Source organism: Carassius carassius, chromosome 22 (genome assembly GCF_963082965.1).
Source record: "Carassius carassius chromosome 22, fCarCar2.1, whole genome shotgun sequence".
Lineage (NCBI taxonomy): Eukaryota > Metazoa > Chordata > Actinopteri > Cypriniformes > Cyprinidae > Carassius > Carassius carassius.
The window spans coordinates 22933529-23005617 of NC_081776.1; the positions used below are offsets into that span (position 1 = coordinate 22933529).

The window sequence follows — 72089 nt, forward strand, 5'->3', positions numbered from 1 at the left end:
AATATTTTGTAAATACTAAAATTAACTTTAAACACAGAACTGTACATTTTACAGAAAGGTGTTAATAATTTTGGTAGAATTTACAATTACTGGATTTTTATTATTAATTGTGTGGACAGTAAAAGACAATTATTGAAACTACATTCCCCTTAGCTCTGATCACTCTTATTCTGATCTTTTTAATTTCTTTGAAGATTTGAAGGGCTTGACTGGCAAAAAACTTTCTACAACTAAATGAGAGCTAAACTGAGATTGTTGTCTTTGGACTCCCAGGTGCGGTCTCAGATATCAATATTAATTTAGATTATAAGTCATCAAACATTTATCCTTTTGCTAATACATTAGGTGTGATTTTTGACACTGATCTAAATTTTGAAAAGCAGATAAGTGCTGTGGTGAAGAGCAGCTTTTTCAACTAAGGCAAATAGCCAAATTAAAATATAGAGACGCTTCCGAAGTGAATGGGTCTTCAGAGAATTGTGAGCGATAGCGCGAGACCCAGCTATTATAAGCATTTTTTGACTTGTTTTTCCACCTAATTTGGTTCTTTTGAAAGTTAATATTGTAGCAAGTTGCCGATTAGGGTCAGCAATATCCTTATCTTATCTAATTTCCAAAATATTTGAAATAATTTAAATGTATTATTAGGTTTTTGTTTATTTTAATAGCAATATCTGGCAACATTGCATCGCCGGCATTAGTCTGGCAGTAATCAGAAAAGGCAGTGGCTATTTACACTAAGTGCAATTAGCTGTAGATATTAAAATAGCAGGATTTTCTGCTATTTATAATACCTATTGCAAATAGTGGCTTTTATCTGCACCTCATTATTGTAGTACATTATAAAACCGTAGCCTATGCAATAATTAATGAGTGTAAATTTTAATTTTAATTCAAATTATAAAATTGATTGGGACAATAAAGCCCTCCCTACACCTACCCTTACCCTACCCAATACTCTATTTTCAACTTGGTCTCGACACGTAACGAACTCACCTGGCTTTCACGGAAGCAAAACTACCTGGCTTCCACGGAAAGGAACTCACCTGGCTTTCACAGAAATGAAACCACCTGGCTTCCACGGACACGAACTCCACAGAACCCGCACCAAAGATTACACTTACTTACCTCTCATGAACTCTTGCCTAAATAAAGACTTTGTGTTGAATTCACTACCACTGTCTCCCGAGTACACAGTAAAAAACGTTGGGTCGTTTCTTTTAACCTAACCGCTGGGTTACACATGTGGCAAAGCGCTCTGGAGTGACGGCTCTATTTTATGACATTGGGCGGAACAATTTATACCCACGCTCAATTCAGTTAATTATTTCCGACTACGCCACTTGGGAGATTTCGCCCCAAGAATTTAATATAACCCCTAAGCTAAGGCACACACAGGTGACTGTGTGACAGACATAGGTGATTGAAAAACATGTACAATTTATTAATTGTTAAAAAGACAGTCCTTTCGGGTAAAAGGTGTTGACCAGCAATCACTCTCTTCAATTTATTAAGTTCTAACGTTGGCTGCAGAGGATCCTGGGCATACCCAAGGGCAGTCTCAAGATATCACCTCTATGAAGAGCACCCCATCCAGTGCACACACACCAGCACAGCACACACTCCACACACTCTGACTCATGTCAGAGAAGACCTGCCCCCGGGTGCCCAGGCCCTGCCAACAAAAACAACATTAAAGAGCAGAGTTATGCAAAACAAAATAAAAACAAAATAATGAAAATTGTCATAAATGCAGCAGTATAATTCAAATCTCAAATGAAAAAAATGTAAATTTACTAATACAACAGATGCAAAAGTACTCTTCTTTGAAAATACTAAACTAAATAAAGTAAAGAAATAAACTAAAAAAAGGAAACAACAAAACTCAAACAAATCACGGAAACAGAGTCATCGTTCACTGGACAGTTCACTTGAAATGGTTCACTCGAACAGCTCACTTAGAACGGTTCACCCAAGACGATTCAATCAGCTGTTCACTCGATGCGACTCGCTCGTGACAGAACAGCACACCAAAAACTAAACAAAACAAACACAAAACAGAACAGAACAGCAGCTGATGAGGCCCAGCACGAATAAAGCCTTATGATGAAGCACAGAGCAGATAATGCTGTTTGTTCGCCAGCATTAATACATTAAAAGATTAGCTGCAAAACTTTTTAGACAAGTATTACTTAAAGTTAATAAAAATGTCTGGTGAAATGTGAAAGTTTGACGAAATCATTAGAATTAAGCTAGAAAAGCCACACGGACCATTTATCGGATCGGACCTGTGAAAGAAGCTGCTCGAGCAACCTGAGCTCACACATCAGTCATGCGACAGACAACAGACTCCGTGAGAATCGTTTGAATGAACCTGCAATTTTCTGTTATAAAAGTTCAAAACCCAGACGAAAGAAATGCGCGCAGTCGTGAGGCAATCCGCTCTTTCAGCGAAAGTGCCCCAAATTTACATAACGTTACTCCTACAACCAACCTTTAAGAGGGGAGCGTAAAACAGAAGCCATATTTGTCTTAGTGCACCAGCACTAATTAATTGTACAGTAAAAGTGTTTTAATGGTTTATTCATATTGAATATTGTTATGCATCTATTAGAATACCCTATATTTACAGCAATTTCTCTTATGAAGCTAGATTGATTGACATGTTTTTTAAAATGTGTTGTACTAAATGTGTTTATTCTTATGTTTTAGAGAATGGACTTTTTCGTGAAGGAAAAATTGCAACAATAGAATTTCTTCCTGTTAACTGAAACATTTCAAGGTAAGTAACCTATTTAAATTAATGATACATTCGTTTCCAATTTTACTTAGACCTATGACTTCCAAAAAATATGAAAAAAGACAAATGAGGTGAAATAAGTCTATTGCCACATTCCGTCCAACAAAGCTTCCTTTCATTTACAGTGTACTTTTGTTCCTCCCTACAAGTCCAAATCAGTCAAAGGGTGGTAAAATTTACTCACATTAGCCGCAAATATTGCCACAAATTTTCTGGAGGGAGTGAAAACTGGTTTAGTATGTCTCTTAGTGCAAATGATATTAGATCCCCACAAAGACTGTAAAACTTTAAACTGTAAGCTTTTTTTTTGTTTTTTTTTTACTTGTGCTTTCTCTGCACTTTTGTCATTTAAAGCCTTCGTGCAGAAATTGTCTTTAAAACCCTTCCTGCCATCTGCACCATACCACACAAATGGAAAAATGGTGTGCACATCATACACGGAAATGAAGCGGTTCTTCATTGACATTCAACCTGTAACTAAAAGCAACACTTAAAATTACAGTGCCCTGTGTAGTCAAGTCACCTTTATTTATTTTCTATAAGACACACGTTGTACAATACAAATTTGGAAGTCGTAGCATTTGCCAAGTGTGGTAACCCATATTCGGAATTGGTGCTCTGCATTTAACCCATCCAAGTGCACAAACACAGCAGTGAGAAGTGAACACACACCCGGAGCAGCGGACTGCTATATATCCAGCGCCCGGGGAGCAACCGAGGGTTCAGTGCCTTGCTCAAGTGCACTTCAGTCATGTGTATTGAGGGTGGAAGAGAGCACTGTTCATTAACTCCCTCCACCTACAACTCCTGCCAGCACCGAGACTCAAACCGGTGACCTTTGGGTTACAGGTCCAACTCTCTAACCATTAGGCCACAGCTGTGAACTGTATTTGCACATTTGTGTGTTTTGATATGAATATGAATTGACACATTTGTACATCTTGAGAATGTCAGTTGTATTTTTACACATTCTTGTACATTTAAATAAAATATTTTAAAATATATTTGTAAATGTGTTGTTTGCATATTAAAATAAAATCTGTAATTTACAACAAAAGTAGTTTCAAAATATGGTTGTATTAAGTATTTTTTAATAAAAATACTGATGTTAATTAATATAAATAATTAACTCAACTGTTGGGTAACTTTTAACCCAACAGGATTTTAACCCAATGGGTTGGGTTGAAATAACCCACAGATGGGAAGGTGCTATACCAAACCATAGTTGGGTTACAGGTTGGGTTATTTTTAACCCAACATTTTTTAGTGTGTACTATCCTGACACCACCTCAGTCATCTTTTGCTTCACCGTGACCTTCTGGATCCCCTCCTCTGCCTTGGCCATTTTCTTTGCCTTCGCCCTCTGGATACTCCCCATCGGCCTGGCTCAAGGCCGTCTCCGCCTCGGGCTCGAACACCACCTGCTTCATCGCAACCATCGGTCAGCCCCTGGAGTCGGCAGCCCTTCCTCTTCCATTGTTCCTCCCTCTGTTGGTTGCATCATGGGCCACCATTAGGGCTGTGGCCTGGGTCACACCTGCCTCCTCCTGGCTTCTCCCTGGCTCCTCCCTCCATCGGCTCCACCCTGCACTTTGGTTGTCATCGTCATTGTCCTTCACCTGGGCTATAACACAATTATGTCTGCAGGACAGCTTGGCAATGATCTTGATGTAAAATGTACTTTTATTATTTGTATTTTTTTTAAAGGAGCATTTCACCCGTGGGAACATTGATCTTCATTGAAAGTGGGTCATATATGTAGTCGAAATCTATTAAAATGTTCGAATTTGGTGCCTTTTTGATCGAGTTATTACAGAAAGTAACTTTAGGGCTCATTTGTATGGAAAACCACAACTCCCACAATGCAACACATTTGTACAGCTCCACAAGCCACTCCCACTAATCCAGAACACCGCCTATGCGAAACCCGTCTATCAGAGAAAGCACTAGGCTAGCAAACATAAATTTGGAGAAACACTATTCGGACAACAGAAACGTGAATGTAAAAGATTTATTGAAATATTTATAACAACAAAAAATATAAATATGAACAAAAGTTATAATTTCTCCTGAGCGTCCTCAACTTCTTGGTGCCCGCAGTACTGGCCATCTGGAGCTGGATATTTTAGTCGAATTGCCTGCACGACACAAGCGGGTAGAACGACACGACGTCCTCTACCCAATCTCTCGCCTTGCAGGACCCATTCGAGAAAGTGTCGGTAGGCTGTTAGGCAATATTGTCTACAAGACATTGAGGACACAGTTAGCGATGTATGGTATTTACGTGCCACAGTAGTAAACAATGCCACAGTAAGCTTTTTGTGCATTAAAAAAGGTACTGCACAAACAGTTTACAGTTGACGTAAAATGAATACAGTTGACATTTCACGAAATGAACAATAAATAAAATTGAAACACTTACTTTTCACGAAATGAACATTAAATAAAATTGAAACACTTACTTTACAGTTAGACGTCCATTTGTCCCTGCAGGCTTCGGCTGGCGTTTCCAGTTTACCTTCGGAATTCTGAAATATGTCTCCAGGACGCCTCTGTCCATATGCGGGGCGAAACTAGGATGGTTCACAACGCAAACATCCGTGTCCAAATTCTTGGCAGCAGACGGACTCTAGCTCTGTGTCCGTAGGCGCACAACGAGAGCACAAGCACCACCAGTCCGCACCAGCTCGAGCACGCCCGGGCTCCTCGGACGCGACAGGCAGGTCTCCGGCCTCGGCTGCAGCCGCCGCCTCCTGTTCCTCCATCAGCCTCAGCTGCTCTGCGCTATATTGTGGCCTGTATAGATAGCCACGAACATCTGTTTCGATCAACAGACTTTGAAAATCCTCTTCTTCCATATCATGAGTTGTTCCTCCAGCCATTCTCGTAAATCTGACTCCATAAGCGCTTGTTAGCTTAGCTACATAGCTTCCAAACAAGATGCCGGATTTTCATTTTCGTTTCTGTAAGTTTAGTCCCACCCACTGATCTGTAATAGGCCTGTAGGGTGAGTGGGTCCCACCCCCTGGAATAATAATAAGCTAGTGTTTGTAGTCTCTACACTTTTCAATGAATTTTGACTTCCTGCTTATTTTGACGCAAAATGACGATTTTTACGTCATAATAAGCAGGAAGTAAAACACTTAAATCCTTATTTCTCCCATCTCAGGGAAAAATAAAGGAAAAATCCATGATCATTATATTATATGACTGGGTTTCTAACAATACAAAGCTAAATGCAAATGGGTGAAGTGTCCCTTTAAGTCTTGAAATTAATGTATCTTAAAACTTCAAATGTTTGACGGCTGAACTTGGATAAAAACACAAGGTTTGTATTTTCATTGAGCCAAAAAATAAAAAGTCATGCGTTGTTATTTATTTATTTATTTATTTATTTTTTACTGATTATGGATCTCAGGCTCCAAATAGCTTTATCAAATTATTCAGTATGACACATGCACTTTAACAGGTAAATCTATTTCATACATGCTGGTATGTAAATATGTGTTGTGTGAGCACAATAATTATTGTCAAATAAGTCTTACTTACAACGACTTTGTTGCTAAGAACTTATTTATTTCACAGCTTGGAACAGACAGACACAGTCTTAACAGACACCGTATCAAAGTCCCGCCCCCTCTTACTCCCAACCTATCCTATTATCAGGCTAGGTTGTCAATCAGCATATGTAAATATCTACTCTCTATGACACCTCCCCCTTTTACTTTTCCTACAGAAACCCGTTATTGTAACCGTAATTCTTTATCTAACTAGCACTTGACCATATTCATTTTAACTATAATGAATATTTTAACATTTAACAGTTTCCCATGTATCAATAAACATTTAACGTCGGATTCATTTAAGATGCTTAACTCACATCCACTATACAATAATGTGCTCAGATTTTCAATTTACTCTTAACTATAAATCTAGTTTAACAGTTGGTTTTATTACTCTGCCGGACCTGGTCACAGTCACTCCTTGTGTTTCACTCGGTGTCTGCGACACTGGCTGATCCGCGTTGCTGATGTGCAGCTTTCCAAGCATCTGCGGACTCTTCCCTGTTGTTTCACAATTGTCATCAGCCTTTAAACATTCCGCAGGCAATTTCTGTAAATGTCTGCGGTTCAGCCTCATCTCACCTTCCCCCTTCGGAGCCTGCACCACGAACGAGCGCGGTGCACTCTCCTGCGCTCTGACCTGCACTGGACCTTTCCACGACTTTTCCCCGTCCAGTTTCATCAGCACCGAGTCACCTGGCTTCAACTCAGGTAAGTCACGCACCCCGTGTCTCCGATTAAAGTAGAAGGCTTGTTGTGTTTTAGCCAAAGCGTCTCTTTCTCTCACCAACAGTCTATTTGGCCACTTTGGCTGCAGGTTTTTCTTCAACGTAGGCAGCGTCGTACGAATTTTCCTGCCCATCAACAATTCAGCAGGGCTTGCCCCTGTAGATGAGTGTGGTGTTGCGCGGTAACACATCAAAAAGCGAGGAGCGGGTCGTCCTGTCTGAGGATGCGTTTGGCTACTTGGACCCCGCGCTCGGCATGCCCGTTTGCTTGCGGGTTGTGCGGGCTCGATGTGACATGTTCAAAGTCATATTTTTTCTTAAATGAGGTCCATGCCTCACTAGTAAACTGTGGACCGTTATCACTCATAATCTGCTCCGGTATTCCGAATCTCGCAAACGTAGCTTGCAGTCTGTTTATCACCTGCGCCGTCGTTGTCTTTGGCAGATGAAGGATCTCTATGAAGCGCGAGTAATAATCCGAAACAATCAGATACATCTGGCCCTTGTTCTCGCAAATGTCTATAGCCACGCGCTGCCACGGTCTGTCAGGTAGCGGGGTTGACTTCAGTGGCTCTTTCCTTTGTGTTTTCCTTTTTTCGCGACAGAACATACACAAGTCAATTTTGTTATTTATATCCAATGATATACCAGGCCACCATACCGATGAATTTGCCCGTTCTCTGCACTTTGTCAACCCTAAATGGCCTTCGTGGACGCGCTCAAGGATGTCCTCTCTCAGTTCACTTGGAATACAAATGCGTCTGCCCAGAATTATCAGTCCTTCACTTATTGACAGCGCATCTTTCACAGAGAAAAAGTCTCTAATACCTTCCGGTACGTTTCTTATGTGCTCTGGCCATCCTTGCTTAATGAACTTACTTACTAGTTGTAACTGTTCATCTCTTTCAGTCGCTGCTGCGATCAGGCTCAACTTCGACTGTCACACGGGCAAGGCGGCTATAACTGCGTCAACGTAACAGGCTTTTTTGTTCGCTGTAGATCTGCTCGCTGTATCGTCGCCTATTGGACTTCTCGACAGCGTATCGGCTACTACCAGTGTCTTCCCAGGTGCGTATTCCGCGGTCACTGCGAATCGCATTAGCCTCATTAAAAGTCTTTGACAGCGTATTGGTACCGCGTCCAAGTCTTTTTTATTAATCAATGGTACGAGGGGTTTGTGGTCTGTAATAAGGCGAAATCTGTCCAGGCCTATGAGATATTTCTCGAATCTCTCGCACGCCCAAACCCCTGCCAAACATTCTTTTTCAATTTGCGCGTACCTGGTTTCTGCCTCATTTAACCTCCTCAAACAATATGCCACCGGCTTCCAGCTGTCTCCATGCAGCTGTAGTAGGACTCCTCCCAGGCCGTAGCTACTCGCGTCTGCTGACACCGCCGTGGCCTTCCCCGAATCGTAGTACGCGAGAACAGGTGCAGTCATTAAAGTTTCTTTAAGCTTTTGAAAAGCGCTTTCTTGAGACTGGTCCCATGTCCATGCTACAGTCCCTTTTAATAAATCAAACAGCGGCCCGCCCACTGTCGCCAAGTCTGGAATGTAGCGTCCCATGTAGTTTATCATCCCCAGGACCCGTTTCAGCTCACTTACATTTCGTGGGGCTTGCAGCTCTGAGATAGCCCTTACTTTCCCCGGGTCAGGCCTGACTCCTCTCTCGTCTATGACGTGCCCCAGGAAATAAAGCTCCTTCTGTCTGAAGATACACTTCTCTTTGTTGAGCTTGAGCCCTGCGCGCTCAATCCTCTCCAGAGCGCGCGCCTCAGATGCTCATCGTGCTGTTCTTGGGTTTCGCCGTGAACGATTAGATCATCCATGTAGACCGCAACTCCCTCTAAGCCTCCTAGTAGTTCGTTCATTTTGCGCTGGAATATTTCTGGCGCTATGCTAATGCCAAATGGTAAGCGCTTAAAACAATATCTAGCGAACGGCGTTATGAATGTAGTGAGAAGACTGCTCTCACTATGTAGGGGAATTTGCCAAAAGCCGCTTGCGGCATTCAAAGATGAGACTATTTTGGACCCGGCGAGTTTGGCAAGAATTTCGTCAGTCGTGGGTAGGATAAACCGTTCTCTTTTCACAATTTCATTTAGTTTTTTCAGGTCTACGCAGATGCGCACTTTGCCGTTAGGTTTCATCACTGGTACCATCGGTGCGCACCAGTCCGTGGGTTGCGTTATCTTTTCAATGACTCCGTTTTCCTCCATTCGTTGGAGTTCGGCCTTAACTTTGGGAAGTAATGGTAACGGCACTCTTCTCGCGGTGTGGACTGCATATGGCTCTACATTCTCATTTAGATTTATTTTAACTGGTTCGGTTCGCATTGTTCCCTGTTCACCGAATGCTGCGCTGACCTCCTCGATCCTTTTAACTAAGCCCATCTCTACTGCTTGTTCTCTGCTTAGCAAATTGTTCACAGTGTCGCCCTCCATGACGTGAATTGTGAACTTGAACTTTTTATCCTTGTACTGCGTGGTCGTTTCAAATTGTCCCAAGCAATTTATCCTTCCACCTGGGCTGTCATATTTCGCCTGTGTCTGACTCAGCTTCACTTTACTTCCAAGCGAGTTAAAAGTCTCTTCATTCATAACGGTCACGTCAGCTCCTGTATCAATTTTAAATTTTACTCGCGAGCCCTGCACGTTCAATTTCACAAACCAGTTCTCTGTGTCGTCATCCCCGGTTTTGCTTACCGTTCACAGGTTATATGAATCGTCATCACTTGACTGTGTGTGTGTGCCGCTTATTACCTCGTTAACTGTCCTTGAGTAACACATACGCTCCCAGTGTCCTTTCTTTTTACAGTTTCGACACTCAGTTTCTGCTGCGGGACATTTTTCCTTGTTGTGATGTTTCGTTTTTCCACACTTTCCGCACCTGCCGCCACCGACCATTCTATCATTTTTCCCTCTCGCTGGCTTCTTTTCATCCCATCATCCTTTCCTTTCAGGTCGTCTGCGTGTAACCTCCTGAACACTGCTTGGTGCACCTTCCTCCTGTTGGCTCACCTGCTGGGCGATGTCCTCCGCCTGCCTCACCATCAGCACCGCCGTGTCTAAGGTAAGATCTGTCATCAGCTGTAGCTTTCTTGAAAGCTCTTTATCTCTGATGCCAACCACAAGCTTATCTCTGATGTTCTCTGTTTTCTGAGCACCGAAATCACAACTCTCTGCTAATTCGTAGAGTGCACGGATGAACATCTCTGCCTTTTCCCCCGGCCTCTGTATGCGTTGGTAAAAGCACGCCCTCTCGTGGATGATGTTCTTTTTCGGGATGAAATAGTCATTAAACTTGTTCACCACGGTGTCGAATTCTTTTTTCTGCTCGTCTCTCTCAAACGTGAACGAGCTGAATATGTTTTCTGCCTCTGGTCCCATGGCATATATAAGGGTACTCACTTGTACCTCGCCGTCCTCCTCCGTGAGCTTCAAGGCTATCCTGTACCTCGTGAAGCGCTGTCGCCATGCGGCCCATTCTTGAGGTCTATCAAAGGTGAAGTTCGTGGGTGGAGCAAATTTCACCATTTCTACTACTCCACAACTTCTGACACCATGTCAAATAAGTCTTACTTACAACGACTTTGTTGCTAAGAACTTATTTATTTCACAGCTTGGAACAGACAGACACAGTCTTAACAGACACCGTATCAATATCTCTCTAGCTCCTGCATACAAGTCCCGCCCCCTCTTACTCCCAACCTATCCTATTATCAGACTAGGTTGTCAATCAACATATGTAAATATCTACTCTCTATGACAATCATTACAATTTTTATACTTATTTTTCCTTTTTGCAGCTTACTAGACACTATGCTTTTGTTACATAAAATGGTAGATCTGACAAATTTTAATCTTATCCTTTCTCAAAATATTTGTAGGAACTGGAGCAGCCACCATCAGGTGTGGGTACAGAGTCAGGGGAGACAACTGCAGGGAGATGGAAGTGGTTTGTTCTGATGCATGAAGCTATTAGTGGGACGTATGAAGCTATCAGCCTCTCGTTCTGATTGCTTCAGGATCCACCACCAACACACCACCATCCACCTCCACAGACCACCATTGCCAGCAAAAAGACAGCATGTGGATTGAGGTTTGGAGTTCCTGGAAAAAGAGGCAGAAAGGTCTGTGTCCAAGGAGAGAAGATCTGAAAAAAAACAGAGGAAAAAGGGATAAACCTGTTGGAGAGAATTGTTGACAAGATGTTAATTTGTAAAACAAAATAATAATAATAAAAAGGTACTTGAACTTGTTTTCTTATGTTTACTATTGCAAACATTACAGTTGTTTAAATATTAGTTACATGATCAGTAATTAACTAGTTTTTACAATACTATGTACATCAATTATTTTTTCATTGAAAGTGTGAAATATAGTTACATATTTACATTTAGAAACATGTTATGATGAATTTATTGCATGCTTATTATTTGAATTTGAAAACAGGGTTCCTTTAATAAGTTGTTGGAGGGTAATGGTTGATCTGGGAACTCATTTGTATATAGGCCTAAAGGTGTTTTTTTTTTTTTTTTGTAGAAATCTATTAAGCAGTGGATTCTATAGGTGAATGTTGTCATGATACCTTAGAGCAGTGTTGCCAACTTGGCGAATTTGTTGCTAGATTTAGCTACTAAAACATACGATTACATACAAATATATGATTTTTTTGGACAAACCTTAGCAACTCTCTAAATATCACCAGCACTGTCCTGAGTGAGCATGAGGTTTTGCCTTCCTGCTGCAGTCACACCACTCTGAGGCCCTGTCCACACGGACACGGGTATTTTTATAACCGTGACTTTTTTTACCTGGTTCGGCCTTTCGTCCACACGAAAACGCAGTTTCAGGGCACCGAAACCGAACATTTTTGAAAACTACGGCCAGGGTGAGCATTTTCAGAAACGCCGGTTGCAGTGTTGTCGTGTGGACTGTATAACCGGGGTTTTTGCCTTGCGACGTCAGAGTTTGCACCGTTATCCGCTGTGTTTGACGTCAGATTGTGCGCCGCTGATTGGCTTCTGATTGGCCAAGGTGACTTTACAATTTGGGTTATATCGCCGCCTGCTGGTGTGGCATACTCTTGACAGCGCTTGATAGCACGTTTTTGTGTTTTCATGTGGACAGGATTTTTTTTTTAAACGCAGGAGGAAAAACTCCGGTTATAAAAATACCTGTGTCCGTGTGGACTAGGCCTGAGTGTCTGCTCTGTTCAGTGAGTGACTGAAAGACGAGCAGCACATTCCAGTGACCGCACAACACCTGTTGCCACAGACCAATCTCTTACCTGCTTCTCCTTTGTATTAAATTTGAAAAATTATTTTGACCAATTATTCTTGTCATGCACAGTAATATATACACTTATATTGAAACAGTTTGTGAGCACAGATTTGGAGAAAAAAAGACTGCTTTATAGCTTTGAAGTGCTGACATTACGCAGAATGCAAATTTGATGTGATTACAGTACGTCAACATGTTAATAATGCATTATGTAATTTAGCGACAATTAGCTACTTTTCGAGCAAGGTTTAGCTACTTTCCATTTAAAGTAGTTGGCATCACTGCCTGATAGCTGTCACATTGATAATGTAATCTCTGCCAGGTGCAGAGCTCAACAACTCCTCAACAACTGGGCTCACATTACTTGGGCTCACAATCTTATTTGCCAAAATGGTGAACAATGTAATGTACAGTTGCCATGATCATAATGGTCAAGTAGGAATGAGAAGAGATTTGTAAGTGTCTGGCTTGTAGTCTGGTCTTAGATCACTAAGTCAATCATAGAAAATGGAGAGAACTGGGTGATGGTTGATGTGACAATACTGCATGGGTTGTGGTCAAATCTAAGAACTTGTAAAATATGGAGGTAAATCAGTAGCTAAACTCGAGAGGTTGAAGATCTGATTGTGAGAACTTGTCATATTAATATTTGTATTTGTAAGTTAAAATTTACACTCACAGCTCTGATGTGAAAAGCTGAATTTTTCAATTTGCACACACAGACAATGATCAAAACACTCGTGTTTTGAATTGGAAGTTGTAGATTAATAGTTACAAATGTGTAGAATGACATTCACACAAAGAAAATGACATACACACATGTTTACGACATATTTACTTTTGCACTTTACTTCAGTTTCGCTGCACAACGTCAAGTCGCCACTTACAACCTCTCAGTTCTGGAAGTACAAGTTCAAATCCTAGCGCTCTGACTTTTGCTACTCTTTTTGCGGTATTCTGTTGCAAAACTCACTTGTGCACTTGTTTATGCAGATGTGAGAGAGCAGAGCTGGGGGCGGGGCTTTGGTGCGAATGAAGACATTTTATTGGTCGATGCCCGACCAATGAACAACGCCAATTGTTTTCACTGAATATCCTTAGCTTTGACAGGATTTTAAGACACTGCATTCATTTTGTCATTCAGGTATTATCTAGTAGACAAATAATGCAACATATTTTATATGTATATCCCACTGCATATTGCAGAGTAAACTCGCTGAACCAGAGCATGCTTTGATCTCACCGCCACGCGGTCACGTGGTTCATGGAGCTATCAATAGTACTAAACTGAATGTTTTGCAAATATGCTTGAAATGTATTAATTGGGACAGACAGCAGTTTTATTATATTTGCAGCGATTTATAGTAACTTGTAACACATAAAGTGCATTGATTATGCATGGATAACTACGTTGACTCATGACTATGCCTTACAATAGCATTTTATACTGGAAAATGGATCAGCACTATGTTCTCATACTCCTGCTTGGCAGTTAAATGTGACTAAACAATTAAGTGTAACTTTTAACCAATAAAATAAGTGTACTACATGTTAACTCAGTCCTGTTTAGTTAATTTGAAGAGATCATGGTACTAAATAATATGTGCAATATTTATGATCCATGAATGACCATTTGGAATATAACATTTTCTAATATGGTTATTATTTATACTACAATAACTGTAGTATTTAGGTTTAAATTCCAGTGCAAAGAGGCACGCTTTAAATTAGAGGCATTTGATGGCCAGAAAGATAATATTCATATGCAATTCCATTGCTTAAACACTAGATGGCCTTGTTGATGTTTAATAAATACATGTATTTAGCTCTACTAGTTGCTCAAAACAGTATTTCTGGTCATAAGTGCTTATTTTTTAGGTTTTGCTGTTTAATGTACATTTAGACATTATTAAACACTCGATTTTTATTAAAAAAAATAATAATAATAATGTTGCATTTAAAAAGGTTCATTACTGACAAGCAAATTAGGAATTTAACCCAATGAAGATGTTAAAATTATTTTTAAAAAACATAAAAAATAATAAAAACAGCATTATATTGCAACTCTGGTACAGTGATATGCAGTGGGATATACATATAAAATATGTTGCATTATTTGTCTACTAGATAATACCTGAATGGCAAAATGAATGCAGTGTCTTAAAATCCTGTCAAAGCTAAGGATATTCAGTGAAAACAGTTGGCGTTGTTCATTGGTCGGGCATCGACCAATAAAATGTCTTCATTCGCACCAAAGCCCCGCCCCCAGCTCTGCTCTCTCACATCTGCATATACAAGTGCACAAGTGAGTTTTGCAACAGAATACCGCAAAAAGAGTAGCAAAAGTCAGAGTGCTAGGATTTGAACTTGTACTTCCAGATCTGAGAGGTTGTAAGTGCCGACTTGACGTTGTGCAGCGAAACTGAAGTAAAGTATAAAAGTAAATATGTCGTAAACATGTGTTTATGTCATTTTCTTTGTGTGAATGTCATTCTACATATTTGTGACTATTAATCTACAACTTCCAATTCAAAACACGGGTGTTTTGATCATTGTCTGTGTGTGCAAATTGAAAGATTCAACTTTTCACATCAGAGCTGTGAGTGTAAATTTTTACTTACAAATATTAATATGACAAGTTCTCACAATCAGATCTTCAACCTCTCGAGTTTTGCTACTGATTTACCTTTATAGTAAAACGGTCTCAATAATGTGTCACATGCTTCATTTCTACCTCAAAACATTGAAGACTTTTTTCTTTTTAAATGTATATAATTCAATGTATATAACTTATTTATTTTTAAATATAACATTTTAAATGAATAAAACTAGGCTATAAAACTTTAAATATATAAAACTGATTTTAAATGATGGCGGTCATGTTTTCACCTTTGAGTTTATCCATATACTGTACAACTATGTAAAATTTTAAAAAAAATTATTAAGTCTTTATGTCTACATTAAATGCTTATGAGTTACTTCTATTATCATTCGGATGTTAGATTTTACTGGTAAGTGCAGTGCCTTACAAGTAGAGAGTGCTATAGGACTGATGATTTACAGTACAAGTTGTCGACTATGTAAGAAAATCACTCGTCTCAGTTCTTCTCTTCTCTAGATGTCCTTAATTAGCTGGTTCAGGTGTGTTTTAATTAGGACTAGAAAAATGAAAAGACTGAACACCCCTGCCATGTCATGGCCTGTTTGTGTGCACTATGGATGGGTTAAATGCAGAGCACAAATTCTGAGTATGGGTCACGTCACTTTAATGCAAGATTTTAAGTAGAATAATTCAACATGCATTTCTGCATCAAAGACGTCTGTCATTTATAGAGTTTTAACAATACATTAGTCATTATATGACTTAAGGTGACCCAGATTGCGTACAGTATCAAAACAAATGAGTTCTCATTAAACAATGACAAAAAATAATGTTAATGAAAAGATATAAACTATTAAATCCCTGATTTAAGCACAAATACATGTATTTGCTAAATAAGAAATAACTGCAATCAATCATGCTCTAGGAAGGAAGGAAAGAAATGGTATGCATAAAGATAAAAGCAGTTAAACAATAAAGTTGCAGAATATTTTCTTCAGTTATATACCGCTAGTTGACCCCTAAATCCCAGCCAATGTGAGGCTCCATTTCTGAGTTGCCTTTGGTTTCCAGAGCTATTTTCAGTTTCTGCCAGAAGACCCTGGTGTCCTCTCCTGGTTTAGGCCAGCTGAGATACGTCTTCCTCTGGATTAGTCTTTTCATTCTGTAGTACGGAGACAGTTGATGACTTGGAATATTCTCCAGGAATATCAGGATGAGAACATCTTTTTTCTCATCGAAGAGACGGAAACTAGCAATTTGGATTTCTCTGGAACACCACTCACTTTCCAGGTAGTGACGGCTAATCACACAGATGGTTTTTCGACTACTATAAATGCCATCAACAATATTATCCATGATTGGTTTACCTGGTTCAAAGTCCCTGTGATGCAGACACAACTTCCAGCCTTGCTTGCCTTCCAACTGAGGTAACAGTTCCCTCATTACCCACAATTCATCATGAACGTTATAGGAAATAAAAGCATCATACTGCAAACCATTGGGCTTTCTCTGCTGTTTGTTATCATGGAGTAAAGCAAGAAAAAGGTAGTAAGCATAAATAACCTGCCATTTGAGGAAGTGAAAGAGAAAAGTGCAAAGAAGGGTTACAGAGACTAGAGTGGCAGTTGAAATGAAACAGAAAAACCCAACATCTACATTACATGAACCTATATCAAGATCCAAGAGTTTATGTCCTTTGAGTTTGTCTGGGTAATTGCATGTGAGTTCATAAGCACTTTCAACTTCTGTGTCATTGCTACTAATGGTCCAGTTGACGAACCAGGCATTGGTACAGTCACATGAGAGATAATTGCCTCGTAGATCAAGGTAGATCAATGTTGGAAAAGACTGGATCACTGTCTCATTAATGACTGATAATGCATTCTTGCTTACATGCAACAGATGTAGTTTACTAAGATTTGCATTAATAAGAAAGTCCAAAGACTGCAAACCAACTTTAGACAGGTGGAGTGTCTTGAGGACATGGAGTGGCAGAAATATTTTTGTTGTGAGTAAAATAAAATCATTTCTGCTAAGATCTAGTACCCATAGATAAGGAGTATAAGTAAATGTATCTGGATGTAAAGAATCTATATTAAGATTCTCTGCTTGAAGTTCTTCCAAATGCCACAATCCCTTGAAAAGGTTTGAAGGTAAATTAAGCATTCCTTTATGACGTTGGCTAAAAATGTTCAGAGTCTTCAGCTCTTTCAGATATTGAAAGGGTGGTTGTTCAAGAGGCTCTTGACTGTTATATGAAATATAGTTATTGTTCAGCAGAAGTGTTTTCAGGTTTGGGAGTCTGGAGAACACAGAAGCTTTTATTGAACTCTGAGAGAGCTTGTTTGATTGCAAATTCAGGAAAATTAAATTGGTAAGTCCATTAAAGGACCCCGCTTCGATAAATGATATTAGATTGTCTGGTAGAGACAAATTCTTAAGTGAATTTAAGGAGTCAAAATGTCCCCTACGGACAGAGTCAAGCTTGTTATATGCTAGATCCAAAATCTCAAGTTTTTTAAGACCTTTTTTAAAATATCTGTTGATAGAGAGTCTGTTAGATCCAATCATTAGAGTTGTTATGTTTTTCAGAGGTTTAAAAGCAAATTCCTCAATAAAAGATATTTCATTGTTATAGATCTGAAGGGTCTGTAATTGGGTTAAGTTAGCAAAATCAACACTACTTATGTTCTTTATATTGTTGAATGTGAGGTCCAAAAAACGAAGACCTGGTAGGCTGCTGACGACAGCAGGGACACTGTATAGTTTGTTATTAGAGAGATCAAGCTCAGTTAACTGTGTGCAGAACTGCATCTCGTCTTTTGATATGGATGTAATATTGTTCCACTGCAAGCCTAGAAATTTCAAAGATGAAATCAGGCAGATGTCTCTTATCAAAGCTCTCACTTTTATATCCCCCAGAAAGTGTAACCTCAGGCTGGCCAATGAATAGTTGAAGGTTTGTAGGAGATCTTTGATCTTCTCCAAGGGCAATTGTATTCCACTTAAATTTAGATGTTTCACACTTTGTAGATACCTTTTGTCCTGTACATCCCACGTCATGTTTCCAGTAATAAAAGCCAAGACCAAATTATCAAGTTGAGGGAAAATATCTGCAGTGATACTGAACACTTTCAAAGGATTTTTAAATAAATCCAGAACTTGTAGTCTCAAAGATATGTTGGACAGCTCCGAGGTCTGAAAAAAGTTGAAGCCATTACTCCCAATGTGTAGTTCCTGTAATTGTGGTAATAAAAAGAGAGGCTGAACTTTGCTGATTTTCTTCAGATGATTTCTGGACAGATTAACTTTTCTTAAACTGACCAGGGGTGAAAATGCAGAGTGGTTAATATTTGTGATCAAGTTTTCATTTAGATGCAAGACAGTGAGATTTCCCAGATTCTGAAACATTCCTCCCAATATATTTGTCAGCTTGTTGTAGGCCAGATTTAACTCCTGCAAAGCCACCAAACTGCTGAATGCTCCTTCTTCCACTTCCCGGATCTTATTGTGTAGTGCATTAAGACTTTTAAGATTAGACAGTTGAGAGAAATAGTCCTTGATTATCTTCTGTATGACATTATTTGAAATGTCCAAATATGTGGCTTTGTCCGGTATATTCCCTGGTACGAAATGCAGGGCCCTCTTATCACAAAACACATTTATGTTTTGTGCATATTTCAAAGACCCTCTAACAGTGCAGTTCTTTACTGAGTATCCATTTACAAGATTGATGAAAATACAGCAGTAGAGCAGCCATGAGGTCAAACTACGGTATTTACTGAAGCACAAACAATGTTCTCTCGTAGACATTTTGAGATTCACCCTGATATGATCACTTAAATGGAATTTAACATCCAGTTGAATTTCTTAGCCTCGCTATTCCTAAGAAAGAGAACACCAGTGTAAGTGTAGTGATAATGCAAAGGTAATAATGATGCATCAGTTAATAAACCATTGAGTCACTGGGCAGAGAACACAGAATTATGTTCTGCTAAATTCCCAGTGCATTGAGTGAAGACTATAAAAATTACAGTATGCACATTGCACTGTACAAAACATTTTAATATGTAATGAGGTTGACTCTACTTACAAAATGTTAGGAAATCTGTTGCCTAAATGTAAATACTTTTCTTCCGGGTTACACAGACTTTTAATACAAGTTAACTGGACAAGAGAAAACATGTATGACACTTATGTTTAGATTTTAACTAGTAAAGTTTACTCTTTTTTTCTGTGGAGGGAAGCTTATTTACTTAATTTTCCAACAGCAACTGGTTGTCTAGTAAATTAATATCCAAACTTTTTTGTGCATACTTAAGTAAGACTTATTTTCTTCAGAAAGAATCGCTGTCTCGATTTAACACTCTCTAAAATACAGCACTGTTATTTTCCGATTTAAATTTAACATTTACATTTTTTTTTTTTTTGTAAAGGAACACTAAAACAAAGAAAAAGGACCTCCGTCAAAATGGGTAATATCATTGAAGCAGTATGAATTAATTTAAAGCAACTTGTTTGATCACTTACCTTTAAATAATTTCAAGTAAATGCTGACCAAATAATCACAAAGCAGTGTCATCTGAAGTGTTGATTCAAAACCTTGCTTTTCATTTTAAGGTTCCTTTATTTTCAGGAACTGAACCCCTTGTGCTTCGTGTCGTTCCCCTTCTTATTGCCATAAATTACACTGTGAAAAAGGTCCAGAAGGAATAAGGATGTGAAATGAAGGAAGTTGAATGTTGTAAACAGACTAAACATAAACGTTTCCATGAAAGGTCCCATGAAATGAATTTTTTTTTTAACATTAATATGAGTTTCCCTAGCCTGTCTATGGTCCCCCAGTGCACACTTACCCAAATTGCAGTTATAATGAGTGATGCTGTTATGCTGCACAGCAAAGCTCTTACTATATTCATGTCGATATTGTGTTTGCTGTTAGTTGTGTTGAATGCATTTAGTGAGAGAAAACGCGTAGCAATGACGAGATCACTGCATTCACGTGATAAACAGACTCTGTCTACTCAATGTTCATAAAAAAAAAAAAAAGTAATTTGAGAGGGGTTCCACATGAAATGTGCATTTCTAATGTGAATGTCAGCCAATCACAACAGTTGTCGTTTACTCGGAGTCTCACAGCAGACACGCCCCTTCAAACAGAGCATTCAAGCCAGAGAGCTAAAATCAGGATATATAAATGCCTTTTATTTCTACATTTTAAATGTAAAAATCATACTATCAATTTAAGGTCACCCCAGGAAACATTAAAAAAGCATTTAAAAAAGAAACTAATCCGTCATGGGACCTTTAAAAATCTTTAAGACAAACTCAGTGACTATTTTTAGTTGGATTTCCGCAATACATTTATCAAGATGTCTTGAATATACTAAGAGGGGTCATACAGTTGGTACAAGCAAAAGAGTAGATGCGTATTGAAAAAGGTTGATTTTAAATAGACATGCCACACATGGGCGCCGTATGGGGGGAAAAGTTAGGACAATTCCAAGGGCCCCTGGCTGACAGGGGGCCCAAAAAATAGGTAAAAACTAATTAAAATGTTTTATTATATTATACACTATATAAACCATCATCGAGTATATTTCAAATAATAATAAAATGAATGATGTCTTTGATTTTACTTATTTTGCCAATAAATGTTAAATATCACCACTGAACTTAAAATAAAACATTCATATTGACCGACCAACCTCCTGTATCTGCATGAAATGGTTTGGTCCTTCCTTAGCGCACTCATCAGTGACGGTGTTTAGTTCATTGCAGACAGTCAATCGATGCACGGCGCGCTAGCAGTGTTAAATTTCGTTAACGAAGACAACGACGAAAAATATTTGTTAACGAAAATATTTTATGTGACTAAGATGATACGTTGATGAGCTGAAAATAATATCTGATGACGAAATTATGACTAAATTTATGCAGCGTTTTCGTTAACTAGACGAGACTGGACAATAATGTTATTTGAGGACTATTGGACATTCAAAATGCATCCTATAGGCTACTGTCCTTCAAAATGTGCATCCCTGTCATTGGATTGCGATAGGATAAGGGCCGTTTGTATACCTAGTCAGTATACACAAATCCCGCGAAACACGGAAGTAAAGCAGCGTTGCCATAAGTGATGTGCGGGTTGATCCGAAATAAGCGGGTGCCTGCGGTCACCCGCGGTCACCCGCGGTTTCGAGTCATCCAAAAATATTTTTAATTATACTCGGGTCGTGGTCGGTAGGGTCGTTTGAAAAACCTTTGTAATTTATATAGTACTAGACACAATTGAGAAATACATAGGCCTACACTTTATTGGCTGAATAACTGGCACGAATAGAGTGACCACCTGTCCCTGTCACAGTGTCTGGGTTGTGTTCCCTGGGTATCCACTAGATGTCCTCCTTCCCCACGGTGTCTGTCACTTCATTAACCACATTCCTCACGTCTCTGCCTAAATCATTGCACCCAGCTGTCACTGGTTATCAATCATTACACTCTGTCAATTCCCCATTAGCGTTTGTCTCTCCCTGTGTATTTATACCCGGTCTGTCTTGGTATGTGTCACGGAGTCCTTATTTATTCACGTCCGTCTCTTGTTGCCCTTGTTTGTTTATGTTTGGTTTTGTTTGGTATCGACCCCTGCCTGGACTGTTTATTCTTTGGATTGCCCCTTTAATAAAGACGTACTCGCAATTGGTTCTCTCACCGTGTCTCCTTGCATCCCGAACGTGTCAGAAGGACTCCGTCACACAAAGAACCAGCGGTATGTCTGCTTATGTCTCCTCCCCAGCCACAGAGCGGGAGAGGAATGGTTTTGAGAGAACTCGCCTGGTGGTTTTCCGGGGAACCAGGGGAGGTCGCCGAGGAGGGAGCGGTCGAGAGGAGGCTCAGCATCGCTCTCAACCATGGCCTCCCTTCGACCCGGGGCTCGTGTGGGATGGATCAGAGCCACCGTCTCACCATGGCGGACGGAGAGGGGAGAAGAAGCGCGCGTCCGCCATGGTGGCGCCACTGCCTATGATGGCCGCTAGTCCAGCGCCACGAGGCAGGATGGATGCCAGCACAGCTCCACAGCACAAGGTGGTCACCAGTCCAGCGCCACGGTGCAAGATGGCCACCAGCTCAGCGCCAACGCCCAAGATGGCCGCTGACACGTTTTTGGATTATTTCTCCATGCTTTCAAAGATCCTAGAGATACCCAAAACTGTTCACATCACGGCTGCTGAGCCAGCGCCACAGCCCAAGATGGCCGCCAGCCCAGCGCCATAGCACCAGGTGGTAGCCAGCCCAGCACCACAGCACAAGATGGCCGCTAACCCAGCGCCAATGCCCAAGATGGCCACTGGTCCAGAGCCACGGCCTAAGATGGCCGCCCATCCAGAGGCATGGCCCAAGATGGCCGCCAATCCAGCGCCACAACACGAAATGGCCGCCAGCCCAGTACCACAGCACAAGATGGCCGCCAGCTCAGCGTCACGACACAAGATGGACATCAGCCCAGCACCGCAGCATGGGATGGTCACTGGCCCAGCGCCACAGCACAAGATGGCCGCTAACCCAGCGCCAATGCCCAAGTTGGCCACCGGTCCAGTGCCACAGCACACGATGGTCGCCAGCCCAGCACAACATGGCCGCCTGTCCAGAGTAATGGCCCAAGATGGCTGCTTGCCCAGCGCCGCTGCACAGGATGACAGCCACAGCTGACCCCCCAGAGTCGAGTCAGGTTCCTATTGACCCTCCAGAGTCGAGTCAGGTGCTCGTGGACCCTCCAGAGTCTAGTCAGAATCAGAATCAGAAAGAGCTTTATTGCCAAGTATGCTTGCGCATACAAGGAATTTGTTTTAGTGACATAAGCTTCCAGTAAACAGAGACAACAACACACAGACAAAAAAAAAAAAATTTACAGGAGATTTACAAATTGGCAAATAAATAAGTGTATAAACAATTGTGCTATAAATGAGAATGGAATAGGATTGAGTGAGATGCAGGAATGTTCTAGGATGGAGGGGTAACAAATAAATATAAGGATATTGCACATTTTTGCATAAGCATACGTTTAGGTGGGAAACATTTAACTGTTCATGAGGTAGATTGCCTGGGGGAAGAAACTATTCTTGTGCCTTGCTGTTCTTGTATTTGCGGCTCTGAGGCGCCGGCCAGATGGCAAAAGTTCAAAGATGGGGTGACTTGGATGTGAGGGATCCAGAGTGATTTTCTGAGTCCTTTTCCTCACTCTGGATGTGTACAGTTCTTGGAGGGTGGGCAGGGGAGCACCAATAATCCTTTCAGCAGTCCGAACAGTTCTCTGTAGTCTTCTGATATCTGATTTTGTAGCTGAACCAAACCAGACAGTAATTGAAGTACACAGGACTGACTCAATGACGGCTGAGTAGAACTGTTTCAGCAGCTCCTGTGGCAGGTTAAACTTCCTCAGCTGGCGAAGGAAGTACAACCTTTGTTGGGCTTTTTTCACAATGGAGCCAGTGTGATTGTCCCACTTCAGGTCCTGAGAGATGGTGGTTCCCAGGAATCTGAATGACTCCACTGCAGCCACAGTGCTGTTCATGATGATGAGTGGGGAAAGTGCAGGGGGTTTCTCCTAAAGTCCACAGTCATCTCCACTGTTTTGAGCGTGTTCAGCTCCAGGTTGTTAGGACTGCACCAGACAGCCAGCTGCTCAACCTCCCGTCTGTAAGCAGACTCGTCACCGTCCTGGATGAGGCCGATGACTGTAGTATCGTCTGCAAACTTCAGGAGCTTGACAGAGGGGTCTTTAGAGGTGCAGTCGTTGGTGTACAGGGAGAAGAGCAGAGGGGAGAGAACACATCCCTGAGGGGCACCAGTGTTGGTGGAGCAGCTGTTTGACATGAATTTCCCCAGTCTCACTAACTGTTGCCTATCTGTCAGAAAGCTGGTGATCCACTGACAGATAGAGCTAGGAACAGAGAGCTGGGTCAGTTTGGTTTGGAGGGTTGTTGGGATGATGGTGTTGAAAGCCGAACTAAAGTCCACAAACAGGATCCTCACATAAGTCCCTGTTTTGTCCAGATGTTGCAGGATGAAGTGCAATGCCATGTTGATTGCATCATCCACGGACCTGTTTGCTCGGTACGCAAACTGCAGGGGGTCCAGTAAGGGTCCAGTGATGTCCTTCAGATAAGCCAGAACCAGTTTTTCAAACGACTTCATGACGACAGACGTTAGAGCCACATGTCTGTAGTCGTTAAGTCCTGTTATCTTGGGTTTCTTTGGAATGGGGATTATGGTGGAGCGTTTGAAGCAGGAAGGCACTTCACACAACTCCAGAGATCTGTTGAAGATCTGTGAAAAGATGGGGGCCAGCTGGTCAGCACAGATTTTCAGACAGGCTGGTGTAACGCCATCTGGGCCTGGTGCTTTTCTTCTTTTGTTTTTCTTGAAGACCCGGCGCACATCATCTTCACAGATTTGAAGAGCAGGAGGTATGGAGAGGGGGATTGCAGGAGGTGTTAATGGTTGTGTAGGGAGATGGTCAGAGTGGGTGTTGGGGGTTTCAAATCTACAATTAAACTCATTCAGGTCGTTAGCAAGTCGTTGATTAGCCTCAGTGCAAGGGGATGGTGTCTTGTAGTTTGTGATGGCTCTCAGTCCTCTCCAAACTGAAGTAGAGTCGTTGGAAGTAAACTGGTCTTCCAACTTTTTAGCATAGGTCTTTTTAGCCGCTCTAATCTCTTTGTTCAGTGTGTTCCTGGCCTGATTGTACAAGACCCTGTCCCCATTTCTGTAGGCATCCTCTTTGGCCTGACGAAGGTGTCTGAGTTTTACTGTAAACCATGGCTTATCATTGTTGAATGTTAAATAAGTCCTGGTAGGAATGCATATATCCTCACAGAAACTAATATAGGATGTTACAGTCTCTGTGAGTTCGTCCAGATCGGTGGTAGCAGCTTCAAAAACGCTCCAGTCTGTGATGTCAAAACAAGATTGTAAATCCTGCTCTGTTTCGCTGGTCCATCTCTTCACAGTCTTTACTAAAGGTTTAGCAGATTTAAGTTTCTGCTTGTAGGTCGGTATAAGATGAACCAGACAGTGATCAGAACGTCCCAAAGCTGCTCGTGGAACAGAGTGATATGCATCCTTTATTGTGGTGTAACAGTGATCCAGTATATTACTGTCTCTGGTGGGACAGGTAACATGCTGTCTGTATTTTGGCAGTTCACGAGAGAGATTGGCTTTATTAAAGTCCCCAAGAATGATTAAAACAGAGTCCGGGTGTTGTTGTTCTGTGTCTGTGATCTGATCAGCGAGTTTCTGTAAAGCTGAGCTCACATGCGCTTGAGGTGGAATGTAAACACTAACCAGAATGAGCGAGTGAAACTCCCGCGGCGAATAGAACGGCTTGCAGTTGATAAACTGCGTTTCTAGATCAGGACAGCACATCTTCTTTAACACAGTTACATCTGTACACCACCGTTCATTGATGTAAAAGCATGTCCCGCCGCCGCGCGATTTCCCCGTTGATTCTGCGTCGCGATCCGCTCTAAACAGCTGAAAGCCCGGCAGATGGAGTGCGCTGTCCGGTATGGCGTCATTCAGCCAGGTTTCCGTGAAACACAGAGCAGCAGAGTGAGAGAAATCCTTATTTGTCCGAGAGAGCAGAAGGAGTTCGTCCGTTTTGTTGGGTAGAGAGCGGAGATTTGCGAGATGGATGCTAGGCAACGGCGTTCGAAATCCGCGCTTCCTGAGTCTGACGAGCGCTCCCGCTCGCTTTCCCTGTCTGCGCGTCCTGAAGCGCTTGATCAGCGCCGCTGCTCCTCCGATAACAATGTTCAGTAAAACGTCTGTATAATAGAAATCCGGAAAAATATCATGTGGTGTGTTCTGCCGAATGTTCAGCAGTTCATCCCTGGTGAAACTGATCGTGTTGGTTAAACAAAAAACAGGAAAAACGAACAAAAACAGTACAAACACTGGAGAGCCAAGCACTGAAGCAGCCATGTGCGACGCCATCTTGGATTACATTGGTCCATAGTCAGGTGCTTATGGACCCTCCAGAGTCGAGTCAGGTGCTCATGGACCCTCCAGAGTCAGGGTTAGTCACCAACGACCCTCCAGAGTTAGTGTTAGTCACCGACGAACTTCCAGAGTCAGGGCTAGTCACAGATGAACTTCCAGAGTCAGGGCTAGTCACCGATGACCCTCCAGAGTCAGGGCTAGTCACCGATGACCCTCCAGAGTCAGGGCTAGTCACCGATGACCTTCCAGAGTCAGAGCGAGTCACGATGACCTTCCAGAGTCAGGGCTAGTCACCAATGACCTTCCAGAGTCAGGGTTAGTCACCGATGACCCTCCAGAGTCAGGGCTAGTCACCGACGACCTTCCAGAGTCAGGGCTAGTCACCGATGACCTTCCAGAGTCAGGGCTAGTCACCTATGACCTTCCAGAGTCAGGGCTAGTCACTGATGACCCTCCAGAGTCAGGGCTAGTCACCGATGACATTCCAGAGTCAGGGCTAGTCACCGATGACCCTCCAGAGTCAGGGCTAGTCACCGTTGCCCCTCCAGAGTCAGGAATAGTCACCGTTGACCTTTCAGAGTCAAGTCAAGGGTGATCTTCAAGGACAAAGGCAACTCAACATTGATCTTCATGAACAAATGCAAGTCACCATTGATCTACATGAACAAATGCAAGTCACCAATGATCTTCATGAACAAATGCAAGTCAGCAATGATCTTCATGAACAAATGCCAGTCACCAATGATCTTCAGGAGCCGAGTCAAGTCAGTATTGATCTTCTGGAATCAAGTCTAAACACCATGGGATTACCAGAGCCTCTTCTTGTCTCTGCCGAATTACTGGAGCCTCTCCTCTTCTCGGCTGGATTACCGGAATCTCTCCATGCCTCTGCAGGACTTCCAGAACCTCGTCAGGTCTCAGTCGAACTCTATGAGCATCCGACTGATCCTGTTGTGGCCACGGAGGCTACTCTTAACTTGTTCAGATTCCTTGTTTCAGACTTGCCCAACCAGACTCGTCCTCCTGTTGGTCTGGCCGCACGGATGTGGTGGTCTTCTGCTCCGCCCTGGGGGACTCCGGTCTCCACCACACGGACGTGGTCTTCTGCTCCGCCCTGGGGGGCTTCCGCCCTGACCACACGGTTGTGGTGGTCTTCTGCTCCACCCTGGGGGGCGTCCGTCCCGACCACACGGTTGTGGTGGTCTTCTGCTCCGCCCTAGGGGGCTTCATTCCTGACCCTACGGCTGTGGTGGTCTTCTCCTCCACCCTGGGGGGCTTCATTCCTGACCATACGGCTGTGGTGGTCCTCTGCTCCACCCTGGGGGGCTTCATGTTGTTTTTTGCTTTTTGTTTTTGTGTTCACTCCTGTCCCTGTTCCTCTCTGTTAGCCTGGCCCTCCGTCCCTCCTCCGGTCCACCTCCCTCCTTGTCTCCCTGGTTTAGGTTTGCACTTCTGGTGTCTGTTCCCCATTTTCATGTTCCTCTGGTCTCTGGTTTCCCAATTTTTTTTTGGGCCCTCCGTCCCTCCCCCTGAGCCTCCACCTGTCCGCCTACCTCCTGGTCTCTGTTTTGTAGTCTTGTCGTGGAGCGTCTGGGAGCCGCTCCGCAGAGGGGGGTATTGTCACAGTGTGTGGTAAGGATGGTCTCAGTTGTAGCTAGGTAGGCAGCAAAAAAGAAATAAAACTCTGAAGTCTCTTAAAGATGATTTAATTTCCTTGTCAGGACATGCTCCAACAGTGTAACAGGGTTCCATCCACCAAAATTTCAACACAGGAAAAAATAAAGTACAAAGAAATAAAAGGGGAAAAAACAATAACAAACTAATATCTACATAAAGAACATCAAACACGTTGGCTACTGGCCCAACAGTCACCTCTCCTCCTTCAGTCCAAACAATTAGACTCTTTATAGTTGAGGCTCCTCCCCTCAAATTCAAACATACCAATGGCAAGGATATCTCAATTACAATATACATAAGATTATTTATGAGTCCAGATTTAACATCAACATTCAAAAATTAATATTAGCATCTTCTTTATCAAGCTCCATTTTCATCATGAAAACCAACGAGAATTTTAAAAGACATGCATTCAATGTAATAAAATTTCACATTCTCAATATTTGAACTCCTCCTCCTTTGGGAAGGTATAAATCAGGCTTCCTGTTCGCGAGCCCCTCCTATTAGGATGTTCCAGGAAGAAGGTAAGACAAGAGGTTCACCATTAACAAACAAATCATTATTTGTATAAATTTACATTCACCTTTTCTTATTTCCAGGCACAAAAGGCTAAGACAGACACAACATGAGTCGCACTGGAATGTGCACCTTCCACTCGACACATGTGTGGGACAAACAGTAAATAAAATCATCTTGAACACTCAACCCATTGTTTGGTTCTTTGAAGTGAAAGTTACAAACCTCATTTTATCACACAGTGTCTGGGTTGTGTTCCCTGGGTATCCACTAGATGTCCTCCTTCCCCACGGTGTCTGTCACTTCATTAACCACATTCCTCACGTCTCTGCCTAAATCATTGCACCCAGCTGTCACTGGTTATCAATCATTACACTCTGTCAGCGTTTGTCTCTCCCTGTGTATTTATACCCGGTCTGTCTTGGTATGTGTCACGGAGTCCTTGTTTATTCACGTCTGTCTCTTGTTGTGCTCTTGCCTTGTGTCCTTGTTTGTTTATGTTAGGTTTTGTTTGTTATCGACCCCTGCCTGGACTGTTTATTCTTTGGATTGCCCTTTAATAAAGACGTACTCGCATTTGGTTCTCTCATCATGTCTCCTTGTATCCCGAACGTGACAGTCCCGCTTTGTTGTACTGTACAGTAATTTTACCCTTTGTACCGCCTCATTCAAATTGAGAATCTGTCCCGCTTTTTCATTCGGCCCTAATAAATACACGGATACGTCCATGGGCGTACTGTTAAGCCAATAGTTCAGAGGAGAGCAATAAAAGCTTTAGTTGATAGGCTGAGTCGTACGTCAATCAAACTGTTGACAGGTGCACGAACGCCTCCTCAAGAATCTCAACTTGGAGAGCGAATGCGCTGTTCAGTCAGGTTAAGCAGCCATGGCCAGTGTGGCCACGAAAAAGAGAAGATGCACTTTAAATAGTGAATGGACCGCTACATAGCCTACTCTTGGTTAAGACCTGTAGATGGCAAAGCAGAGAGAGCTTTTTGCATTTTATGCAAAAGCAGTTTTTCTGTGGGACATGGTGGAGAATACGACGTGAGCGACATGGTGCATGCGAGTACAACAGAAAAAAAGCACATCATCAAGAAACATGCAAATCAGTGCAATCGTTTTACAATAAACCAAATGACCCACAGTCTGACAAAGTTTGGGCAGCAGAAGTGACGAGCATTTATCATGCCGTACTTTACACACTTTCATATCGCTCTACTGCATTAACAAGTTAGCCCCAGTAATTTTTCCAGTTTCTGAAATAGCTAAAAAAAAAAGCTGTAGAAACTTTGGGTGATATTTTGGGGCAGGTAGTGTCTTAATCTTTTAGTCGGTGGGTTTAAAAAGAAATATAGGCAATATATTACAGAAAGCTTGAAATGTCTACTTTTAAACGAACATATTCAAACCAAAATAAATAGGCTACTCTCTGATTATGTAATCTATATGAAATGTGCATTTCTCTCTGGTGTTCATGGCGAGTCTGCATCGTCAACTTCATCTTTGCAGCGACACAGAAAACACCAGTTTATTACAAAACAATTAAATGAGTCCTTGCTAATTTAAACACATTCATAATCATTAATTTAACCGGTTCTTTGTGGCAAGCCTTATGTGTGCGGTCATAACGCTTATTATAGGCTATAGTCTATTTAAGTAATTAAATTAATATAACGGGGCGACACATTTACTACTTTTAAAAAATCCGGGTCATGAAGCGGGTCGGGTCCAATATTTTATTTTTCTTTTTTTGCGGTCCGAGTTGCGGGCGGGTTAGTCGAAAACATCGGTCGGGTGCGGGTTGATTATACATTGACCCACGCATCACTGGTCGCCATTACTGCGTGCCTTGCTGCTAAGTAAGTAGCAGAAGTAGCGTGTTGGTCCCGTAGGCGGCTGAAGCAGATGTTAGCTGTACAAAAAGTTCTTTTTATTTAGTTTTTTTTAGTGCGTATGCTTACCAGTGATGCCGGGTTCCAGAAGTCCGAGATAATTGCCATTCCTTGATAAGCCCAGAAGTTCATTCTCCCCTCTGAATGCTAAACCTCTCCCACTCAAGAATTTGATTACAGCCACAACACGCTGCAAAACCTCTCTCCAATACTTTGCCTCATCATCTCTCTGTTGCCTGAGTAAGGCATCCACTGTGCCCACATTCCTTGATCTGCTTAAAAGGGCTAACATACTTTCACGATGGCTTGCACTCTTTTCATGAGCTGAAACTCGCTCCGGATGTTTCCAATCAGAATATCCAGATGTAAAAGCATTTTGCTGCAATTTGCATGCAAAGCAATAAGCCATGCCTGTTGAAGGCGAGTAAATTAACCAATCTCTAGACACCACCTGTTTGTTTGGGAGGTGGCATTGCAAAAGATCATTTGTAAGAAATCGCTTTTTCATACCAGTGTCCCGTGCAGAGGCGGAGTATTTAGCTGCCGATTGTGATAGGCGGCGGAACCTTTAGAAATAGCCAGTTCTATCATTAGCTCGGTTAGATCTCCCCAAAGTGCAGGATCAGTTGAGAGGGTAAAATTATCCACAGGCTTTGGCGGCACATCTGGCCTGGAGATGTCTTCATTGACGACATCCCTAACATCCTCATCTTCCCCCAGGTCTTCCTCGTTAGCATCTCCTGGGAGTGTACCTGGCTGAAAGTGCTTTCGACCATATCTCCAATGTCTATGAAGGTAAATATGGTGTAAAATGTCTCATCAAAATATTGTCTCATTTTGATAAATATTAGGTACACAAGACAGGCATTCATTTTTCTCAAGAAAAAAATAAATCTCACCTAATGCTGTAAACATACAGAGAGCCCTTTCAGCTGGCAGTATTATTTAAGGTTAAAAATAACTCAAATTAAATATAATGCATTTTTTTTATTAGAATAACAACTTTATTTAATGATATAAGTAACATTATAATAAATATGGTAAATAGTAGCCTAACGTTACACATATTTAGCAAAATACTATCTATAGCTCTTTTTTCTATTTAGCCAACTAACGTGCTATAGCCTATATTATGGTCAGTAAATGGCTTGAGGTAAATGTTATGTGACATAATTGTTCTTCAGCTGTTTTATTGAACTCTCTCCGCAGTTATAAAAAACAATGATTGATCGATTTATGTATGAAGAATATAAATTTCGGTAAGTTGTTCAGATGTTTTGTTCTGCAAGCTCTCACATTTTGCACCATATTTACCTTCATTAGGGGCCGTTCACATAACGCACCTAAAAACGCGTGGAAAACGCTAGGCGTGTCGCTTTATCCTCCTTTCCAAAGCGCTCGTGCAGTTGCGCTCCTGAGGCGTCTGTCGATGCTAAGCAACCATGACCTGCTCTATCCATGAAGACGCGGAAATTTCAGCAAAGGATAAATGGATTTGCAGCACTAAAATCACTTACGGTAGCTCTGCTACTAAATTTATTTATAAATTTCAGCTTTTCTTTAATCTTGGCTGAGCTTTTAACGTTGTTAAGGGAAAGGATGAAGTTGATGGGTTAGTTCTTGTCACATGACCTGCGGTGCACTTGAGGCATTCTGAAAAGTTGAGATGTTTCTAACTCGATGTGGCAAGCATGTACGTCTGCAGACTGCAAGACGGGGGCGTAACTTGAAGTAAGAGGCGTAACTTGAAGTTGTCCAAATCACACAGAACCACGCGAGATCTCAAAATGATAAGTTGTTGGCAATATGGCGGCTTTCATACAGAGTACAATATTGATTACGTTTTAAGGGTTTTAGGCAGGATTTGATGCATGATGTGTGTGTAGATATTAATGTTAGGGGACAATGTGAGAGATGTGTACGTTTTAGTGAGAAGGGTATTCCTGCACAACCGGAGGCTGCAGTTGCAGGACCGCAACTCTTGGACCGCAGCTTTAGGACCCTAGTTTTTTTGTGACAGCGCCACCTACCGTACTGGATCAACACCAATTAAAGATGGACGATGTGGACAGCAATCAGACTTGAGTCCGATATTTGACTTGAGTCCTGAATCAGACCGATATTTAATTAAGTTTTACTTTATAACGTTTAAACGGTGCGAAGTTTACATAGTGAGAACTGCTAACTATGAATTAATGATTAATTCCCACCAAATTAATAATTTGTGAGCTAGTTTTATTAATTACTACGACGTTAATTTGTGGCCATGATTTCATAAATCCTTGTTGAGTTTTAATGATGAAGTATTATAAGTGAATCTAGCCTGCACATTAATTAAACTTATCAGATGAAAAGAGCATGGTCTATGTAAGGTTTGTAAGATTTACCTGCAGCTTAATGTATTAGTGTGAATACTGGCTTAATAGTCGTTGTTTTATCATATTTATGTATAAAATATATTTCATTATTAAACTGCACTGACTGCCTAGTTGCAGTATGTGTTGAATGAATGAATGAAGCGTTTGGCAATTTTAATAGTTTGTTACAATTTGGCTTAAAAAAGGCACTAAGGATATTTTCATGATCTCAAAATATTCTAACAAGTAGGCTCTCTCTTTTTCAAGATACATATAACAATCCAAAAAGGGAGATCCCTGCCCTAATTGAAGAGATGCACCACATGCTGCAAAGACTTTCACTTTTCATATATATATATATATATATATATATATATATATATATATATATATATATATATACACCAGTTGAATATGTTAAACAAATGTTTCTTATTTATCTCTCTGTCTCTCCCTCTTTCTCTAGAGTTGAAGCCTACAGCCATTCTATCCATACAGCAACTGATTGAAAAGGGGTTCACTTTGGTGCTTGTGGTCGCAAAAATGACATATATATATATATACCCTTCTCACTAAAACGTACACATCTCTCACATTGTCCCCTAACATTAATATCTACACACACATCATGCATCAAATCCTGCCTAAAAACCCTGCCTCCCTTAAAACGTAATCAATATTGTACTCTGTATTAAAGCCGCCATATTGCCAACAACTTATCATTTTGAGATCTCACGTGGTTCTGTGTGATTTGGACAACTTCAAGTTACGCCCACTTCAAGTTACGCCCCCGTCTTGCAGTCTGCAGACGTACATGCTTGCCACATCGAGTTTTATATATATATATATATATATATAGTCACGGGGTGAAGAATCACTCCACAAGGGGTGCGTGAATTTAGTGCCCTGGAGGGTGGATTTATTTATAAGTGTAGGGTGCCTGGTGAAGTGAGCTGATCCGCTTTCTGGTGGCTGGTGCTTCCCGTGTGCTCTCCGTGCTCTTCGGTACCAATCAAGGTGAAAGTGGGTGTCCTGACGTGCTCCAAAGTGAGTGGGCTGTCGGTCACTCGCTGCTTTCTGCGAAGAAATGAGAGATTAGACCAGCATTGCATTCTGTTCGAGAACCTCGTCTGAGTGCAGCGTGTGCTGCTTAAAGGGTTAGTTCACCCAGATAGCAAATTTATGTAATTAATAACTTACCCTCATGTTGTTTCAAACCCGTAAGACCTCGGTTTATCTTCGGAACACAGTTTAAGATATTTTAGATTTAGTCAGAGAACTCTCAGTCCCTCCATTGAAACTGTGTGTACGGTATACTGTCCATGTCCAGAAAGATAAGAAAAACATAGTCAAAGTAGTCCATGTGACATCAGAGGGTCAGTTAGAATTTTTTGAAGCATCGAAAATACAATTTGGTCCAAAAAAACGTAAAATCAATGACTTTATTCCGCATTGTCTTCTCTTCCGTGTCTGTTGTGTGAGAGAGTTCAAAACAAAGTAGTCTGGATATCCGGTTCGCGAACGAATCATTCAGTTCACCAAATCGATTTAAAACAAACCAATAACCCGGAGTAATTCATGTACTCAAACAGTACACTGACTGAACTGCTGTGAAGAGAGAACTGAAGATGAACACCGAGCGGAGCCAGATAATGAACAAAACATTGACTCATTCACGAGTCAAGAACCGTTTCTGTCAGACGCGTCCGATTCGAGAACCGAGGAGCTGATGATACTGCGCATGTGTGATTCAGCGTGAAGCAGACCAACACACAGGGTGTCTGAACTGATTCTTTTGGTGATTGATTCTGAACTGATTCCGTGCTAGTGTTATGAGCGCGGGTAAACCGAAGGCTTGAATCAAGGGCAATCATCGCAAATGATGCCATTACGTAGAGCGCAAAAGAACCGGTGAACCGTTCTCTTCAACCGGTTTATTGAATCGAACTGTCCGAAAGAACTACTGGTGATCCGAAAACCGATGCAACCGGTTCTTGACTCATGAACGAGTCATTATCTGGCTCGGTGTTCATCTTCAGTTCTCTCTTCACAGCAGTTCAGTCAGTGTACTGTTTGAGTAAATGAATTACTCCGGGATATTGGTTTGTTTGAACTCAGAGGGAGTGTCAGCCACATTAAAAAAGTTAACAGCTTAAGTCATTTGTGGATTAATGCGTATTAGAGATGCAAACCGTTTAAAACGATTCAGTTCGATTTGGTGAACTGAATGATTCGTTCGCGAATCGGATATGACAAACTGCTTTGATTTGAACTCTCTCTTACAACAGATACGGAAGAGAAGACAATGCTGAATAAAGTCGTCGTTTTTGCTATTTTTGGACCAAAATGTATTTTCGATGCTTCAAAAAATTCTAACCGACCCTCTGATGTCACATGGACTGCTTTGATGATGTTTTTCTTACCTTTCTGGACATGGACAGTATACCGTACACACAGCTTCAATGGAGGGACTGAGAGCTCTCGGACTAAATCTAAAATATCTTAAACTGTGTTACAAAGATAAACTGAGGTTTTACGGGTTTGAAACAACATGTGGGTAAGTTATTAATTACATAATTTTGCTATCTGGGTGAACTAACCCTTTAAGAGTGTGAAGGCTGATGGGGAGCAGCTGTGACCGATCAGCCGGTGATGAGGAAGTGCAGGTGCTTTCTGTTGGTTGCCAGGGTGACGCTGATTCCTCCGGGAACGCTCGTCACATTATATATATATATATATATATATATATATATATATATATATATATATATATAAACATTCTTGAATCATTCTTGTGTCTTATCTTGCCTCTCAACAACTTTTAAAATATTGGCTGTAATTTAGTGACTCCATACGCTGAGTCCAACTTTAACTTACCTGATAATGAGCTAATTCACCTTAAGGAGGTTAATCAATATACTGTATAATTCAAGAGACTAAGACTTTTGAGGTTCTTCATTTTTTTACAATTGTTTTAAAATTGATATACATCAATTTTACAAAATTGATATTTCATTTATATTTTTTGTAAATTCATGTTTAAATTAAAAATTGTGACTCAAAGCACACTTAGTAATTAACCTCTGCTGCATTTTGAATCAAAAATCACATTTAAAAACAAATACTACTGAGATTAATATATTGATGCTATATACAAAGTAACGTGACTGCAAACTAAACCAACAGGGTACTAGAACTTCGGTCCTGAAACTGCAGCCATCGCTATATCGTCCAGTACGGTAGGTGGCACTGTCACGAAAAACTAGGGTCCTAGAAATGCGATCCTAGATCTGCGGTCCTGAATCTGCAGCCTCCAGTTGTCCAGGAACATACTATTGGTTTTAGTAGGAAAACTTATTATCTGATCCACACTCCGGAACAGAAGAAGGCGGTATTGCATGCCAAGCGCTGTTAAACTGGAAAGAAGACGAATATGACAGCTTGTTGTGAGAGACAACGGTGAGAATTTTTTTTTTTTCCACGAAATAATTATTTAAATTAAAGTGTATAAGTCATTTTCATAAAGTGGTATTGTTTTTGGAGTTAATAATTTTTTTAAAACTAAGGCGTAAAGTAAGCAACATATAAGTAAAAGAAAGACACTATTCCCAGGTTTCACAGGCTTAATCTAAACCCTGTCTGTGACCTACATAATATAGCATATTTGTGATTTTGCTGTAAACATGTTTTAAAATGCGTAACTAACAGGGGAGCTCCATTAAGTACACGACTCAATAGTAGATTTACATAAATCATATATACTTCTTGAAGACTAGTACTAAATGTCTATTTATCATCTGACTGGATAATGTTTGATAAGTATTGTAGATGAGCACATCTAACAGACATGAAACAGGTGTCTGAGTGATGTGTGTGTGATATTGTGTAGAATTCACTTTTGTTAACACTGCTAACGATGAGTGTAAGTCATGTAAACAAACAAATCTACGTAAAGTAACTAAACATAAGTTATCTATTTTATTTGTCCATTTGCAATATTGATAATTTAAGAAACATTTGTGTTGGATAAAAAGTGAGTTACATCAGTTATTAACTCAACATGTAAATGCAGTATAGAGCAGATAAATCACAGAGGAGACTGACTCTTGTCTGGATGTTACAGGAACAAATGAGACACGTGTGTTTATCTGCTGCAGAGAGACTGATGAAGGAATGCTACCATCAAAGGACTTGTGTAAGTACACTACAAAAATAAATGAAACATTTTAAATCTTAAGTTGTATTTTATTTTAATTAATGTAATTTTAAACAACTATTACACTTTTCTTATTCTTGATTTCTGTGCATTTGCTGCAGATCTTTTGTGGTGGAGCAGGACCTGCAAGGAAAGGTGAAACCTGAAACAAAAGAATAATGTAATGACTTTTTGTATTGTGTGTGTGTGTGTGTGTGTGTGTGTGTGTGTATTTTTGTAGGACATGACAATGTCTGTAGACTGGTGTGTGCACTGAGGATGGAGAAGACCACAGCATTATCCTGGAAATGATCGAGAGTCACAGATGACACGCTCCCTCACTCCACCTGCCCTTTACTGTCTCATCAGGACCAAATGCTGCTGTGGTGTCTTCATCCTCAGTTTGAATACCAGGGAACACATGTAAGGTAAAAACTGTTAGTCTGTGTGACGAGTGGGGCGGGGCCAAGAGACGTGGGAACAGGAGCGAGGCCGGTGGATTGATTGGAAATGAGCGACACCTGCTCGACCCACCGGTCTCGAGTCCCACGGAGGAGATGGAGGGATATAAAACCGGAGCGACGACAGTGACGGACGAGAGAGGACCAGGCCTGGATTTTAGTTGTGTTTGGTTTTTATTTGTGCGCGTCAGTCGTCCGTGAGGGGCTTGACCCGCTGTTTTGTATTTATTTTGTAATTAAAGTTTGATTTGATTGTCCGCCTGTTCCCGCCTCATTCTTCCCGTGATCATGAAGTTTGTACATCGTTACAGTCTGAATGCATTGTAAGTCGCTTTGGATAAATTTATAATTTATTTATAAATTTGAACCACTTCAGTGGTTTAGCTCACTACAAAAGTAATAAATCAATGCAAGTACTTGTAAACTCTGTGTAAATGTTTTTCAGGTAGTCGTGCTCATGGGGTGCAGGCACACGAAAGTTTGGAGTAGACACAGCAGTCAGATTGTCCTGCACGTGTTCTTCTGCTCTCGCTTTAAGGTTGTGTGGCTCAGAGAGCCGTCATCAAGGTCTTCCTCATCCTGTTGCTCAACGACATCCCCCTTGAGAAGAGTGAGACTGTGAAGTGCAGCAGCAGAACTGTATCAGCTGTGTTCAGATGGCAGGACGATGTTAGGTTCATCATCTGTAAATACATGATTGTTAGAACAATAAGTTTGAATGAAACTTAGTTTCATGTGTTGTTGACTTGTACATGTATTAATCTATTGTAATGCTAACTTTTATACATTATTTAATAATTTAAACATGTTTTTTGTTGTCAGTAAATAAAATATAAATATTTGATCCATTCATGTATTAATTGCTTGACTGAAAATTGATGTGTTCACATCGAATGCATTTGTTTAACTAGTATATATTCATGTATAGCTATGTCACAAAAGAAAATACACTTTGTACACTCCTTTTACTAAAATGTCATTTCAAAAAATATAATTATTGGTTTGCATTTATCGTTATTATTGCATGTAAGTGTTGGGGTGGGCAAAAGATGCAATTCATTATGGGGTAATGTTAATTTCCGAGAAGTAATACTTACATTTTTAGAGTATCAAATCAACAGTCTTCTCCAAAGGTGAGATCTTCGAGCAGCTGAACGAAGTACCCTTTGTGCAGATATTGCAGAGTCGCTGTGAGGTGTTTGTGCACCTGACCCTCTTTTTTATTATTATTGCCAAATTATTAAATAAAATATCATGGTAAGACGGTTGTATCTAACAATAAACAATCATAATGCCATAAAACGGTAAATAAAAAAAATTCATGTGTTCATCATAGTATGAGATACTATACAAGAAAAACATTTTTCACGTAAAATAATTGAAAAAAATATACAAGAGATAACGATTTTGGGTTTTCTAATAAAAAAAAATGCTTTAAGGATAACACTTGATCACATTAGTGGAGTTAAAAAAAAAAAAAAAAATCAACAGTATTGACTATACTACAATCACAAAATAAAAAGGCAGCCGTTTCTTCAACAAGACCAAAACATGGGCAATGTTCTTCATTATCAAGATACTTACAAATACATTAAACCTGTCACTTATATCTTTTAAGTTTTTGTGCTTATTTTAACTTTGTAGGTCACATGATCAACATAGCGGATGATGATATACAAATTGCATTCATACTTCATACATACGCATTTAGGCTGAAGAGTATGTACTCTTTTAGAGCTCGTTAAGTTAGTACTTATTGAAATTAAGTGCCTAATTAAAGGGTATGCGGTTTCGAACTCATCCCGACAAAATCACGTTTTTACATCTCGCGTGGGTCTGTGTGATTTGAAAAACTTCAAGTTACGCCTTTTTCGTCAAGTTACGCCCACTTCAAGTTACGCCCCTGTCTTGCAGTCTGCAGACAGACCCTTCTGCGCGCGTGGCACCGCATGCGCATCGCGACCGCGTCGCTTCCATTATGAGCGCGCATTCTGCGCGCCTACATTTGGGGGGTGATAGTGGTCATGTAATCGTTATTTGTTTATAATTTATTATTATTATTGTTGTTAAGTTAGTGTTCATAAACGAGTTATGTATGGTCTTTCAAGAATTTCAAGGTAATAATAAAACTTAAATAAAGTTTATTATTTTATTATTATTAAATAAAATTTAATTTGAAAGCTTGTGTCATGTGGTGCCCCCCTAGTGGTTGTGAATGGTTGGTGCCCCTGGGCACAGGCCCAAGTGCCTTTATGGATAATCCGGCTCTGGCTAAAATGTTGTAACACTCATTGCCAAATACAGTAAGTATTTTCAATCAATTTATTACCCCTAAATGGGCGTCATGTCCTTGGGAATACATAAAAATTAATTTCCCCAGGAAAAAGTTAATTATTTGGCCTGAAGAATAACTTTGTTATATCTTTGAAAATATTACATGAATTATATATCATCAAAAATTATACATAGACAACTAACACCCTTCCTCATTTGGTTTCTGATAGTTTAAAGGTAGGCCAATTTATTAGAAATATGTCCACATAAACCCAAATCAGTACAGGTCCTTCTAAAAAAATTTGCATATTGTGATAAAGTTCATTATTTTCCATATGATAAAAATTAAACTTTCATATATTTTAAATTCATTGCACACCAACTGAAATATCTCAGGTCTTTTATTGTTTTAATACTGATGATTTTGGCATACAGCTCATGAAAACCCAAAATGCCTGTCTCAAAAAATTAACATATCATGAAAAGGTTCTCTAAACAAGCTATTAACCTAATCATCTGAATCAACTAATTAACTCTAAACACCTGCAAAATATTCCTGAGGCTTTTAAAAACTCCCATCCTGGTTCATTACTCAAAACCGCAATCATGGGTAAGACTGCTGACCAGAAGGCCATCATTGACACCCTCGAGCGAGAGAGTAAGACACAGAAAGAAATTTCTGAACGAACAGGCTGTTCCCAGAGTGCTAAAGTGTGGCAAAAAACGCTGCACAACGAGAAGAGGTGACTGGACCCTGAGTAAGATTGTGGAGAAGGACCGATTCCAGACCTTGGGGGACCTGTGGAAGCAGTGGCCTGAGTCTGGAGTAGAAACATCCAGAGCCACCGTGCACAGACGTGTGCAGGAAATGGGCTACAGGTGCCGCATTCCCCAGGTCAAGCCACTTTTGAACCAGAAACAGCGGCAGAAGCGCCTGACCTGGGCTACAGAGAAGCAGCACTGGACGTTTGGACAAATTTTGCATGTCATTCGGAAATCAAGGTGCCAGAGTCATGAGGAAGACTGGGGAGAAGGAAATGCCAAAATATCTGAAGTCCAGTGTCAAGTACCCACAGTCAGTGATGGGCTGGGGTGCCATGTCAGCTGCTGGTGTTGGTCCACTGTGTTTTATCAAGGGCAGGGTCAATGCAGCTAGCTATCAGGAGATTTTGGAGCACTTCATGCTTCCATCTGCTGAAAAGCTTTATGGAGATGAAGATTTCATTTTTCAGCACGACCTGGCACCTGCTCACAGTGCCAAAACCACTGGTAAATGGTTTACTGACCATGGTATTACTGTGCTCAATTGGCCTGCCAACTCTCCTGACCTGAACCCCATAGAGAATCTGTGGGATATTGTGAAGAGAAAGTTGAGAGACGCAAGACCCAACACTCTGGATGAGCTTAAGGCCGCTATAGAAGCATCCTGGGCCTCCATAACACCTCAGCAGTGCCACAGGCTGATTGCCTCCATGCTACACCGCATTGAAGCAGTCATTTCTGCAAAAGGATTCCCGACCAAGTATTGAGTGCATAACTGAACATAATTATTTGAAAATTGCCTTTTTTAGTATTAAAAACACTTTTCTTTTATTGGTCGGATGAAATATGCAAATTTTTTGAGACAGGCATTTTGGGTTTTCATGAGCTGTATGCCAAATTATCAGTATTAAAACAATAAAAGACCTGAAATATTTCAGTTGGTGTGCAATGAATCTAAAATATATGAAAGTTTAATTTTTATCATTACATTATGGAAAATAATGAACTTTATCACAATATGCTAATTTTTTGAGAAGGACCTGTATAATTGTACTTTATTCTGACCCTGTGTGAAGTCCATCTTTCCCCAGGTTGTTTTTCTATTTTGACAACATTATTTTTGTTTGGTGAACACATCCATTCATTTTTCCTAACCCAAATTGAAGGCATCACTTCAACTGCATTTGTCAGCTCAAAAATAACATTGTGATACATTGTCTAAAGAAAATTAAACAGCAATTTAGTCGTCTAACTTTTAAAATTACACTGTAAACACTTATCTGAAGACAATCACGAAATGTTTACACCATATAAATATAGTGCCTTAAAAATTAACTTCAGATTCCATGCTCCATACAACTGTATGAATACATCCAAAAATCTCTTAACCCTTGTGCAAATCAGGTCCTAAAGTCTGACGAGACGACACATCAGCCTCATTGAGCACATTGCCTTTTCATACCAGCCTATACAACACATGAGGGAGTTTTCCTGTGTGTGTGTGTGTGTGTGTGTGTGTGTGTGTGTTGCATATGTACCTCTTGCACTTGATACATGTAGATTGTGTTTTTCTGTCTCTTCTTTGTGCTGCTGATGGCCGCAACCTAGAATAATGAAAAGATCAGGAATGCAGAACCTGATTTTACCAAGTGAGACATGTTCCTGGGACAACATCTTTGTTTGTCCCTGGAACAACATTGTGATTAACCAATCAGATTTGAAGAACCAGTTTATGGATTTTGTGAAGTTTACGCTTTAAATCACTGTTAGGTGCTTGTACATCATTGTCATTCATCTATCATTTCCTCTGATTTTAGGGATTACTCATGGTTAAGGTTAGGTTTAGGTGTAGGGATATGGTCAAGAATATATTTTTGGAGTAAAATGTTGTTCCAGGGTCAACAAAATATGTTGACCTAGGAACACATCTAACTCAGCAAAATCAGGACGTGCATCAGGAATCCACCCTCTCCAAAAACATGCGTTCCTTCTAAATAAGTGCAATCCAGAATCTAGGATGATAAGCTCAAAAGAAGACTTAATGTTCTGCAAACTTGTAACTGCCATCCATGTTGGGCCTGGTTGCATCCTTATCACATTGGCAGCTATGTGGGTTGGCTCATTTCTTGTGCAAAAAGACCATTCAATTTCACAATTATATGACATCTATATTTCTTAACTTGCAAGCTGCTGATTGGCTTGGTCTGGTCCTGGATCTAGCTGCCCACGGGCTGGTCCTGTGGATTGTCTTGTTTTGGAACTAGCCAATACTCAATCTCATCATCTTCTTTAAAATAACTGTCAAACTCTGAATTTTCAAAAAATTTGATCCTCACATTCTGAAACATCTTCCTCTACATCATCAAAAGCAATTCTCTCTTCAAAAATCAATTCCAAGTCCCTCTAAGCAGCAACTCTTTTGCCCATCTTGATCAGTTGTGATAAGGAGCCACACTGGCAACAAGACAGAGCGTAAAATGTGCAGAAATGTGAGAGCAGACGGTGTTGGCACATACATACTAACAGAAAAAAAAAAGATTTAAAAAATGAAAATTGGATCCACAGACACAAATACCATGCAATGGTTAAGTACAAGGTTAATTAATGATTGCAGTTTGGTTTGTGAAAATGCAGTAAGGGTATAACAACAAACTGACTTACTTTTGCATTCTTTCCACTACCTGAAAATGCTTTACAGTCATGGACAAATTAGAACCCATGAAGATCCCCAACTCCATAGAGTCAAATGATTCAAAGAACGATTCCTGATATCTAAATTCTCAACTAAAAATATATTTCACTCCCCTATCAACAATAATGCTTTCAACTAAAATCCACTTGTTGTGTATTCTGATGCAGTAATCTTTGAATCTTCACTAAGATGCATCAAACCATGAAAATTGTAAACTTCAAATGCCTGTCCATTAAGCTGGGCAAAATGATCGATAAATAATAACAAAATTGAATTGGCCAGAATCGTCATCCTCAAACAATATTCTGAATTAACTAAAAAGTACACACCAACTGACAGAAGCAGAAAATTATCATAAATTTTAGACTTCAGCAGTCACAGTGTATATCAGTTAATTCACCAGATGTTGCAAATACTCTGATAAAGACTTTTGTTCAGAGTAGCCACCAAAAAGACCAATTGACACTGGTTTCTCGCTGTATCACATAACATACAAGAATGGGCCAAAACTGAATATACTTTTTGCTCTTGTGGTAAAGTGGTAGACCATAAAATTCAACTGTAATTTAAAGAAATGTCTATCTGGGACAACACACCAAACCTTATTGAACGGTCTATGCAATGAGTTTAGTACTCCAAAATATAAAAATAGATTCTAAAAAGGTTTCTACATTGTTGTTTTAGTTTCAAGTAATGTTCATCTATCTTTTGGCATAGAAGGATGGCGAACTTGTAGAATGCTGTTGCAGCACAACCAGGGAAATGCTAAACTCAGAGGCCTAGTCAGGGAGAATGAACATTATCTCATCAGTAGCAGCACATGCCTCAGTTTTATTTATTTCCTCATCACCAGACGCAAATCTATCTTTCAGAATCTTGACATTCTGTCTATCACTGCTGCCCTGAAACTCATCCTTAAACCAAACAGAAGTTTCATCAATGAAGCCATCCTCATGATTTCTTTCTTTGTCCCACTGTCATCTGTCCCACCCATTTTCTATTGATTGTAAAAGTTTTTTTGTGAGAGCAGAGAAATTTTGAGATGGCGTATATTTTGCGATATACTAACATATATATTGCTTTTTGGTTAAATATATTTAGTATATAGTTAAAGTTATATATTTCTTGTTTGGCTAGCGACAGTGACAGTTGATTAGGATAGATATAGAGACATATTAAGATATATTAGTGACAGGTAGCAAACGATAAGTTAGCCAAACAATGAGAGCTCTTGTAGCAGTCAAGAACCTATTATTGACCTATTGTGTGTCTTGTTGCCAAGACCCATCTTGATATAATGATTAACAGGTCGGGGGTTTGATTGGCTCGGAATGCATTTTCAAATCCACATTGACTTTAAGTACATTATAGCATAAAGTTCTCTCTTCACAGCAGTTCAGTCAGTGTACTTTATGAGTAAATGAATTATTCCGGGATACTGGTTTGTTTTAACTCAAAAGGGTTCATTCTGCATTGAATGTTGCACATATGTATGGGAAAATGTCAATTTAAAGGGGTCATATGATGCAATTACCAGACTATAAGTTGCACTTTTTTTCATAGTTTGGCTGGTCCTGCGACTTATAGTCAGGTGCGACTTATTTATCAAAATTAATTTGACATGAACCAAGAGAAATGAACTAAGAGAAATGAACCAAGAGAAAACATTACCGTCTACAGCCGCGAGAGGGTGCTCTATGCTGCTCAGTGCTCCTGTAGTCTACAGTGAGCAGCATAGAGCGCCCTCTCGCGGCTGTAGATGGTAATGTTTTCTCTTGGTTCTTGGTTCTAAATAAATGCGACTTATAGTCCAGTGCGACTTATATATGTTTTTTCCCTCATCATGACGTATTTTTGGACTGATGCGACTTATACTCAGGTGCGACTTATAGTCCGAAAAATACAGTAACATTTTTCCTTTCTCTTTGGTGTGTTATAAGCTCTTAATGCATAAAGAAGATCTTTAAAGTTGCAAAGACTGAAGTCTCAATTCCAAAGAGATATTCTTTATCAAAATCAAGACTCTGCCACGCCCCCCTAAAACGCCCAAATGTACATGCAAAGAAGAAGCCATGGTTTTAGTAACCGCAGTTAGTGTTGAAGCAGCCATGTCAGGGAGATGCTGTGTGTATTTAGGCAAAATAACTTTATTTGGCCTTCCAAAAGTAGGTGCTTCTGAATCAGCTTAGGAATTTTTAAGATTTCTTACAACAGAATAGCAACTCATTTTATGGAACCATTTCGTGAACTTAGGAGAGGAGGTAATTTTGACTTTGCTATGACAATCTGGTGCTTCTGAATCAGCTACTGTAAGTATGTTATTAGTTTAAGTATTTGCTATTGACTCTTCAAATGCAGAGTTTTGCGCATTGTGTGTGTGTGTGTGTGTATGTGTGTGTGTTTGAGAGAGAGATAGAAAGACAATCACACAGGGAATACAGCTGTCTTAACTGTCAGTGGCTTATGTACTACAAACACATACAAGCTTCATCACTGTGTCTGTCAGGCAACTCTGTTCCCCTTTCAGAATTCAAAACTAAAACTAGGGACATTATAAACATTTATTTTAAAAGAAGCTGGCATTTATGGAAAAGGGGATGGGGATTGTATTTCCAACAATTGCTTGCGGTGATTGGCCAATCACACTGCACTGGGTCAGTTGGCCAATCAGAGCAGACTGCGCTTGTCGGAAATGATGCGTTTGAAAGAGGCGGAGTTTAGAGGACCTACAATAATGTACGGTATGTTTTTGAATATTAAAGCATGTCAACATATTCCATTACACCAAATACACAAAATAATGATCTTTAAAAAAGCATCATATGATCCATTTAAATAAAGTAATCTGTGGAATTCTGATGTGGCAGAACTCATATACATACAGTACCATTCAGTGGGTTGTTACATATGTGTAGTTACACAAACATTTGAGCTGTAGATACTATGCACCAATATGTACTTACAGTACACTGTGGTTACATACTACATACACATCTAGTTACTATGTAAGTACACAGGTATTAGGGACACAATATAAAGTGGGACCAAATGTAGTATATAAATAAAGTGACCATGACCTTGACTTTGTTATAAAATACATCACAAACACACAATAAAGAGATCATAAAAGTATTGCAGTTTTGTGCTGTAATCCAAATCTTAGGAAGAATTTGTACCAATAAAACAATATATTCAGGACCAGTGCAGGGCCAGTTATTGGTAATTTATTAGTTGAGACTAAGGACAGTTGTAGCCCTTGCCTTTAATCCAGATCACAACAGGGCCGTCATTTTCTGTGGTATTTGGGAGGAGGGAAATGGATTTGTGTGGACTGATGCTGGGCTAGAGTTGCGGGCAGTAATTTACAACACCCAGCAAAATCTGCAAAACGGTAATAAAGATGTTAAAAAAAGAAACATAAAAAAATATAATATGATTCCTTTAATGATTTAACAGGCTGAGAAAAAAATCTAGGTGTTACCCAAGGCTGAAGAGCGAGCAGTGGTGCAGTTGGCGGCAATTCATTCATATTCATATACACTGGGGTTTCAGGCCCAAGGGGAGCACTGTTCTTTGCTGGCATATAGTTCTGAGAACACACACAGTGTCATGTTATTCACATGTATACTTTCATGTTATACATATATATATATATATTTGTATGTATATACAACAAGCACATACACATACATACTGACTTAATTTGGTGGATATTTCAATGCACGCGAAGATAGTAACAAAGAAGAAATCATACATAGTAAATGTAAAAAAATGAAAGAAAGACAAGTATTAGTACAATTACAATTGTTATGAAAAACACTTAACCCTGTGTTGGCCCCTTCAGAACCATTAATGCATTTTTAATTCCTATTTATCTTTTACACATTTGCTTGCTATCTTTTAATTACAAATAAGCACATAGAAATATAAATATGCAGGATGAAAAGCAAAGTCATTTGCAAAAGATTTTAGAATACCACAGGTGCAGATTGGTTGTGCTGGGTTGGAGGGGCGTTCCACTGGGGCGGCTGAGCTGGGGGAAGACCAGGTCCAAAGTTAGGAGGATACACAGAGTTCTGAGGCACAGACTCAGGATGGAAGCCCTTAAAAATACAAAATGCACAATAAATACTGATTTTTACAGTTTAAACTGTACTGGTTCATGTACTCACTGCTCTCCTTGCTTAAAAAAATACCATATCATGAATTTTGGAATTAAGTTTTACATGTCTATACAGGTCTACCACCTAAACCAAACCAGAATGTATGTTGATTTTAGGGAATGTGCCCACAGAACATATTTAATCATTCCACTGCTTGCTTTTACACTGTTTTTCTATGTAAACATGCATTAAATGGATCCCTTTGTCAGTTGCTCTTGCATCTAGCTCCTTTTGCAGTCCCTGCATTATTTTCCCTATCTGCTATGGTAGAGCTAATCAAGCATCAAGTATTCAAAAGTTGCTGCCACCTTAAGGGCATTTCTTATTTGTCACTTTGTATACAAGGATTTGTGATAAATCCCTGTGTATGTAAACTTACAGAGTTGGGAGGAACATAATGTTGTCCGCTCGACTCTGGTAGATTGGGATAATGAATCTGACCTTGATTTGGGTGAGTTGGATAACCAGCGATGTAGCCCTTTAATCAGAAACAACAAACCATTGATATTAAAGGGTTAGTTCACCAAAAGAAAATGAAATGGTTTTTTTTAGTCACCATCAAAGCATCTTAGGTGTATTCTTAAATTATATTAAGTTATATTAAAAATTTTCCTGGCCTATCCAAGCCTTTCAAGCCTCGTTTTGTGCTTCAAATCAGTGACCGGCTTTTTGTTTCGTCTTTCGGCATGCGTCACTTATCACGCAACACAAACGTTAAACGTCAACCACCAGAATGGCTCCCTTGTACAACAGTCAGCAGAAGTGAGAAAAAAAGTGTTTATCATGTTTGAAATCTGGATATTTATCTTACAAACACATGGATTCACCCCACACCCTCCGGAGCTGTGAGAGGGATGTTTTATTAAAGATGCATGCACTTTATTTCACAACTTCTGAACTGTTGACAATCAACACCAGCTGACCCCCATTGAAAGGCTTGAAGGGGCCAGGGGTGTGTTTCCCGTACAATGACATAACTCGCTGATTAACCACCATAGTACGACGTATTGTTGTGGAAATTAACTAGCTAGTCACGACTGTTTCCCAAAACTGTGGTACCTGTGTCGCAGATCCATCGTTCAAACTACGTTTGTTTGAGCTGTCCTTCTTTTTCGATCTAATGGCTTATTGGTGCCATGAGCACATACCGCCATCTACAGTAATTTGGTTTTATTTTCTCTTTTCTTTGACTTGAATTCCAACGCTTTTGAAATGATGTTAATCTAGAAGTCGAGTAATAACGCATCATTTATTTGTTCTGCAATAAATTATATACATATACATACACAGAGTTAAAAATTTGCTCTTTTCTGATCCCAATGTCTGTAATTTCGCAACTTCATATAAATACCATTTTTTATTTAATATTGATAGGCCTACATAAGCACAGTGGGAAATTTTTAATTTTTAATTTTTTTTTTACTGATGTAGTGTTGTGGACACATGTTGCTTATTTTGCTAAATTTTTCCTATTTAAGTCTCCTTGCCATTCAGCCATGTGTTAATGAAAATTACACGAAAATCCCAATTTTCAAAGCATGAAATTGCAGTTCTTTTGGAGGAGGTGGAAAATAATAAAGTCAGTAAAAACAGCATTACAAATGCTGACAAATAAAATCTGTGCAAATCACTAAAAAATATAAACGATGCTGGCAATGGAAATGAACAAAGACCAGAAGAAGTCAGGATTAAGTGGAGGTACTTCGCAAGTGTGACAAAATGGAGGGCTTGTGACACGTAAGAGGGAAGCAAACAAGACTGATGGGGTATCAGTTCAGTTCCTCCTCTCCCTACAAAGGAAGAGAAAGTTTTGGCCATCCTGGGGCCTGTTGCATTGGAAGGAACCTTGGAGGTATAGATACATGTGCATCAACCAGGCCTTTGCCTTCAAAGTTCAGGCCTCCAACATCAGGCCATCTCCAGTCTGTCCCTTCAACATCAGGCCCCTTCTGCCTTGGCCTCTAACATCAGGCTTCACATCTTCAGAGGGCAATAAGAAGAAACAACGCCTTATGTTCAGGAAATTTTACCGAGGTGGTGGGTGATGGCCTGGGGCTCAGCAAATCTTCAGTCAGCAAAACTGTGACAGCATTAACACCTTTGCTGTTACAGATTATGAAGAAAATCCTGATTTCCCCCCAAACTCCTGAAGAACTCCATTTGGCCAATCAACAGTATTGACAACATCTCCAGAGTTATTGGCATCATTGATGGCACCCTTATCCCAGTGTCAAACCCTGTGGTAAATGAGCCCTTGTACATTTACAGGAAGGGCTATCCAGCCATTAATGTTCAAAGGGGATGTTCAATGACATTGTGGCAAAATGGCTTGGAAGCACATACGATTCTTTTGTGTGGGCCACTTCTGCAGTTTGCCAGGTGGCTGAAGAGGGTGCATGGCTTTTTGTGATAGCTGGCTGCTGGGATATCCTCTTCACCCACACCTCCTGACACCTGTGCAGCATCCAGCCACCATTGCAGTTTAAACCATTTGTTTAATCTGACATAATTTATTAAATATTTTGTTTATTTGCCAATATGCCCCCTACCCCGCAGACTTAAAATGAACACTTAAAAAAACAAAACTTTTGCAGACAGTGTATAAACTGTGTATGTGTGTGTGTATGTGTATATATACATACATACATACAGTATACATACACACACTTATTTGAAAAGAATATTCTATATTCTAATTATTTAAAAACAATAAAATCACTCACTTATCTATAGGTTCACTTTTGTTACTTTATTTGGGTACATTCATTTAAATTATTGTGATTTGAGTGTTAACATTTAATATAAGTGAAAACCTCTAATATACTGTTTTACCAATATTGTTATATGAGAAATATGTGTTTAGGTATGTTTTAACATACTCACTTAACAAACTCACCTTTTCTTCGCTCAAAACAAAATAAAGGCTGCGTTCCAATCGGCATGATTATTGCTTTCAGAGGGCAATTCGAAGGAAGAATAATTGTGAGGATCATGCCGCTATATAGATTCAAACTGAATTTGTGATAAAAAGTATATATATTTAAAGGTGAATTATGTAAGATCTATGCACCACAACTTTAACTCTTCCAAATCACTCAAAGTGGTTGTGAAATCTTCAAAAGGAATAGGTCATAGGGTCGATAACTATGAATAGAACACATCCCGAGTGCGGCGCAATCAATGATTCCAACACAGCAAACTAATACTGCATTCCAAGCAGATGTTTGAGCCTGTAAATCACGACTTCAAACCACGATTCACGACTTTGTAGCATTTCAGGCAAGTCATGCCAAACCAAGGAATTGTTGTTAGATTATTTATTTTATTGCAACGTTTTATTGTCCTTAATCATTTTTTTCAACGTGTACCACTTGAATAAACACTGCATCCGTAGGCAACATTTTTTATGGTTTTGGGAAACACCAAATAGTTGAACCTGTTGGTAACGACGGAACTTGCGACCATAGTTGGCTAACGATGCTTTCGGGAAATGCACCCCAGGACAATTTTTTTTATATAACTTGTATCAGTCTGAAAGAAGAAACTCACATACACTTAGGATGCTTTGAAGAGGTGTAAAACGCTAATTACAATTTTTGGGTGAACTAACCTATTAATTACAATGTACAAGCTACAAACCCTAGATTACATTAATGCATCTAAGCATGTTTCTGTCACAAGAGTGAAAAAAGTTTTTTGTTATTCATTGATTTTGTTTGCCCCCCTCCCCCCCCCCCCCTTTTTTATAGAAGAGAGTGGAGAACAGACAGAAAAATGCAGGCAGGGAGATGGACTCTTCACAATTATTTTACCTGGCCAGGGTCTCCAGGACCTACAGGAGCAGCCACAGTGTTGATATTAGGTACAGACACTGGTACGGTGTTGGACTCATTGGTCTGTATGTTTGATTCTGTGGTCTGGCAGTTTTTCTTTATGTAGCAGAAGCAGATTCCACCAGAAATGACAAGCAGTAGCAGCAGAGCTATAAGACGTTTATTAGGGACAAACTTATGTTGATCTACATAGAAAAAAGAGAGAGATTTGATACACATGCATTAGTACATCTCTTGATGTCTTTCCAAATATCTAAGTATTCTTTGATGGAAAAAATAAATAAGCTTTCATTTGATATAGAAACTTTTGTAAAATTACAAATATGCTTTGATCAATTTATATATTCTTTTTTTTTACTTTAAAAAAAAATATACATACATAAAATTAAAATACATATTACATAAATATTTATACATAATAAAATTACATACATAAAAAATGTATGTAATTAAAAAAAATATATATTTTCCTTACCCACTCATATCATTACATTGTGTGAGACAAGCCTTCCTTTACGATTGGTGAGCTTGTATCGGCCTATATCTGAAGTGCTCACATTGAGAACCTTAATAGATTCACTGGTCACTTCAAGTCGGTTGATGTAGTTTGTTCCAACAGGAACTCCATTCTCCACCAGGGGAATAGATGAATAACTGTTTTTAAATCGAAGTGTGGCATCACTCTGCTTGAGTCCTGCCAGAGATATGGTCAGAGTTTCACCTGCGATACAACTAATGACTTGTTTGCTGACTGTAAAGGAAAGAATGACAGATAATGAGGACATGTGGACAGTCACAGAGATAGAATTCTGAAATGGAGGATTAAATTACTACTCACCGTTGACCTTCAATATATAACTGTTGATGATTGAACCAGATTGGCTTAGCAAGGTGTAGGTTCCCTCATCATCAAAAGTGACATGTTGGATTCTGAATGTCCAGCCATTTCTGTTGCTGCTCACTTGGCCTTTACTGGGTTTACTTGGCGAGAGAGAAGAGATTTTGTTTTCCCAGATAGTAAATTCATCACTTTCATCAGCAATAATAAACGACAACCTCTTTGTCCTCTCAGGAAGATCCAAAGTCAACTGACCGCCATGGATTATATGCTTCAGAGATATTGCAGAGGCTGAAGCTGAGGGAGAAAGTTTTCTTTAGAATTGCAACATGAGGAAGAGTTCTTTAGAACTGCTGGCAGTTAGAGTCAAGTATAGACTGCTGTTTTGAAGTAACACGATTCAACTTGTCCTGTGATTCTTGTGTATAATTCAATGAGACATCACCATTTTGGTGTCCGCTTCAAATTAAGTTTACAAAAGTAGTTTTGAATACATAAAAAGACTATTAAATGTGTGTATGGTTTGGGAAGTTTGTTTACTTCTAGGAGTTGCAGCCTTCTTGTATATGAAATTGACCATTCCCTTCTCTTCTTTGGTGGTGGTGTTTACAACGTGTGCCGTGACTGATCACTTCACTGGGGCCTGTGTGCTGTGAGTGTGAGGGGAATGTGTCTATCATTCGCACGGGCATTTCTTGAGAGAGACTGCAGCTTCTGTTCTTTTAACATATTTGAATGATTGAGGCTTGTCCCTGTTTGTGTGCCTCATATTTTTTTTTGATAAATCATAATTAACTTTTGTACTTTTGTATCAAAGACCTGTGTCTCCATTCTCCTTGTCTTTAGTAGGGAACCTGTGCGCTGGTCATATTCTCTGGGTGAAATTACTAGGGTGGTGTAGTCGAATATCAACATATGCAGTGTTTTTGCCCCTTTAGGGTATGATTTATTTTGGCTTTTGAACCCCTTACCCTCTGTCTGCTCCTTGTGGATGTCACATTTTGGCGTATAGTCGGCAGGGCTTACTTATTTTTAGCTTTGGAGACATGGGTATTAGTTTTAGTTGTGTTTTAGTGATTTTTTTTCATGCATTTTTGACAAAACAGTGGTGTCATAAATTGTTTCTCTCTTACATCCCCCAACCCCTCTCTAGATATGGATGTTGAGTTGCAGGAGCAGCGGGACCTGGTGGCCCAGTTGTGGACTTTGAACGAAAGTTTACAGCAGGGACAACAACCTTGAGTAAGTGCCATAAACAATGTGCAGGGTAGTGACGCAGCACCTACTGGGCCTTCAGAGGCAAGTGCAGGAGAAAGTGAAGCAGCAGTCACCAGCTGCAACGCCAAATGAAGGTTGTGTCGCTACGTGACCATTTTGTTGAATTTGTTTTAGATCCGGCGTTGCGCCGTGAGCCGTCATGTTGAAAATATACCTCGTTTGATTTCGTCTTGTCCACATCTGGGGTCAATGGTGTCCACTATAACAGAGAGCTGTTTTCATAGACATTTTGCACCAGGAGGGCAAGATGAACTTAAAATGTGCCATTGGTTACAGCATGTGCCCATTGTGAATGTTGGAATTTCTGATGTCATGATTTATCCCTGCAGTCTTTTAGGAACATCGGATCAGGTGTGGTGGAGGTCCGATCTGCTGCTGCCACCATCCAGACTCCGGTCACCCAGGTAGATCTCACTATAGAAGAACAGATTAATGTTCCAGAATTGCCAGGACTATCAGGCAAGGAAATAAGTCAAGTGAGGGCATTGCTTCATAGATATCAGTCCTTATTTTCAGCCCATGAGGGGGATTTGGGATGCATTGGCTTGTTGGCTCACGATATTCCCCTCGTGGATGATGTTCCAGTTTGGCAGCATTATAGCCGAATACCGCTTGAGACGTGGGTGATTAGAGAGAGCTATAGCCCCTATGCCTCACCGATAGTCCTGGTAAAGAAAAAGAATGGTAACTCTATGCATGTGTGTAGATTATCATCAATTAAATGCCAAAACTCAAAAAGGTGCATTCCATTTGCCTCGTATTGAGGAATCTCTAGATGCTTTGGCAGGGTCCTGTTGATTCTCCACCTTGGACTTGGCAAGTGGATTTAACCACGTCCCAGTAACTGAGGGGGATCGGCTGACGACCGCATTTTGGCCTATTTGAATTCAATCATATGCCCTTTGGGCTCTGCAGTGTTCCCAGTGCCTTTCAGTGATTGATGCAATGCTTGTTCAGACACCAGCAGTGCCAGTCATTATTGTTATATCTTGACGACATTGTAGTGTTCTTTTCATCAGTGGCCCAACATTTGATGTGTCTAGAGGTGGTTTTGCATTGTTTGGAGACAGAGGGATTAAAGGCTAGGCTAGGGAAGTCTTCCTTCTTTCAGAAGGAGGTAAAATATCTGGGACACCTCATTTTGGCTGAGGGAGTGTCCACTTACCCTGGGAAAATCAAGGCAGTGACCCAGTGGCGCTGCCCAGAGACAGTTAGGGACTTGCGTTCATTCCTGGGTTTCAAAAGTTATTATCGTTACTTTGTGTAAGGCTTTGCCCAGTTGGCAGACCCTCTACATCGTTTAGAGACAGCGCTTTCAGGGTCTAAACCCAGGAAGCATACTGTCAAACGCTTAAGAATGGCATGGATTGTGCAATGCCAACAAAATTTTGATGGTTTGAGAGATAAGCTTACGTCATCTCCGGTCCTGGCCTATGCTGATTTTTCTCTGCCATTTATACTGGAGGTAGATGCCAGCCATAGAGGAAGAGGGAAAGGTGCGACACAAGGCTTATGCGAGTCATAGTCTATGGCCCACTGAGCGCAATATGTCGAATTATAGTTCCACGAAGCTGGAGTTTTTAGTGCTCAAGTGGGCCATGATCAAGAAATTCAGGGAGTATTTGTTGGGACAGAAATGTGTAGTTTATACTGATAAAAATGCCCTGAGTCACATGAATTTGGCCAAGCTTGGTGCTGCTGAGCAGCGCTGGGCCACACAACTTGCCTCGTTTGACTTTGGGGTGAAATATAGGTCTGGATGGAGTAATCATAATGCTGATGCTCTTTCAACACAGGGTCCTCCCGTTTATCAGGATTTAGATTATGTACTTTCTGGGACTAGTGTACCAGATGAGATACTGTGATCTGTGAGGCAGGGAGAAGTGGGCCCCCATGTGATTCAGGCACCTATGTCGGCTTAACCAAGTTACTCCACTCACGGTATTGGGGCTCTGCAGTGGACTGAGGGAGTCCTTGGTGGGATATTAAAATTTTGGGATAGTAGGATCTTTCGCAGTGGGGAACAGTGTGGAGTGCTCTCTAGGTCAGCAGTAGTCTTACTCAGCCAGTGGAGTAGGCTGGTAGACGGGGAAGGTGTAGTATACCGCCATGTTTTTTGTTCTGATGGAGGAGAAGAGATTTTACAAATCCTTCTCCCTTGGTCTCTGCACAGTGAAGTATTGACCCTGTTGCATCAGAAACATGTACACCAGGGCATAGAGCGCACCGTTGATCCGGTGAGGCAGCGATGCAACTGGCCAGGTGTGCCGTCCGAAGTGGCCCAGTGGTGTTGAGATTGTGAGCGCTGTCAGGTTGCTAAAGATAGGCAACCAGCTGCTCGTAGTCATATGGGCCATTTGTTGGCATCCTGGCCAAATGAGATAATAGCAATAAATTTCACCATTCTGGAGGCATCTTGGACAGGGATAGAGAATGTCCTAGTGATGACTAATGTGTTCACTAAAATACATTGGCTTTCCTGACACGAGATCAGTGTGCTGAAACCGTCGCTGGGGTTATTAGTGAGGGAATGTTTTTTTAAGTTGGGAGTCCCTGGTCGAATTCATTCCGACCAGGGGCACAACTTTGAGTCCATCTTGGTGCAGCAGTTAACAACATCCAGAACTCCCCGGCGGGTAATGGCCAGTGTGTGTAAGATTTAATCATACGTTACATAATCTGCTGAGTACCCTTCCCTCATCAAGGAAGAGGGATTGGTTGTCTAGTCTTCCTCAAGTGTTATTTCACTATAATACCATTCCCCATCAGGCCACCGAAATGTACATACTTTCTTATTTTTTGGGCAGGAGCCGCATCTTCTGGTGGACTTCCTGCTTAGAGGCGGAGTTCAGGACATCGCTCCAGGTGACATGCACGAATGGGCTGTAGAACATCAAGCCAGACTACAGGTTAATTTTTATGGGGCTCATGCACGGTTCAAACGTGCAGCAGATTTTCGGAAGACGAGCCATGATCAGAATGTTTGGGATGTCCCATTGGCAGTTGATGTACTTGAAGGAATGTGGTAGACAAGGGCTCCATATAATTCAGGATTTGTGGAGTCTGGTAGCTTCTTACATAGTAAAGGCATTGGAGGACAATGGGGCTATGTACTTCATTGCACCACTGGGAGAACACGATCAGGAACCGGCATGCTGGCATGTGGTTCCCAGGGAGCATCAATCAAGAAACAGGTCCGTCAGCCTTGGATGGTCATGTTTTGGTTAAGTCCCCAACTGCTGAGGCAGTGTTATTAGTGGCCCCAAGAAGCGAGCTTGATCCTGCAGGAATGAGAGATGGTAGTTTGGGTTCTATCTTGCCAGTGTTCACAGATTCCCCGGAGTAAGAGAACGGCCAGGTGAGGCCAAGGCGAACTACTGCAGGACAACACTCTAATCCTCATTGTCTTCATAGCGCAGTAGGAGGATCCGGGTCTGCTATAGGATCAGCGGCAGTTTCTAGTTCGGTTGAGTCCATCGTCCGGGTGATGATGGAAAATAAAGTTGGGGTAGATTGTGGTATGATATGCTGGAAGCCCATTTGCCGGCATCAAAGTAAATGCAGTGACGTTATTAAGCGCTCACATTTAGGCTGAAGTGCACCTGTGGTGGGTTCTCGTCTGTTTGTTTGTGTGCCTTGGTCTGGTGCTGCGTGTTACTGCAACCGTTTCGAGGTAAGTGGTATGCGATCGAAGTAAGGAAATGGTTTATTGCTCCTATTTAGTAGACAAAGGTTTGATGCTGTAACCTAGTTCTCGTCACAGATGTGGTTGCGGGATCTTCCAGTTTGTTATCAGCTGGCTGCTGTGCGGACGTCTGCGCCCTTCCGGTGAGTGTATGATGGGTTTTAATGGATTGTGGTCGACATTTAAAATATAGCAACTGGTCAGATGGTAACTTTCCTGTATTGTTTTGTGTTTTTGACTGTTTGGTCATGAATCGTTTGTTTAAATCCTGATTTATTAAATTTTGATTTGATTGTTGATTTATGAATTGTGTATAACAATACATATTTGTTTATTTGTTTCCTTTTTTGAATCCTGATTTATTTTGTGCATTATTGTGCATAATTTAATAACTCAATAATGACTAATACTAAAAGAAAAAAATGGTTAAGGGAACAATGGCAATATTATTTATCTTTTTGGCAAATTTCAAAATTCAAATGCATATGCAAGAAATCTATTTTTAGATTTTAGATCAGCATTTAACACAATGAGGATTGATATCTTGTTAGAACGGTTAATATCCATTGGTGTGAACGGGTACCTGGTTTTGTGGATTAAGAACTTTTTGTTGTCCCGTACTCAGAGGGTACAGCCGTCAGATGAATGCACTGTTAATACGTGGGCCCCTCAAGGAAGTGTCATATCACCTGTTATTTTCACTGTATATTAATGATTTTATGATTAACAATTCTAATCTTAAACTTTTTAAGTATGCAGATGACATGGCTTTGGTAGGACTTCTCAACAAAGGTGATATAAATGAGTCGGTTGAATACCGTATTTTCCGCAATATAAGGTGCACTTAAAAGCCTTTAATTTTCTCAAAAAACGACAAGTGCGCCTTATAATCCGGAGCGCCTTATATATGGATCAATGCGCTCTGTCAAAATGTTGACATGCACTTTAGCACAGCTCCATCTAGTGGATGCATAACGCAAACCCAGTCAAACATTTGACTCCAGTATCTTCTATTCTATGCGCCTCATATTCCGGTGCGCCCTATATATGAAAACAGTTCTAAAATAGGCCATTCATTGAAGGTGCGCCTTATAATCTGGTGTGCCTTATAGTGCGGAAAATACGGTATATGAAATATGTTGAGGAACTCCTGGGCAGGTGTAATAATAATGCTCTGGTATTAAATATAAACAAAAACCAAGGAATTAGTTATCAGTTGTACTAAGCAAGATGCTGGTAATGATAGAGGGTCACCCGGTTGAGATTGTTGATCATTTTAAATATCTTGGCACATATATAGACAGTAAATTGAATTTTGTGGATAACACTAATAATATTTTGAAAAAATGCATGCAATTTATATTTTAATATGGCGAATCTGTAGGTTTGGAGTAAGTCAAAACATATTGGAGATTGCCTACAAATCGTTGGTAGAGAGTGTGCTGACCTATAATTTAACTTCATGGTATGGACATCTAAATTGTAAGAAGAAAAATAATCTGGCAAGAGTCACTAATACAGTTAGTAAAATCATTGGCAGACCACAGAGTAAGTTGGGTGAGGTTTACAACTCAAGATGTGTTGGGAAAGCGGAGAGTATATTAAAAGACCCAACTCATCCTCTGTGTGATCAGTTTGTTTTATTGCCCTCTGGTAGGCAATTTTTAATGCCTAAAGCAAAGACAAATATTTATAAAAGATCTTTTGTACCTTCTGCAATCAGATTTATTAATCAAAAAGGTATGGCTTTGAGTTGTAGCATATCAGACCCGAACCAGACAAATTAAAGAGTCGATCAGGACTGTTGTTGAAACACGAGCCTCATTTCCTCAGAAAGGCAACAGGAGGTTGTAAATCATTCCTAGAGCCACAAGTCAGAAGATAACCAACCAACTCTTTCACAGAACAGCTTTCAACATTAACACCAATAGAAAAATTATTGACAATTTCAATTCTGAGAAGAGATTGTCAAATTTGGGGCAAGTAATGAAGATGCAACGCCAGCTAGCACATGTAAAGCCATGAGAGAAATAAACAAGATCCTTGGATTGACTTCCCCCCACCTAGCAGTACCAGACTAAAATTCCTAAGGGGGCCTCTTAACCTCTGGTCCCCACAGAACATCTTTTGTCAGAGAATGGCACAGGAACTGTCTTTTCTAGATATAAATGGATCAAAATGAACTCAAATGGACTTATAAATGAATATCAGTCCATCGCTTAACTCCATATTCATTTATATGTAAACCATACATTTGACTATCATGTTTATAATTACTTATTGTGTATGTCTTTTAATAACTATTGGATAGCTTAAGGATACATATTCATGTTTAGTATGTATGTGTTTGAATCTGTTTGCTTGAAATGTTTCTGACCATCAGTTATTTATCAAATGTATCATATTCTTGTTATAGTAATCATGTCCAAAATAATACCCTGCAAGAGCAGAAAAATTCGGACCACGTGCTTGATACGATAACATATGATTTAAGATACTATGAGCAGAGACAATATATAATTGGTCAATACAACATTTGAGGTGTGGCCAAAAGGCCAGTTTAAATACTCAGGACACCATCAAATTCTGCTTTTAGCTTTGCTTCTTAGCCTTTGCTATTAGTCATGCCTGCTTTTAGCTTGTAGCTTGCGTTTAACTTTTGCTATTTGTCATGCCTGCTTTTAGCTTTGCTACCTAGCTTTTACTATTAGCCATGCTTTCAGTCATCACTGTTAGTGTTTGAGCAAGGTTCCTGCGTGAAGAAACACCACCTAGTCTCGTCAAACTATACTTCTCTTCTCTTCTTTTACTTTAGTTTCTTTTCTTTTCCATTCGAGAGTTTTATGTTCTGAGTTAAGTTTTGTAACGCTGTGTCTCCGAGTCTGACCTCGAGTGTCCGTTCCACTTCAACCAGCCCACACAACTCCGCATCGTCAGCCAGCGCCCATCCACGGGCTTCCCAAGACGTCACTTCAGCGACTACTGAACTTCCTAACAATCAGCGACATCGGGAAACCCCCTTTCAACGACAACAAAGGGAACCCCCTTTACACAGGAGATGCAAGTAACTCCTCCATACATTTTTACTGGTGTATCTAATATAATTTTAACCTCATTGAGGAACTCAATGCAAGGGTTAATTAAGTGATTGATGGCTGTTCATGTCTACGCAATTTCACGTATTGCTGTAAACTTGGGATTCCACATTTACGTTCTCATAAACTCATTCTTCCCTAACTTTCTATCTTCCTGCAACTTGTATGAATGTGTGAGTGCATGTGTTTATGTTTTAGATTAGTTTATATGTCTTAGATTTATCTAATAAAGCCTTATTCATATTGAAAAGAGAAGTATCTTGTGTTTTGTGCTTACAAGTTAATATCTTAAACTGACGATCTTGTTACTGTGCTAAGTGATAGTGTTTTCACTATACTTTGGATATTAATATCCAGCGCAGATTTGATGTTAAACGGCTCGTTCAGTGAATTGCAGGGCGTCTCAGTGATAAGCCGTGAAACAGTGTGTCATGGTTTCGGTTTTCCTTCTCTTCCTCCCCCTCCTCTGCTGGTTATTTTGCCACACTCACTCACCTCTTCAGCTGTTCCTCATTATCTCTCCTCTGTCTCGCTAATAGATTCACACCTGTTCTCTCTTTTCCTTAATCATCCTGGCTATTTCTTGTTCCCCGTGTTTGTGCTCTCTGCTTGATTATTTCGTTTGCTGTACATGCAGCAGCTTCACAGCCATCTCGTTCCTGTCCTGTCTTGTCCTGTCGTGTCGGATCCTACCCTGCCTCTCATACTTCAGTCACAGGTCAGATCTAACAGTGTCTTAAGTTAACCTGCTGCTCTGCTCTCTGTCCAGCCCTGCTGGTGCTGACGAGTACATTGGACAGTGACCATACCCGACCACCTGAGATTATCTAGAGCGTGGAAAGGAGGTCCGCGAGACACCAATCTCCGCACACAGCCCGAGCGCCGGCCCGACCCCTCTGTTGCTGATTATAGAAAAGACTTTGTGTTTACCTTTTGGGTGCCGGATCCTCGGCTGCTTTTGTTGGCTTTACCGAAGGCTGTTTTTTTTGATAAACTACTCAATTAAAGCAGTTTCCTTTGCATTATCGCTCTTGGGTCCTCATCTTTCCTCATCACAGAATAATCAAGCCAAGAATGGACCCAGCGAGTGCAAACCCGATTCAGACTGCGGTTGAGCTGCAAGGGGCCATGCTCGGAAGACATGACACGGAGCTAGTCACTGCTCGGCATGCGGTTGACTCCCTGGCCGTCCAGCTCTCAGATTTGTCCACGCAGGTTCACCAACTTAAGGCGGGCTCTCCTGCTTCCAAGAGGGTGGAATCCCCAGAGCCCAGAGTCAACAACCCTCCTTGTTACGCCGGTGAGCCCTCGCAGTGTCGGTCGTTTCTCACCCAGTGTGAACTTGTCTTCTCTCTCCAGCCAGTGACCTACGCTAGAGAGCGAGCTCGGGTCGCTTACGTCATCTCGCTCCTGACTGGATGTGCCCGCGAGTGGGGAACTGCTGCTTGGGAGGCTGAGGCTGAGTACATCGCAAACTTTGACAACTTCAAGGAGGAGATGATTCGGGTATTTGACCGTTCGGCCCGCGGAGAAGAGGCATCTCGCATCTTGTCCACCCTTCAGCAGGGCAGACGCTCAGTGGTCGATTACTCCATTGTGTTTCGGACCCTCTCGACCACTTGTGGATGGAATGAGCCGGCGCTCGTGGCACGTTTTCTAAAGGGACTCAGTTCCAGGATCAAAGACGAGGTCCTCGCTCATGATCTGCCGACTCGCCTCGACCCCCTCATTGATCTGGCCATACGAACAGAGAGGAGGTTTGATTTCTGCCGCCGCTCGAGGGTCATGGATTTCCCCGCTCGTTCCGCCGTCGCACCTGTCTTTTCTCCCCAACCCACTCAGCCTGAACCTAAGCCCATGCAGCTAGGTGGACTGCGTATTACCGCCAAGGAGAGGGAACGTCGCATCATTCACCAACTCTGCATGTATTGTGGCGCTGCCAATCACTTCGTGGCAACATGTCCAGTAAAAGCAAGCGCTCGTCAGTAGGTGAGGGATTACTGGCGAGCGCTACTTCTATCTCTCCTTCAAGGTCGTGCACTGTCATACCTGTTATCCTGCAGTGGTCTGGTTCGTCTGTTTCTTGTAATGCCTTAATAGACTCTGGGGCTGAGGGGAATTTTCTAGATGAGTCCTGGGCTTGCAAGCAAGGTATTCCTTTGAGGAGGCGTGAGGAGCCCACTCCTCTTATTGCCCTGGATGGTAGTTCACTACCCAGGGTTCATTTTCAGTCTGCCCCCTTATCTCTCACTGTCTCTGGTAATCACCACGAAACCCTTTCCTTTTTAGTTTTTCGTTCCCCCTTTGCCCCTTTAGTTCTAGGACACCCCTGGTTAGTTAAACATAATCCTCACATTAACTGGTCTAATAATAACATCCTCTCTTGGAACCTGTCTTGTCATGTCGAATGTTTATTGTCTGCTAATCCCCCTGTTTCTTCTGTGTCTGTGTTTCAGGAGGAGCCGGGCGATTTGACCGGGGTGCCGGAGGAATATCATGACTTAGGGGCGGTTTTCAGTCGCTCACGGGCCACTTCTCTCCCACCTCACCGGCCGTACGATTGTAGTATAGAGCTTTTACCCGGGGCCACGCCCCCTCGCGGTAGATTGTTCTCCTTGTCCGCGCCCGAATGTAAGGCGTTAGAGGAATATCTGTCCGAGTCTCTTAACGCTGGTACCATTGTCCCCTCTTCCTCGCCTGCTGGTGCGGGTTTTTTCATTGTTAAGAAGAAAGGCGGGTCTTTACGTCCCTGTATAGATTATCGTGGGCTTAATGATGTGACTGTTAAGAATCGCTACCCCCTACCGCTCATGTCATCCGCTCTTGATTTACTTCAGGGAGCTAGATTTTTCACTAAATTGGATCTTCGTAATGCATATCATCTCATTCGTATTAGGGAGGGGGATAAATGGAAGACTGCGTTTAATACGCCGTTAGGGCACTTCGAATATCGGGTGCTTCCGTTCGGACTCGTGAACGCCCCAGCTGTGTTCCAGACGTTAATCAATGACGTTCTAAGAGACATGCTTAATATCTTTGTTTTTGTGTATCTTGACGATATATTGATTTTCGCGCCGTCTCTCGGGGTACACATACAGCATGTGCGGCGAGTCCTTCAACGTCTCCTTGAAAATCGCCTGTTCGTAAAGGCTGAGAAATGCACTTTTCACACGCCCTCAGTCACCTTCCTCGGTTCCGTGATCTCCGTTGATGGCATTAGCATGGACTCTGCGAAGGTTCGGGCGGTTTCTGATTGGCCCACCCCTGACTCTCGTGTCGTGCTCCAGCGGTTTTTGGGTTTTTCGAATTTTTATCGACGTTTTATACGTAACTTCAGTCAAGTAGCGGCTCCCCTTACAGCTTTAACATCTGTCAAGTCTTGTTTTAAGTGGTCAGAGTCCGCTCAAGAGGCATTTGATCACTTAAAATCTCTTTTTACCTCTGCTCCTATCCTCGTGACCCCTGATAGCTCTAAACAATTCACAGTCGAGGTCGACGCGTCTGAGGTGGGAGTGGGGGCCATCCTCTCCCAACGCTCGTCCGACAATAAATTGCACCCCTGTGCTTTTTTTCCCACCGTCTCTCGCCTGCGGAGCGCAACTATGACGTAGGTAATCGTGAGCTGCTGGCCATACGTTTGGCCTTGGGAGAGTGGCGTCAGTGGTTAGAGGGTGCTACCTTACCGTTTATTGTGTGGACGGATCACCGTAACCTAGAGTACATTCGCTCGGCTAAGCGGCTCAACGCTCGGCAGGCTCGCTGGGCCCTATTTATCGCCCGTTTCGATTTCTCGATCTCTTATCGCCCTGGGTCTAAGAACGTGAAGGCCGATGCCCTCTCCCGCCTCTTTGATCCCTCAGACTCACCCTCCACCTCCGAGGGAATTATCCCTTCCTCTCGAGTCGTCGGTGCGGTTGTCTGGGGAATAGAGAGGGTGGTCAAACGCGCCCTGTCTCGCTCTGTCGTTCCGCGCAACGTCCCCAGGAACCTCCTTTTCGTTCCCGTTACGGCACGCTTAGCTGTTCTTCAGTGGGCTCATTCCTCCAAATTGACCGCCCATCCCGGCGTTCGGGGCACGCTCTCCACTATTCACCAGCGTTTCTGGTGGCCCACTCTTGACCGCGACTCGCGACGTTTCATTGCTCCATGTACGATCTGCGCGCAAACTAAGTCTAGCAATTCTCCGCCGTTGGGTCTCTTAAGACCACTACCCACTCCGTCTCGTCCTTGGTCTTATATAGCCCTTGATTTTATTACTGGCTTACCCCCGTCAGCAGGTAATACTGTCATTCTGACTATAGTGGATCGATTTTCAAAGGCCGCGCACTTTATCCCTCTTCCTAAGCTTCCTTCGGCCAAGGAGATGGCTCAGGTTTTGGTCAATCACGTCTTTAAGATACACGGTCTACCCACTGACGTCGTTTCAGACAGGGGCCCTCAATTCACGTCCCAATTCTGGAAAGAATTTTGTCGCCTCATTGGCGCGTCTGTCAGCCTCTCCTCTGGTTTTCATCCCCAGACTAACGGCCAGGCTGAACGCACCAATAAAGATCATTGGCCGCCTTCTGCGCAGCTTAGCCTTTCGTAGCCCTTCGTCTTGGTCAGAGCAATTACCATGGGCTGAATATGCCCATAATTATTTACCTACGTCCGCAAATGGTTTATCCCCGTTTAACTCCTGCCTCGGTTATCAGTCGCCTTTGTTCTCCTCGCAGAATGCTGATTCCGATGTCCCTTCAGTGACTGCGTTCATTAATCGCTGTAAGCGCACCTGGAAGAGAGTTCGATCCGCGCTTTGTCGCACTAAGACCGGTACTCGAAAGTACGCCAATAAGCGTCATATCAGAGGGCCTAGGTATCATTGTGGTCAGAGAGTGTGTCTATCCACCCAAAATTTACCTCTCCTGACTCCTTCCCGCAAATTGGCCCCCCGCTTTATTGGGCCTTATCAGATCTCCAATATCATTATTCCTGTCGCGATCAAATTGAAACTCCCTCCCAATCTTCGTCGCATCCATCCTGTTTTTCATATTTCCTGCATTAAACCGTTTGTACGTGTGCCTTCTCCTACTCCTCCGTCTGTCCCTGTTCGTGTCGAGGATGCCCCTGTTTACACAGTGCGTAAACTCCTTGATATGCGTCGTCGGGGTCGGGGCCACCAGTTTCTTGTTGACTGGGAGGGTTACGGTCCTGAGGAGAGAAGTTGGATCCCCTCCCGGGACGTTCTGGACCGCTCTCTCATCGATGAATTCCTCCGCACTCGCCAGGTTCCTCCCTTGGGAGCGCCAGGGGCCTTGATTATTTCGTTTGCTGTACATGCAGCAGCTTCACAGCCATCTCGTTCCTGTCCTGTCTTGTCGGATCCTACCCTGCCTCTCATACTTCATACTGGGAAGTCGTGGCCTAATGGTTAGAGAGTCGGACTCCCAATCGAAAGGTTGTGAGTTCGAGTCCCGGGCCGGCAGGAATTGTGGGTGGGGGGAGTGCATGTACAGTTCTCTCTCCACCTTCAATACCACGACTTAGGTGCCCTTGAGCAAGGCATCGAACCCCCAACTGCTCCCCGGGCGCCGCAGCATAAATGGCTGCCCACTGCTCCGGGTGTGTGCTCACAGTGTGTGTGTGTGGGTTGAATGCAGAGCACAAATTCTGAGTATGGGTCACCATACTTGGCTGAATGTCACTTCACTTCAGTCACAGGTCAGATCTAACAGTGTCTTAAGTTAACCTGCTGCTCTGCTCTCTGTCCAGCCCTGCTGGTGCTGACGAGTACATTAGACAGGGAGCATACCCGACCACCTGAGATTATCTAGAGCGCGGAAAGGAGGTCTGCGAGACACCAATCTCCGCACACAGCCCGAGCGCCGGCCCGACCCCTCTGTTGCTGATTATAGAAAAGACTTTGTGTTTACCTTTTGGGTGCCGGATCCTCGGCTGCTTTTGTTGGCTTTACCGAAGGCTAGTTATTTTGATAAACTACTCAATTAAAGCAGTTTCCTTTGCATTATCGCTCTTGGGTCCTCATCTTTCCTCATCACACAGTGATTCTGTTCAAATTCACTTTAAAATCTTAAATGTTTCCCTTTGAGCTAAATTGACCTGTTTCGCTTACATAGTATAATGGTATTTATGTGTTTTGTAGTAAGTATTTGTAAGTGGGTTTGGTTTTTGCTGGTGTGGTCAAAGACAAATTTCAACCATGGTTGACAATAAAAGTGTATTTTATTGTACTGTATTGTATTCAGAGTTTAGAGTAATAAACCATGGTCATTCAGCGTAACCAATATATTTATGTAAAAATTAAACAATATACTTATTCTGACCCATACATGTTAAGATACAAAAAAGAATCTTTGATCATAGAAAATTTGTAAATATTTTAAATGGCTTCCTTACAAAAAGGCTTGTTGACAAATGGGTAAAACCTAAAATTATAAACATGTTTTGATAAATTTAAAGTCACTTTTGATCAATCTAATGCATCTTTGCAGAATACAAATTTTAATTGGGAAAAAAAGTGTAATTTGAAAATATTTTCCCTTACCCACTAGTTTCATTGCTTTGTGTGAGACAAGTCTTCCTTTACGATTGGTGAGCTTGTATCGGCCTATATCTGAAGTGCTCACATTGAGAACCTTAATAGATTCACTGGTCACTTCAAGTCGGTTGATGTAGTTTGTTCCAACAGGAACTCCATTCTCCACCAGGGGAATAGATGAATAACTGTTGTTAAATCGAAGTGTGGCATCACTCTGCTTGAGTCCTGCCAGAGATATGGTCAGAGTTTCACCTGCGATACAACTAATGACTTGTTTGCTGACTGTAAAGGAGAGAATGACAGATAATGAGGACATGTGGACAGTCACAGAGATATAATTCTGAAATGGAGGATTAAATTACTACTCACCGTTGACCTTCAATATATAACTGTTGATGATTGAACCAGATTGGCTTAGCAAGGTGTAGGTTCTCTCTTCATCAAAAGTGACATGTTGGATTCTAAATGTCCAGCCATTTCTGTTGCTGCTCACTTGGCCTTTACTGGGTTTACTTGGCGAGAGAGAAGAGCTTTTGTTTTCCCAGATAGTAAATTTATCACTTTCATCAGCACTAACAAACTTCAACCTATTTGTCCTCTCAGGAAGATCCAAAGTCAACTGACCGCCATGGATTATATGCTTCAGAGATATTGCAGAGGCTGAAGCTGAGGGAGAAAGTTTTCTTTAGAATTGCAACATGAGGAAGAGTTCTTTAGAACTGCTGGCAGTTAGAGTCAAGTATAGACTGCTGTTTTGAAGTAACACGATTCAACTTGTCCTGTGATTCTTGTGTATTATTCAATGAGACATCACCATTTTGGTGTCCGCTTCAAATTAAGTTTACAAAAGTAGTTTTAGATACATAAATAGACATGTGAAATGCAAGTAAAGAGTCTACTTTTTATATTTCAAAAAACTGAAAATGAATAAAAAATAAAATGTTTAATATGGTGTAAATAATGTTCCATTGTGACAAATTCTCATTCAATGTAATGGGATGGGTTTTTTTTTTTTACGTCTTTAATAAGCTTCTAAAATCTCAAGTTAAAAAATAAATGTGTTGTCTTTGTATTTTCAACTAAGTGTTGTCTGTGATATATTAAAAAATATATATATTTTTTAAGTTGTGATATAACCAGGAGATTTTTGTTTCCGAAAATGCAGTTTGTCAGAGATCATTCAGTTTAACAGGAAAAGGAAGATATTCCGAAATCATTTAAAAACTGAAGGTCATTCAGCAGTCTGTGACATCATCAGATGGCACCCTGAAGACTGCGTGGTGCTGCAGAAAAACAGTTCGATTATTTGAAAAAATAAGTAGATGTTGTGAATAACTTTACTTTCCAAACTCAGAGTTTGATACAGGTGGCCAGCTGATTGCCAGTAGATGAAGAAGATTGCTGTGGAATCTGATCAATATACTTAGTCTGACCTGTACCTTTAAAGATACACAAATCTTATATATTTTAAATGACTTTTTTACAAAAACTTCTTGTTGACAAATAGGTAAAACCTAGTGGTTTGAAGGGCATTAGAAAAAAAAAACAATTAAGTTAATTGGTATTTGAGGGCTGCACTGTGATGCTTAAATATAGTCTTTTAATATGTAATTATGTAATTCATGTTTAAAATATGCCTAACAAGATTTTTTGGTATATATTGTTAATAATATTGTAAATATTGTACACTGAATGACATTATAGTGGGTGTCTACTGTAAATCATAGTAAAAAGTTATATATAGTTATATATTACATAGTAATAGTCAATATTTTTTTTTTGTTCAGAACAATATAAAGTTAAGCAGGACACATTCTAATGTATGGGGGGGGGTCTAAAATTTGTAATTAAATCTGTATTATACTTTATTTTTGGAGCTTGAAACACCTTTTTCATCTTTGACCCATATGTTCAGTATGGCTAATAAGCAAATGTTGTAATACCTGCAAAAACAGTAGTTGCAAAGAGGATCCAAACACTCAGCATCTGTTTGAGAAAAGATAAGTATTGCAGATAGATTCTGAAAACACATTAGCAACAACACAACCTGCTTCTCTGAAAGGCATTAGATTAAAAAAATTGGGCCAGATTCTCCATGACATTATGTTACACTTGACTGCATGAAATTATTAGATATTGTTATGCCGATAACCCAATAAATGAAAGAAGAAAAACAGGAAAATACTAATCAAAGTTTAAATCTAAAACATTGTCACTACATAGCCGTGCATGAGATGCAGATATTCTTGTTAAGCTTCCCCTTCCCTCTTCCCCCAACTGCAGTCTCCAAAGAAATAAAAGGCATTATAAAAAAATAGTTTGTATAAAGCATCTGTCCAAACAGACTAAACAACAAATAAATGTCTGTCCAAAATATTTACTGCATTAAGCTCCACAGTATCCTTTTTTTACTGTTTGAGTTGGCTCAAACTCTTTTGCAACTTTTCCAAGCTTTGTTTTAGAGCTGTTAACTCCTCACTTTTGTCTGCGACACTTTTTCGATATGCATTTGATTTTGACAGTAAGGTGAAGTCATGCTTTCTCTCTGCCCTGACGGCCATTTCATCTGCCTCTTTCTGCATGGTTTCAATGCTATGTATTATTTTTTGTCTTTTTGCATTGACATTTGCAATTTCTTGGTGCAGGTCTTTTCTTTTCCTCTCATTGGCAGTTTGGTCTTTCTTTTTCTTTTCATCCTCCAAGTACTGCACATATCTCATCCTTGCTCCTTTGCAGTGTGCGACAAGATCTCTTGGCAGGACTTCATCTAGTGGCTGTCCTGCCATTGCATCCTGATCCATGCACAGTGCTACGAGAGACCTCTCTTTAAGGTTTTCAACTAACATGTCTTTGTTGATAGAGTATCCTCGTTCCACTGCCCCTTGTCCATGAGAGAGTATGAGCAGATGTTTAATCAGGCCCCACAAGGTTGTATATTCTGTTCTGCCACTGACAAGATTTCCAAGAAACTTGTCCAGCCTGGAAGTGTAAGCAAAATTTTGGAATTCTGCTTTATGGTGTGTGTAGACGTGTATTAAAAACATTTTGTACTGTGCGAGAACCTCATCACACTGAGGTGCAGTGTACCAACCAGCATTGAGCAAAACTTGCAAGAGTTTTTGAAACATTTCTCTTGAATTATCTCTGTTTGCAACCATGATCACAGGGTCAAGGGAGCTCAAGTGCCACACAGCTGGGTACATTAGGGGACTTCTCTCCATCATTTTCTTGCAAGTCATGGAAAGGAAGGAGACACATTCTTTTTTGAACAGCTGAATTTTCACAGGATGTTCCTTGAAGTTTTCAGATGCTTTTTCTAAAGCTTGCTTTGTACCAAATCCAATGTCAAGCTGTTTGAGTGGTACATGGTTTGCTTTGTCTTGAAGATCTAGTTTCAGCAGCTTGAGAGGTGTCTTTAACTTTTCCAGTTCTTCCCTTTTGATATAGCATGATAGCAAGTCTCTCATGGTTGACTGTAGCTCCTTTGCTAAAAAAGGGACCATTGGAGCATCGCTCTGAAATTTTTCCAAAAAGGGCTTCAGCTGTCTAGCAACAAATGCAAACAAAAAGGAGCTTGGCCACAAAAAGAGGGTCTGCAGTAACCTCCTTTACTGTGCAGTATGATGCTGATGATGGAACTTTACTTTTCGGAAGTTTCCTGTGGCTGTTGATGTACGTCTGTACTGCGGGCCAAATTTCGTTTGCTCTCTCTGCAACTGCCAAGTCTTCTACCCATCGATGAGCACAGAACTTCAAAGGAAATGTTGATGTTTTGGTCATCTCAATGAAATCCTCACGTCTGGCTGGTGAGTCATGGAACAACTGCCAAAGAATCCTCAGTACATCTCCCACCTTCCAACCTGTTTCTTTCTCTCCACTTTGAAAGCTTCCATGCACAACATGCAAAGCACAGCTTCTCAAATTTAGCAACTTTGATGCATCAGGGTCTGATTGGCTCTTGTCTTCTTGGAACAGCTTCAAGAATTTCCAATTGACCATCCATTGAGATCTGCAGGAGCTTCTTGGGATCAAGTGGTGAGGGGGTTTTCTTAATTTTCTCCAAAAGTTTCTCTGCCTGAGTATGTCCCATAATAGCGCACAGCTACTTTCTCTTCACGATCACACCAGTAACGGACAATAATATCCATCTGTTCGTTCTGTGTCACTTTATTCAAGCATTCATCAAATGACACAACATAACATTGTACCTTCCTGACATCTTTGATCAACTCCTCTTTGAAATATGGGCACAAGCCAAAGGATAAAAGGTAAGCAGATTTTGTTGCACCACATGCAAACCGTTTGGCAATTTCACTGTCTGGGAACATTTGACTAAAATTGACTGACACATCAGAGCTGGAGTTGAATGAGTAGTGTGACCTGACCATTTTGATTACCCAACGAATCTCAGCTTAAAGCACAGCTTGGCTTGAAAAGAACTTTGACAGTGTTGAGCTGCCTTGTTGGCCTGAGCATGTCGCCTCTTCATTTGTATTGAACACTTGAAAAGCTATGCTTCCCTGACAGCCACTTTCTACATCTACAGTGGTTACCTGTAAGTCTTTGCTTTGTCTGCAAATGTCCTGTCCTCTGCCTTCAAGAAGTAATTTCCCTGAGAAAATGTGTAATTTTTGTCTCCTTTTTCATTTGTGTAGCAACCTTTACATGTCCTTGTCCTCGTTCATGACTCTTGAGTGCCGAGAGACCCATGTTACCAACATCAAAGGATTTCTTGCAAAACTTGCAATATGCCCTTTGCACATCTCCTGATACTTCCCCTAGCCATTCCCTGAACTGGGGATCTTCTTTCCATTCCTTCTTAAACTTGCACTGCCTCCCTGACATTTGTCTTGCTTATTTCTGTAATTTAAGATCAGAAGTGTTACAGATGCAATGACGGGTATAAAGCACCTTTACATGTTCTATAGGTTTATTTTTATTACCATCTCTTTTTGCATCCTATCCTGTTCTAATTTTGTATCCGGTCATTGGAAAGCACACATTCTATATTTATTTTAAGTTTTGTTATATATTCATATTGTATTAACCAACTATTTAATAAAAAAAATCACTAGTAATAATATAGTGTTTTAACAAAATATCAACGAACAGTATATCACAATTGTATAAATAACGCAACAAATTTAATGTTTTAAAATAAATAAAATTTAAAATAGAAAGAGGAAAGGTAAGATGCTTTAAAAATATTCTATCTTAATGAGTGAATCATTGGAGTCACTCTATCAAACGATTAATTCAAAACGCTTATTTAGGAATGAAGAAAATGACGGTCTTCATGAATGGGTCATGAATCTGAAGTATGAAGTTTACCTGCATACCAGTGAACATTTGCTGCAAACATTCGAGCACTTAATTTCTAGCACCTGAAAACCGCCAACACGAGACAACGTCATACGTCACAGGGAGCTTAAACAGCGTGTCAAAACTCAGCATTCCTGAACAGAGCGCTTTCTGTTACGTTAATTGTTTCAACCAGTTGTTGGCCAATTCTTTAATGATCAACAACATTTAAAAATAATAATTTTCCAGGACAACAAGATTTTTTCCAGTACAATATAGGTTTTCTCTCATTTTCTATGTGTTTTCCAGGACTGGAAAATTGGTCATTAATATTCCAGGATTTCCAGGTTTTCCAGGACGCGTGGGAACCCTGGTTATACTGTCCCATTTTAGTGATTAAATGTTAATTTTAAAAACAATCAAATTATATTGTTTGTTTCATGGTAACGTGCAATCAAGGTCTTAGGTTATTATACAGAATACAAGTTCATTTAGCCTATTTAACATGCACTGTGACATTTTCACCCATTTCAACTTTTAAACTCCTTG

General features: G+C 40.8%; 1 protein-coding gene and 1 long non-coding RNA gene across 2 annotated transcripts; one reads left to right on the plus strand and one right to left on the minus strand.

Annotated features, from left to right (window-relative positions):
- Positions 1 to 15635: 15635 nt before the first annotated feature.
- Positions 15636 to 19641, minus strand: LOC132099116 (toll-like receptor 13). The gene is made up of 2 exons (XM_059505568.1): positions 19510 to 19641; positions 15636 to 18864 (listed from the first exon to the last, which is right to left on the minus strand). Exon 2 carries the CDS (start codon positions 18790 to 18792, stop codon positions 15988 to 15990), a length of 2805 nt encoding a protein of 934 aa, XP_059361551.1. The 5' UTR covers positions 18793 to 18864; positions 19510 to 19641; the 3' UTR covers positions 15636 to 15987.
- Positions 19642 to 36556: 16915 nt separating this feature from the next.
- Positions 36557 to 37754, plus strand: LOC132098481 (uncharacterized). Its single transcript, XR_009422931.1, has 3 exons — positions 36557 to 36620; positions 36743 to 36776; positions 37527 to 37754. It is a non-coding gene; the product is annotated as an uncharacterized LOC132098481 (long non-coding RNA).
- The last annotated feature ends 34335 nt before the right edge of the window (positions 37755 to 72089 follow it).

Coding starts and splice junctions, on each gene's coding strand:
- LOC132099116 (XM_059505568.1), bottom strand. CDS start 18,792: ATGTCTACGAGAGAACATTGTTTGTGCTTCAGTAAATACCGTAGTTTG.